Source organism: Xenopus laevis, chromosome 1L (genome assembly GCF_017654675.1).
Source record: "Xenopus laevis strain J_2021 chromosome 1L, Xenopus_laevis_v10.1, whole genome shotgun sequence".
Classification (NCBI taxonomy): Eukaryota; Metazoa; Chordata; class Amphibia; order Anura; family Pipidae; genus Xenopus; species Xenopus laevis.
Genome location: NC_054371.1, coordinates 3403574 through 3464521, shown reverse-complemented (window position 1 = coordinate 3464521; position 60948 = coordinate 3403574). Strand labels below are relative to the sequence as shown.

Genomic DNA, 60948 nt, shown 5'->3' with positions numbered 1-60948 from the left:
TCTAGTCCTGCGCCGAAAATGCCTATGTATTGAGAAACACAGCCATTCCCAGAGCACGAGCTGTATTAATATAAAAACAAAAAGATACAAAACAATGTTACACTTAGCACAAATGCAGGTCAACCTCATTTAGTTAAATAAATAGCATTGGTGTGTATTCCCGATTTAAACCACCTGGATCAAGTGTCCCTAACTTCTGTATCCACTTCATCTCTAGCTTTTTTAACTGTAGGTTACGGTCTCCTCCACGTCTCAAGGCTTCTACGCTGTCTATCACCTGATACCGCAGTTGACTCACTGTATGTCTGGCAGCAGTAAAATGTGCTGGTATCGGAAGATGTGTGTATCCACACCGTATATTTGATTTGTGTTGCTTAATTCGATCTTTCACTTTTTGTGTGGTCTCTCCCACATATGCTAAACCGCATGGGCATTTAATTAGGTACACAACGAAAGTTGAATTACATGTAAAATAACTTTTGATATTAATCTTTCGTCCAGTCTGTGGGTGTGTGAACTGGGATCCCTTAGTGATATTATTGCAACTCGCACAGTTCAAACAAGGGAACGTACCCATTTTGGGGACCCCTAAAAATCTTTGTCTTGATTTTGTTAGTGAGCCCACATCTGCTTTTATCAAGGTGTCCCGAAAATTTTTTCCCCTTTTATATGCCATTAATGGTGGCTCGGAGAAAGTTTTTATATGTGGTGCACAGGTTTGTAAAAGGTGCCAATGTTTGTTAATGATATTCTTCACCTTATTGCTAGCAGTCGTATATTGACTAACAAAGGCTAGTCTCGAGGTTTCTTGTTTCACCCTTTTTGTTCTTAACTCTCCTCGGGGGATTTCTTCTACCTCCTTTCTCACTGTTTCTAGAAGTTTTTTAGGGTACCCTCTCACTTCAAATCTCTTTTGCATTTCATCTAGTCTTTGACCCTCTTTTTGTTGTTCTGAGACAATTCGTCTCACTCTCATGAATTGTGACTTAGGCAAATTATTTTTCAATGAAGGAGAGTGAAAGCTAGAGAAATGCAAGAGATTGTTGCGTTCTATTTCTTTCTTGTACAGGTCAGTCTGTAACCGAGTGCCTTCCTTTTTGATGGTTACATCCAAAAAGTTAGCTGTCTCTGCATCGTATGTCAAAGTGAAGTGTAGTGTGGACACCCTGGAATTCAAATAGGTAACAAAGGTTAACAAATTTTCCTCTGATCCTGTCCATAACATCACTATATCGTCTATATAGCGATAATATAGTTGGCAATGCTGTTGATATAGGGTATTAGTATATACAAATTCACATTCAAAGTTATCCATGTACAAGTTAGCATACGTGGGAGCAACATTATTCCCCATGGCGGTCCCCTGTAGCTGTTTATAGAATTGATCTTGGAACATAAAATAATTTTCACGTAAGACCACCTCTAGTAACAATAGCAGAAATTCTTGAATTTCCAGCGAGTAATTGCCATTTGTCAGAAGGGTTTCTCGTACTGCCTTAAGCCCTGCGTCATGCATTATTGATGTATAGAGACTCTGTATATCCATTGTCACTAACAGAGTCTCATTTGTCACCAAGCAATTTTCTAATATATTCAACAAATGTGTTGTATCTTTAAGGTAAGACTTAGTATTGACCACATAGGGTTGTAAAATCTTATCTAGATATAATGACAAAGGGGCCAGTATTGACTCATTACTAGCCACTATCGGTCTACCCGGAGGGGATTGCAAGTTCTTATGAATTTTTGGTTTTTGTGTGTCTGACTGTGCTGGACTCACCTGAAGAGACCTCTGAAGTATCCAAAGAGGATTTGTGAGTATCCTGGTTAAAGGGACAGTACCCTAAAGAGCGCTGAAGATAAACAGGCTGTGTATTAAAGGACATTAAAGGACTTTACCTTTTTTCTTAGTTAGCTAGACAGATTGCACTAGCAAGTTAGTTAGTCAGGCCCTATTGCCACCAGTTAGGAGTGCTGCATGTATTAGGTGCCCATTTATTTTATATAAACCGTTATTTAGTTTAACCAATAGTGTGTGTGTGTTATTACTGTATTCCTAGTGGGGCCAACCGTAGGTCATTCCCGGATCCCACTAGGTGGAGGCACTGCGCTAGTAAGTACCAGGTACCCAGTCTCTCCCAGTACCACTGCGGAGTGGCTCAGGTTTGTCCCGTGTCATCAGGTAAGGGTTAAAAGGGTTACATTACTATGCAGGGAGGTACAAGACCTTTTATACTATGACCAGAGGTAAACAAGTTAGGGACCACCATGTGGGGTTTACCTTGATGTGGTATGGTGGCTTATCAACTTTATGATCATAACTTTGTAACTAAAACCCCTGTCTTTGTGAACACGTGCACTTTTATTTATACTGAATTACTTAGGAGACAGGGGCCCAGGGAATGTGCACTGATTAATTGGACAAATCAGTAGCACTTCCATTGTATTTAAACTAGGGATGCACCGAATCCACTATTTTGGATTCGGCCGAATCCTTCACGAAGGATTCGGCCGAATACCGAACCGAATCCAAACCCTAATTTGCATATGCAATTAGGGGTGGGAAGGGGAAAAAAATTTTTACTTCCTTGTTTTCTGACAAAAAGTCATGCAATTTCCCTCCCCACCCCTAATTTACATATGCAAATTCGGATTCGGTTTGGCCGGACAGAAGGATTCGGCCGAATCCTGCTGAAAAAGGCTGAATCCTGGCCGAATCCCGAACCAAATCCTGGATTCGGTGCATCCCTAATTTAAACACATCTAAACTTAGCCTTGGGGTGCTCCCACAACCCCCCTTTTTGTTTTTCTACATGACCTCGACAGGTTTGAGATGCAGTATTTTCGGATCTGGACTGTTAGCAGCCTCAAGGTATAAATCTAAAAAAAAAAATAGTTATTTTTATCCTAAAAAACTATATTTTTTTAGAGCTTATACAACTCGATCTTTAATAAATAACCAACTAAGTGTAAAAACTCATATTTGAATATGATAACTATGGCCCACTGTGTTTTGTACTAACTATCCACTCTGGCTAGTGACTAAATTATGCAACACTTCTAAGGCAAAAATGTACAATGCCCAGGCAGAGAGAAAAGAACAAAAAAAAAGGTGCAAATTATAGTTTTTTTTAAACTTTATGTCTGGACTAATGCTCTAGAATGGACCTCAAAGACTTGCTCCTCCCAAGTGAGTACAGCATTGACAGGGTAGGCTGGGGCAGGTACTTTTGTATCCTGAGCAAACAGGTTCTGTTATTAGATCTAGTGTGTGTCTGCAATCTAAGTGCGAGATAGTGAGGGGGTTTGAGTAATCTTAGCAATTGTCTCTGTAATTATGACTTTTGACTTGTTCGCTCTTTTACCTCATTTGGTTGGTTTTGATTTGGATTTGCTAAATTTTTAGTATGAGCTCAGCAAAAAATTCTGCATTTCTCTACTGGCTAATATGTTCACAACACTGCCAAAAAAATTTACTGAGAAAAAATGGGTTGACAAAGTAGCCATAACATTTACTGAAAAAAAAGTTGCCATAGAAAAAGTCATTGCGAAAAAATACCCATTGACACCAATGTATTCTGCACTGGAAGAGTTGCCAGAAAAAGTCAATGCATAAAATTTGCCATCAAAAACATCATTGACTTCAAATTGTTATGCAAATTATCCGACATTTTTCTGAATTTTTCAGTGAAGAAGAAAGGGAGAGATTCGCTCATCATTAGTTATTATATTTGACTTCTGAAATCTGAAAAGTACCTATGAATGCTCTTATAAGCCACACATTTAATCATATAAATAGAAAGGAGAAGTTGCTTAACTGTTCTTTCCTTGAAGACATTTCACCAGTCACCCAATTGGCTTTCTCAATTCAGAACATTTTAACATCTTACATAATTGTAGTTAAAACTGCAAACAAGACTCAAACCTTTTCCCACCATCCATCAACAAGAGTTGAAACAGAGATCATTCATTTATCGTTATCAAATGAATGTCATCAATAAATATGACATTTAAGTAAACATTTGAGTATACATTTTAATGTCTAATAATAATGTATTATTCATACAGTATAAAACACGAAAGAAACATATTGTTTCTACACAAATTTGTTTCATAATTACTTCTGGTTTGATCAATATTATGTAACATTTTGTCAGACATACACAGCCTAATTCCATTTAAATGAATGCTTTTGTCCACCCTTCTCTATCCCACCAATCCTGAGGGCATCACATATGGGACTTCCTCTTTTTAGAGAATATATGTTCTGCCCAGGGGCGCTCCACCAATGAGGCGAGTTGAGACACTCGCCTCAGGCGGCAGCGCCCCCCTGGTTACCAGGGGCGGCAAAAATGCCGCTCCTGGTAACTAAGAGCCGAATTTCCGGTTTTCAACCCGGAAATTCGGCTCTTCTAGTGCAGAGAGCGCAAACGCGCTCTCTGCACTAGCGTCGTGCAGCGCCCCGACCCCCTCCTGCGCAGAAAATGTGAGCGCCGTGAGGAGGGGTCGGGGCGGCAACGGAAGGCCGCCTCAGGCGGCATAAAGGCGCGGATCGGCGCTGGTTCTGCCCACCATGTTTCCTCCAGCTTACAGCAAACAGAAGGATAATTCTCAGTCAGTTCAGTAAATGAAATTTACTGATGGAGACCATGGGTGGAAACATTGTTCTTGCAATAAAATATTTCTGGTGTACACAGTAGTAAAAGACAAAGAGTTGGAACGGCAGTAGGTGTGAAGGTGGAAAGTCAGAAAATATCAATAGCAAACAAGAGGTTCAAGATTTAAGAAGCTTTGTTTCCAAGTAAATGTGGTTTGATGTTCATTTCTGGTTTAAATAAAATGATGTAATATTTTGGGAGAAATATGCAGCCTAAAAGTCCAGCACTTGAGGTGAGTATGGAAAATACCTACACACAGTTTTTTTGCCTTTGGTGCTCAGATAAACTGGGATCATTGTGATCCAAACACTGCAGAAGAGCAGCATTCTGAAAGTGATGTACTTGGCCTCATTAAAACTGTCCGGTAATGTCCGAGCTAAAAATGCTAAAACAAAACTAACAGCTGCCAGAAGCCCCATATACCCAATAACTGAGTAAAAGCCAATAGCTGAGCCCTCATTGCACTGAATGATGATGGTTCCAGGGTAAGTGTGAAGGTCCAGTTCCTGAAAGGGAGGAGAAATGGCCAACCAAGTCATGCAGATTATTATTTGAATGGATGAGCAGAACAAGACTACAGAATTGGACAGTTTGACTCCCACCCATTTTCTCCATGAGCTCCCTGGCTTGGTGGCTTTGAAAGCAACACAAATCATGATAGTATTGGCCAGGAGAGAAGAGACAGCTATGGAGAAGGTAATTCCAAAGGTGATGATATGCAGCATGCAGGTTATATCCACAGGTCGACCGAGGAACAGAAACACACTGAGGAAGCTCAGCTTGATGGAGACAAGGAGGAGGAAGCTGAGGCTCCTGTTGTTGGCCCTCACTATTGGGGTGTCCCAGTTTGTGATGAAAATTCCTATTATTATCACAGATATAGTACAAAAAAGAAGAGAGCTGGATAAAAATAATAGGGAAGTCACTTCATTTGTATAAGAGAGAAATTGTTCAGTTTTAACAATACACTGAATCCTCTCTTCATTGGGCCATTCCATGTCTGAGCAACTGGTGCAGTTCTCAGTGTCTGAAAATACACCAAATCATACAAACACTAAATATAAAATATAGCTGGTCAATACTAGCGATATGAGTTTAACAGAGACTTAAACCAAAAACCTTTTACACACTTTGCACTTTGCCTTCCATGCCAGCTACATTGACTTTGAACTTCCCTTTCTCTTTCAGAGCATAGAGATAAAAGGCCACCTATATTCCCATATTCTGCAATACTGTAATGATGAGGAATTGGTGGGGCCAACATAGATGGTTTCTGAGCCAAAAAACGGATACTCCCTAAATATTAAATGGGGTGGTCACCTCTTAATTTACATAGTTACATAGTTACATCATTAAATTGGGTTGAAAAAAGACCATCAAGTTCAACCCCTCTGTAACACCTCCAAATAAACACCCCTCCCTACTTTTAATTAAATTCTATATACCCATACCTATACTAACTATAGAGCTTAGTATCACAATAGCCTTTTTTATTATGTCTGTCCAAAAAATCATCCAAGTCCCTCTTATAGTCATTAACTGAATCAGCATCACAACATCACCCGGCAGTGCATTCCCCAACCTCACTGTCCTCTCTGTGATGAACCCCCTACTCTGTTCCTTTAAATGAAACTTCTTTTCCTCTAGTCTGAAGGGGAGGCCTCTGGTACGGTGATTCTCTTTATGGGTAAAAAGGTCCCCTGCTATTTGTCTATAATGTCCTCTAATGTACTTGTAAAGTCTAATCATGTCCCCTCACAAGCGCCTTTTTTCCAGAGAAAACAACCCCAACCTTGTCAGTCTCCCCTCATAATTTAACTCTTCCCTCCCTCAAACCAGTTTAGTTGCACTTAGTCTCTGCACTCTCTCCAGCTCATTTATATCCCTCTTAAGGACTGGAGTCCAAAACTGCCCCCATACTCCAGATGAGGCCTCACCAGGGACCTATAAAGAGACATAAATATGTTTAATCCCTTGAGTTAATACCCTTTTTTATACAAGACAGAACTTTATTTGCTTTAGTAGCCACAGAATGACACTGCCCAGAATTAGACAACGTGTTATCTACAAAGACCCCTAGATCCTTCTCATTTAAGGAAACTCCCAACACACTGCCATTTAGTGTATAACTTGCATTTATATTATTTTTGCCAAAGTGCATAACCTGCATTTATCAACATTGAACCTCATTTTCCAGTTTGCTGCCCAGTTTCCCATTTTAGACAAATCACTGTGGAAAGTGGCAGCATCCTGCATGGAACCTATAGTTCTGCACAATTTAGTATCATCTGCAAAAATAGAAACAGTAAATTAACTTATAGTATGTTATAGAATGACTAATTTGAAGCAATTATTCAATTTGTCTTCAATATTTACTTTTCATAGTGTTCATATTACAGTCACTTATTCAAATCAATGCATGGTTGCTAGGGGAATTTGGACTGAAATTTGCTTACATAGTAACATAGTAAGTAAGGTTGAAAAAAGACACGTCCATCGAGTTCAACCTTTTTGTTTTTTATTAACTACCTATCGGACTAGTCCCTGGATCAACTTGGACTATGAGCTATTTCCCATAACCCTGTATTCCCTCACTTGCTAAAAAGCAATCCAACCCCTTCTTAAAGCTATCTAATGTATCAGCCTGTACAACTGATTCAGGGAGACAATTCCACATCTTCACAGCTCTCACTGTAACAAACCCCTTCCCAATATTTAGCTGGAACCTCTTTTCTTCTAATCGGAATGGGTGCCCTTGTGTCAGCTGGAAAGACCTACTGGTAAATAAAGCATTAGAGAGATTATTATATGATCCCCTTATATATTTATACATAGTTATCATATCACCCCTTAAGCGCCTCTTCTCCAGCGTGAACATCCCCAATTTGGCCAGTCTTTCCTCATAGCTAAGATTTTCCCTTTACCAGCTTAGTTGCCCTTCTCTGTCCCCTCTCTAATACAATAATCACTGAGACCTAGTGGGATGAAACATGTGACTGGATTGTGAATTTAAATGGTTACACCCTTTTTAGGAGGGACAGAGGGATTAAATAGCGGGTGGAGGAGTGTGTTTGTATGTAAAGCCTGAATTAAAGCCATGCGCTAAAGAAATAACAATAGCTGCCACTGGTGAGGGTGTAGAATCCCTCTGGGTAGAGATTTTGACTGGGTAAAAGGTAACAAAGAGAATTATCATTGGTGTATGTTATATACCACCTCGTATACGTGTCGAGTATGAAGCCCAGCTACTCTTGCAGATACAAGCGGCTTCACAGCTGGGTCAAGTTGTTGCTATGGGTGACTTCAATTATCCAGACATTGACTGGGGTAATGGGGTTGCTAAGACAGAAAAAGCTAGTAGGTTTGTAAATATGCTGAATGACAACTTTTTATTCCAGCTCGTTCAAGAACCTAATAGGAATAACTCTCTTTTGGACCTTGTAATAACTAACAATACTGAACTCATCTCTAACATTTGTGTGGGTGAGGGGCATTTAGGGAATAGTGATCATAACATGGTCTCTTTGTTTAGTTATAAGGGAGTAACTAAAACACTAAACTTCAGACGCGCAAACTTCGACAGTATAAGGACATCTCTGCAACATATTAAGTGGGAAATGCTTTTCACAGGGTTAAACACTGAACAAAAATGGGAAGTCTTTAAAATGCTGATTAATAAATATACTTGTCAGTATATTCCACTTGTAAGCAAGGAACGTCATTGCAAAGCAAAACCTTTTTGGTTCAATAGAAGTGTTGGTGTTGAGGTGGGTAAGAAAAGACCTGCTTTTAAGGCTTTCAAGTTAGCTGGTACAGCCGAAATATTTATAAGGTACAAGGAGGCCAATAAATCATGCAAAGAAGCTATAAGGCAAGCTAAAATTGATATAGAAAAGGATATTGCAGCAAGCAGTAAAAAAAATCAAAAATCATTTTTTAAATATGTTAATAGTAAAAAAATGAAGCAGTAAGGGATGAGACCTTTACTATCAGAGGGGGGTCAGCTGGTTGATGAAAACAAAATAAAAGCACAGATTCTGAACTTATATTTTTCATCTGTCTACACAAATGAGGAACCAATAAGTGAAGGTTTCCTTCTTAACAGTCCCAATTCTAGTAATACAACTAATGATGCATGGTTCACACATGATGAAATTCAAAAGAGACTAGAACATGTTAAGATTAACAAAGGTCCAGGGCCAGATGGTATTCATCCCATGGTAATTAGTGAGCTTAGCTCTGTGATTGCCAAACCTCTTTACTTAATTTTTCAGGATTCATTGAGATCTGGCATAGTGCCGAGAGACTGGCGAATTGCTAATGTGGTGCCTCTATTCAAAAAAGGTTCCCGTTCTCAGCCTCAAAACTATAGGCCGGTTAGCCTGACGTCAGTGGTAGGAAAGCTTTTCGAAGGGTTAATAAAGGATAAGATACTGGACTTCATAATCATAATACTATGAGTTTGTGCCAGCATGGTTTTATGCATAATAGAACTTGTCAGACTAACTTAATGTAATGGAAGATGGTGAACTTACCCCACGTGATGTCCAAGATGGCGACCTCCTGCTCCACCATGCGGTTCTTCCTGGTCGCAATGTGACTGCGTCAGAAACGAGTCGCTCCCGGATTGGTCGCCGGCGACGGAATGGACGCCGGCGTCAGAATGTGCGTCGGCGTCAGGACGCTAACGTGAGGACGCCGGCGTCAGCGTCATGACGTCATCGCGTCAAGTTTTGGCGCCAACTTTGGACTATTTATTCCTGACTGCCCTTTACCTCCTTGCCCAATTATAGGTCTATCTCGCATAGTTCCTGGGTGTGATTTACTGCTTCCTGATTATCTGTGTACCGACTTCTTGCCTGTTTTACGACTCTGATCCTTGCTGCCTGTATTTGACCATTAGCCTGTTTTCGACCATCCTCTTGATAAATCCTTTTGTACCGCGAACTTGGTGTTATTGCCTCCTCCTTGGTCCGCACTACATCGGAGCCTTCGGGCCCTGACACTTAATTTCTTTTTATGAGAATGTAAGTAGAGACCTCGATTCTGGGATGGCAGTGGATGTGATTTACTTAGACTTTGCTAAAGCATTTGATACAGTGTCACACAAAAGGCTACTGGTTAAATGAAGGAATGTTGGCCTGGAACATAGTATTTGTACCTGGATAGAGAACTGGCTAAAAGATAGACTACAAAGAGTGGTGGTAAATGGAACATTTTCTAATTGGACCAGTGTTGTTAGTGGAGTACCGCAGGGCTCTGTACTGTGTCCCTTGCTTTTCAACTTAAGTTTAATAATGACCTGGAGGTGGGCATTGAAAGTACTGTTTCTATTTTTGCAGATGATACTAAATTGTGCAGAACTATAGGTTCCATGCAGGATGCTACCACTTTGCACAGTGATTTGTCTAAACTGGAAAACTGGGCAGCAAACTGGAAAATAAGGTTCAATGTTGATAAATGCAGGTTATGCACTTTGGCAAAAATAATATAAATGCAAGTTATACACTAAATGGCAGTGTGTTGGGAGTTTCCTTAAATGAGAAGGATCTAGGGGTCTTTGTAGATAACAAGTTGTCTAATTCTGGGCAGTGTCATTCTGTGGCTACTAAAGCAAATAAAGTTCTGTCTTGCATAAAAAAGGGCATTAACTCAAGGGATGAAAACATAATTATGCCTCTTTATAGGTCGCTGGTAAGGCCTCATCTGGAGTATGCAGTGCAGTTTTGGACTCCATTCCTTAAGAGGGATATAAATGAGCTGGAGAGAGTGCAGAAACGTGCAACTAAATTGGTTAGAGGGACGGAAGACTTAAATTATGAGGGTAGACTGTCAAGGTTGGGCTTGTTTTCTCTGGAAAAAAGTCGCTTGCGAGGGGACATGATTACACTTTACAAGTACATTAGAGGACATTATAGACAAATAGCAGGGGACCTTTTGACCCATAAAGTGGATCACCGTACCAGAGGCCACCCCTTTAGACTAGAAGAAAAGAACTTTCATTTGAAGCAACGTAGGGGTTCTTCACAGTCAGGACAGTGAGGTTGGGGAATGCACTGCCGGGTGATGTTGTGATGGCTGATTCAGTTAATGCCTTTAAGAATGGCTTGGATGATTTTTTGGACAGACATAAAATCAAAGGCTATTGTGATACTAAACTCTATAGTTAGTATTGGTATGGGTATATAGAATTTAATTAAAAATAGGGAAGGGTGTGTGTATGGATGCTGGGTTTTCATTTGGAGGGGTTGAACTTGATGGACTTTTTTCAACCCAATTTAACTATGTATAACTATGTATAACTATGTATAATAATGTCCTGTTTGAGTGATGGAGACCAAAACTGTACGGCATATTCTAGATGGGGCCCTTACAAGTGCTCTATACAGTGGAAGAATGACCCCCTCCTCCCTTGACTCTATGCCACTTTTAATACAGCTCAAGACCTTATTTGCCCTTGATGCTGCTGACTGGCATTGCTTGCTACAGACAAGTTTATCATCTACAAGGACTCCAAGGTTCTTTTCCATAATGGATTTGCCTAGTGCAGTCCCATTAAGGGTATAAGTGGCTTGGATATTTTTACATCCCAGGTGCATGACTTTACATTTATCAACATTGAATCTCATTTGCCACTTAGCTGCCCAGATTGCCAGTTAGTCAAGATCCTGTTGCAAGTGCCACATCCTGGATGGAATTAATTGGGCTGATAGTTTTGTGTCATCTGCAAACACTGATACATTACTTACAACACCCTCCCCTAAGTTATTAATGAACAAGTTAAATAAAAGTGGACCCAATACTGAGCCCTGGGGGACCCCACTAAGAACCTAACTCCAAGTACAGAATGTCTCATTAACAACCACCCTCTGTACCCGATCCTGTAGCCAGTTTCCTATCCATGTGCAAACGACTTCATTAAGCCCAACAGACCTTAGTTTAGAAAGCAGTCATTTGTGGGGCACAGTATCAAACGCTTTGGCAAAATCCAAATAGATCACATCTACTGCCCGCCAATGTCCAGAACCTTACTTACCTCATCATAAAAAGCAATCAAATTCGTCTGACATGACCTATCCTTCATAAAGCCATGCTGATTGTTGCTCATAATGCCATTCATTAGGACAAAATTTTGAATGTGATCCCTTAACAAACCTTCAAATAATTTGCCCACCACAGATGTCAATCTTACTGGCCTATAATTGCCAGGCTGAGATCGTAATCCCTTTTTAAATATTGGAATAACATCAGCCTTTCCCCAATCCATAGGCACCATACCAGATGACAGTGAAAGGTGCTGAATAAAAAGCTAAATAACAAACCACAAATAATAAAAATGAAAACAAAATTCAAAATGTCTCAGAAAATATTTGTGTTGGAAACAGTTGGTTAGTTATTCTGTAAAAATTATATCACAATGAACAAAAGTGTAATAAATATATGTGTACTATTTTATTTGAAGATTCTTGCTGATTATACTTGAAAAATGCCCTTCTGAACACTGTATACAAAGATAACAGCAGTATGGGAGTCACCGGTGTAATTCCTTCCTAAAGCGAGGTACACAGTTACCTTTACACCGAGTTTCTTTTAGTGCTGTTTGCATCCATAGCAAATCAGTTGCGTGGGTTTTGGTGGGCAAAGTTGTATCCTCTTTATTTAACCCAATGCAGACTGGCAACACTTGAAACGCAAAGATATTATTATGGTTTTAAAAAGTCAAAAAGTCATCATGCATTCGTACATCCTACATGATGACTGATGAAGCCAAGGACATTTTTGCCCTGGCGTGGCTTTGTTTTCTTGCAAAGGCTTCACCAACGTAAACCTTCAAAAATAAATAAAGAAATAAATAAAAAATATAGAAATGCAAAACCCATAGGAACGAGCGATGGGGACATTTCTTGCATCCCCACAGAAGGCAGCAGGATGCGTCCATCGGTTTCACATGGTGCTGGTGCACCGAAATTCGAAAATCAATTATAAATGGGGATCAAATGTCAATGTCCCTTTTAAAGTCGATTGAAAAGGAATTTAGAGGCACGTCGAGCCAGGCAGGAGTTGAACCTACAATCTTCTGATCCGTAGTCAGATGCGTTATCCATTGCGCCACTGGCCCCCCGTTAAGCTGCAAAACAGATCTCTCGGAAGTTGCTGTGAAGCCCAGAGACTCTGCGTTCCGCCCCACAATATGGTGAGGAGAGAGACTTCACGTCCCCGAATTCATCACTGGATGAAATTAAGGGAGGAGTTGCATTCTACTCTCAACCTAAGGGATCTTGGGAAATAGCTTGTTGGACTCGTCATGGGTTCCTTCCATTTGTACGATGACCTGTTTTAAATGCCTTCATAAAACTTGTGGGGCTTTTATAAGTCAGATGTCCTTGTTTGTAGCTGTGGACCGGTGTTACACAGAACATTAAAAACAATTTCAGAAAACAAACACGATCATAATCGGCAACATTTGTGGAAACTGTTGCGCAAAAAGGTCACAAAGTCTGGTGTCCGGTACAGCGCGTGAGTTTCTGTAGTGTAGCGGTTATCACGTTCGCCTCACACGCGAAGGGTCCCCGGTTCGAAACCGGGCAGAAACAAAACTCTGCTTATGCCGCAAGCTGCTTGTTTGTCATTCATCAACCCAAAGCGGAAATGGGAAAGATCGGCGCACTTTCCTTTAGAATTTACATTTTGTACAGACTATGGAAAGCCCAATGTTTGGGAACGAGGGCAAAACATTCACCCGTCCCAAGAATACTAATGGCATCCAGACATTATTACAAACGAAAAACATTGACCACGCCAAAAGTGGAGAAAGCTCGGCGAAGCCTCAGCTACTTTATGCAGAAGGTGGCACGAGCACAACGCAGAAGAAACTCTTTAGAAGAGGAGGGTAACAAAATAGTTACATAGTTAAATCGGCTAGAAAAGAGACAAAGTCCATCAAGTTCAACCCCTCCAAATCAAAACCCTGCATCCATCCACACACGCCCCTCCCTACTCTCACATAAATGCTATTTACCCATATTTATACTAGCTATAGAATTTAGTATCACAATAGCCTACGTTATTATGTCTCTAAAAGAAATGTCATCGTAAACAATTCTGTGTAGGAGTTAATTGACCTCAGTTGCATCAAGGAAGCCGCCATCGGCCTCCCTGGTGGTCTAGTGGCTAGGATTCGGCGCTCTCACCGCCGCGGCCCGGGTTCGATTCCCGGTCAGGGAAAATGCACTTTTCTGGCTGGTGGCTTTAATGCCGGGGCTTGAGAAAGTCTTTCCCAAAGTACAGGTGGTGCAAGGTCTCCAGTGCTGTAGAGAAGAAGGCGCTTGTATTCGTATGGTGAAGGTGCCATGACTCGAGCTAAACTGAAGAAACGGTCTTATCTAAAGCCATGTCGTGCATTTAACCTTTCCCCGAACAATACAATACTACCGTTGTTCACATGGGATGCCGGGACACAATTTTCTGTGTTAAATGGGATGTTTGATCCCAGTGAGTTCCGCTATTCTGTGTTAAGCGCACAAACCAAAGTGGCTTCATTTGCAGATCTCGCCGCAAAGAAACCAAAATCAGCAAAGGAGCTTAGGTAACACCATTTAAATATGACATTGCGCTGCAAAGCCCTCCCCTCTGCTTCCCTTTAGCTCAAAACGACTTTTCAGCGCTCAGCTGAAGCCAGAAAACCCCTTCTCGCTACTTACACTTCTACACCTCTCAGCTCTTTTGACTCGGTGGACCACCCTCTCCTCCTCCAGCCCCACCCTCTCCTCCTCCAGTCCCTCTGTTCTCTTGGCCTTTGTGACACCGCCCTTTCCTGCTTTTCCATGGCCTTTTTCAGCGTCCCTAGTGTTCATTAGTGTGGGCCGCTGCTTGACGGCCTCAGAGCTGTCACCGGCGGGACGGCTTTCCCAGTGACTCAGATCGGAGGCTCCTAGAGCAGCTCCTCAAGCGGTTTCTCTAGTGTAGTGGTTATCACGTTCGCCTAACACGCGAGAGGTCCCCGGTTCGAAACTGGGCAGAAACACTGATGCTTCGCACCTTTTATTTCTTCCTTTCCCGTAGTGCCCTCTCTCGCAGAAATGTATTTACAAATAAAAAGCCTTCTAAGCCAGTTGAAAGATTGGAAAAAAACTAAAACCCGGGCAAATAAAGTGAGTGTGTGGGTTATCATGAATTTTAACTGTGGATCGGAAGGTTTGAGGTTCGAATCCTTACGTTTAAACTGCATTTTGAAAAGAAGAAGAAATTGTAAATGGGAAAGCCAAAGGGATTAGGTGAGTCAGTGTTCCTTCTTTGCACAGAAAGTCGGACAAGGGCCAAAACTTTTTCAAGAGAGGCTTGCCGTGGGTCACCTGGAATGCTGAGTCGGTAAAATGGGTCGAAACCGAAAATGAATGCCAACTACCATTGTGCTGAGGAAATAAACACAAGCAACGTGTACAGAGCAGCCGCCACTTGCGAACAAGGGGTAGAGGGCAAACGCGGTCCTGGCCCGCAGCATGCCGTGATCGTATAGTGGTTAGTACTCTGTGTTGTGGCCGCAGCAACCCCGGTTCGAATCCGGGTCACGGCAGCTTTTCACCCTTGCTTAAGCCTGGCCCTTTTCTAGCACTCAAACGAAAATTTGAAAACGGCTTTTCTTCCTCACTTTTAAATGGCGCACCCTTGCAAACTGAATAGGTAGCCGTCGTTTCCTGTGGGCCGACTCTTTAGCTGGCTTTACGCATTACACTTGAATTGTATGACACCAATTCATTTGGAATCTCCGTCTGATGAAGGATTTTGGTATGAAAACCACATCGGTTTGAAAACATTTCCCTCTGCTCCCTTGTTGAAGAAATTTGCAAGCTTTACATTTATGCTAGCAAACATTACCCCCAAGTATTCACATGCCTAGCACCTTCCTCTCCTTCCCTATAAATGGCTGCTAATCAATTCTTTTATGTCCTTGCCTGGGAGAAAACAATTTTAGGGAGAGAAGGGCATTCCTGAGCCAAAAAGCGGTCTGCTAAAAACCATCCTCCAATGCAGTTCTAATATCTGTCCAACAGATGTACTTGAGGCGCTTCAACGAGTAACAAGCGGTAACGGTCCACTGTTGACCCGTCTACTCTTAATGCTGGAAGCTACTTACAGAAGTCGGCTTATGTTCTTGGCGTTCCTAACTCACCTCATCTTACCTCTATATGATTTCTAATCAGGGAACGGGTTTTCTTCCGGACCTGCTGACATAACATCTAGCTAACTAAAAGCCTTTCTTGCAATTCTCCAGCATGGACCCGAGACTCAGCAGCATTATTTGTCCCAGCTGCTTCAAAGTCTCTTTCGAGCAAGTGGCACCGCGAGCACCCCAGATGGGACTTGAACCCACAATCCCCGGAGGCCAGTGCCTTATCCATTAGGCCACTGGGGCACAGGGCAGACCCGCGGCCATGTTTCTTTTAGTGCTGTTTGCATTCATAGCAAATCAGTTGCGTGGGTTTTGGTGGGCAAAGTTGTATCCTCTTTATTTAACCCAATGCAGACTGGCAACACTTGAAACGCAAAGATATTATTATGGTTTTAAAAAGTCAAAAAGTCATCATGCATTCGTACATCCTACATGATGACTGATGAAGCCAAGGACATTTTTGCCCTGGCGTGGCTTTGTTTTCTTGCAAAGGCTTCACCAACGTAAACCTTCAAAAATAAATAAAGAAATAAATAAAAAATATAGAAATGCAAAACCCATAGGAACGAGCGATGGGGACATTTCTTGCATCCCCACAGAAGGCAGCAGGATGCGTCCATCGGTTTCCCATGGTGCTGGTGCACCGAAATTCGACCATCAATTATAAATGGGGATCAAATGTCAATGTCCCTTTTAAAGTCGATTGAAAAGGAATTTAGAGGCACGTCGAGCCAGGCAGGAGTTGAACCTACAATCTTCTGATCCGTAGTCAGATGCGTTATCCATTGCGCCACTGGCCCACCGTTAAGCTGCAAAACAGATCTCTCGGAAGTTGCTGTGAAGCCCAGAGACTCTGCGTTCCGCCCCACAATATGGTAAGGAGAGAGACTTCACGTCCCCGAATTCATCACTGGATGAAATTAAGGGAGGAGTTGCATTCTACTCTCAACCTAAGGGATCTTGGGAAATAGCTTGTTGGACTCGTCATGGGTTCCTTCCATTTGTACGATGACCTGTTTTAAATGCCTTCATAAAACTTGTGGGGCTTTTATAAGTCAGATGTCCTTGTTTGTAGCTGTGGACCGGTGTTACACAGAACATTAAAAACAATTTCAGAAAACAAACACGATCATAATCGGCAACATTTGTGGAAACTGTTGCGCAAAAAGGTCACAAAGTCTGGTGTCTGGTACAGCGCGTGAGTTTCTGTAGTGTAGCGGTTATCACGTTCGCCTCACACGCGAAAGGTCCCCGGTTCGAAACCGGGCAGAAACAAAACTCTGCTTATGCCGCAAGCTGCTTGTTTGTCATTCATCAACCCAAAGCGGAAATGGGAAAGATGCGGCGCACTTTCCTTTAGAATTTACATTTTGTACAGACTATGGAAAGCCCAATGTTTGGGAACGAGGGCAAAACATTCACCCGTCCCAAGAATACTAATGGCATCCAGACATTATTACAAACGAAAAACATTGACCACGCCAAAAGTGGAGAAAGCTCGGCGAAGCCTCAGCTACTTTATGCAGAAGGTGGCACGTGCACAACGCAGAAGAAACTCTTTAGAAGAGGAGGGTAACAAAATAGTTACATAGTTAAATCGGCTAGAAAAGAGACAAAGTCCATCAAGTTCAACCCCTCCAAATCAAAACCCTGCATCCATCCACACACGCCCCTCCCTACTCTCACATAAATGCTATTTACCCATATTTATACTAGCTATAGAATTTAGTATCACAATAGCCTACGTTATTATGTCTCTAAAAGAAATGTCATCGTAAACAATTCTGTGTAGGAGTTGATTGACCTCAGTTGCATCAAGGAAGCCGCCATCGGCCTCCCTGGTGGTCTAGTGGCTAGGATTCGGCGCTCTCACCGCCGCGGCCCGGGTTCGATTCCCGGTCAGGGAAAATGCACTTTTCTGGCTGGTGGCTTTAATGCCGGGGCTTGAGAAAGTCTTTCCCAAAGTACAGGTGGTGCAAGGTCTCCAGTGCTGTAGAGAAGAAGGCGCTTGTATTCGTATGGTGAAGGTGCCATGACTCGAGCTAAACTGAAGAAACGGTCTTATCTAAAGCCATGTCGTGCATTTAACCTTTCCCCGAACAATACAAGACTACCGTTGTTCACATGGGATGCCGGGACACAATTTTCTGTGTTAAATGGGATGTTTGATCCCAGTGAGTTCCGCTATTCTGTGTTAAGCGCACAAACCAAAGTGGCTTCATTTGCAGATCTCGCCGCAAAGAAACCAAAATCAGCAAAGGAGCTTAGGTAACACCATTTAAATATGACATTGCGCTGCAAAGCCCTCCCCTCTGCTTCCCTTTAGCTCAAAACGACTTTTCAGCGCTCAGCTGAAGCCAGAAAACCCCTTCTCGCTACTTACACTTCTACACCTCTCAGCTCTTTTGACTCGGTGGACCACCCTCTCCTCCTCCAGCCCCACCCTCTCCTCCTCCAGTCCCTCTGTTCTCTTGGCCTTTGTGACACCGCCCTTTCCTGCTTTTCCATGGCCTTTTTCAGCGTCCCTAGTGTTCATTAGTGTGGGCCGCTGCTTGACGGCCTCAGAGCTGTCACCGGCGGGACGGCTTTCCCAGTGACTCAGATCGGAGGCTCCTAGAGCAGCTCCTCAAGCGGTTTCTGTAGTGTAGTGGTTATCACGTTCGCCTAACACGCGAAAGATCCCCGGTTCGAAACTGGGCAGAAACACTGATGCTTCGCACCTTTTATTTCTTCCTTTCCCGTAGTGCCCTCTCTCGCAGAAATGTATTTACAAATAAAAAGCCTTCTAAGCCAGTTGAAAGATTGGAAAAAAACTAAAACCCGGGCAAATGAAGTGAGTGTGTGGGTTATCATGAATTTTAACTGTGGATCGGAAGGTTTGAAGTTCGCCTCCTTACGTTTAAACTGCATTTTGAAAAGAAGAAGAAATTGTAAATGGGAAAGCCAAAGGGATTAGGTGAGTCAGTGTTCCTTCTTTGCACAGAAAGTCGGACAAGGGCCAAAACTTTTTCAAGAGAGGCTTGCCGTGGGTCACCTGGAATGCTGAGTCGGTAAAATGGGTCGAAACCGAAAATGAATGGCAACTACCATTGTGCTGAGGAAATAAACACAAGCAACGTGTACAGAGCAGCCGCCACTTGTGAACAAGGGGTAGAGGGCAAACGCGGTCCTGGCCCGCAGCATGCCGTGATCGTATAGTGGTTAGTACTCTGCGTTGTGGCCGCCGCAACCCCGGTTCGAATCCGGGTCACGGCAGCTTTTCACCCTTGCTTAAGCCTGGCCCTTTTCTAGCACTCAAACGAAAATTTGAAAACGGCTTTTCTTCCTCACTTTTAAATGGCGCACCCTTGCAAACTGAATAGGTAGCCGTCGTTTCCTGTGGGCCGACTCTTTAGCTGGCTTTACGCATTACACTTGAATTGTATGACACCAATTCATTTGGAATCTGCCTCTGATGAAGGATTTTGGTATGAAAACCACATCGGTTTGAAAACATTTCCCTCTGCTCCCTTGTTGAAGAAATTTGCAAGCTTTACATTTATGCTAGCAAACGTTACCCCAAGTATTCACATGCCTAGCACCTTCCTCTCCTTCCCTATAAATGGCTGCTAATCAATTCTTTTATGTCCTTGCCTGGGAGAAAACAATTTTAGGGAGAGAAGGGCATTCCGGATTATCCTTTATTTTCTGATATTGCTCCCTATCATTTAACTGTCTCAGCACCTCCTGTTTATATTTTGCTTCATCCATTAATACAACATTGCCACCCTTGTCTGCAGTCTTTACTATCAAGCCCTTTTTATTAGTAAGTTCCATTAGAGCTCTTCTTTCCTCTTTGGATAAATTATCTATATTATATCGATTTATTTGAAGAGATTCTATATCTTTTTCAACACGTTGCACGAATGCTTTAATATTTGGAACTACAGACAGGGGTGGCATATATTGCGATTTCTTTTTCAAGGATGAAAACCCAACAGTCTCGGTCAGCATATCATTTGTTAAATCCTCTGATTCATCGAAATTTTTGTGAAATTGTTATCATCTTTGTTGGACACTTAATTAAGATATGCAAAATACACCCATAGCCCATAAAAAGGCGCACCCTGATGATGTCAGCATGCCCTGAGGAAGCCAAATAATGGCGAAACATATGTAGGCTGCTTAACACGTTTGGAGAGTGGAGAGTATCGTCTGTCACATGGGATTTGGCAGAAAAGAAAGGAAGAAAAAAAAGGCTATTATATCTTTGAGATACGACAAAGAGGAACGCGCTTCTAACACGCTCTTTGAAAACTACATCTATCTTGATGTCAGAAATCCGGGGGACTGACCAGAGCACTAGAGGCAGATGAGTATAAATCTATGTTATACCAGTACTTACAAATGGTTGTGGATAACTAAAAAGAAAAGCGCATGCAGCGCATTTAAACCTTTGATGTTGCCTCTAACACTGCCTACAGCAGAATCGTTACCTTACTTTGTAACACGTGTGAATAAGTGCTTCTGATCTTCCTGAGACTGGAAACTGTTTTGTTTCATTGCCTCACGTTAGAAACAATGTAACCAGTTACACCGGATCTGTGAAATCAGTGCGGCTCACAGGGATTAACACAGAGCTGCAGGCTGCATAAAAGGCCAATGCTATAACTCTTTGACTTGGCGTGTCCTATCTCACAAAGCCTGGATAACTTGTTACAATAAGCTCCTCTCTCCTCTTCCGTGTTTGTGTTTTTAACAGATGAATTAAGGATCATTGCTTTTCTATCTATTTATAAACTGGTGAAATGAATTCTGGAACAAACGCTCATGGAAGAAATGGATCTAAACTATGAACTTCTGAATTTAATGAATTAAAATATCTGACTTAATTATGAACTTTAGTGATGAATTTATAAATTTAAACAGTGCATTTTAAGTAATCAATTTGCATTATTGAACTATGGAGTGGTGAAGGGTAACTTAAACCAAACGGCTAAATAAAAATTTGTTGCATGAATTTATAATTACAGAGTGCAATTTGGGATTCTTTTGTTTTTGCCCCTACATTTATGTTGGGAAAATTTTGCTGAAAAAAACTGTTTTTTGCCTGCAGACCAGGTGTCCCTGTCTTTATTTTCCTATTCAGGGCCAGAACTAGGGGTAGGCAGAGTAGGCATGTGCCTAGGGCACAAAGTTTGGGGGGCACCCGGCATGTACCTTCAACTGCTGCCTACCCCTGTCCGGGCTGGAGTCCTGTTCTGTGTGCACACATGCCTATGTGACAGGAGAGTGGCGTGTGCTGTGATGCTGCCGTCAGTGCACATGCATGTTCTCACGTATGCTCGATCTCAGTAGAGGGGACGCCCGGCCGGTCTGGCCCGGCCATGCTCCTACACTCCTGCCTATCACAGCTAATCTTCCCAAATAATTGCATGTACAGTCAGCCAGCTTGTCACAAGACCTATAGATCTGATATATTTTTCCTTGTAGAAAAGAAAATTTGGGAAATGCCTTTTAACCAACAAATGAACAATTTTCTCAATGAATGGCCAAATGCCATCAATAGGCATTTTTCTTATGTCAAATGCATTGGGGTCAGTAGTGTGTACATATTTTTTTTTACACAAAATGCATTGGAGTCAACATGCAGAATATTTATTGATTTTATTGCAAGTTTTTTCCCCATGAGTGAAAACAAAATGCATAGTGTAATTCTAGTGTGGATTTGCAAAAATGTTGACCACCCCCTAAACTACAAATCTACATTTCCCTTAATCCATTGGCAGCCTTTGCTATAATCTATACAATTTAGACTCTATTTTATTTAACTTCTGTTGTAATCCAAACACTAAACAATTGTTTTGGACTTCATTTGTATAAGACACATTCTTTTTTTTCCAAATGCCAGACATGTTATAATGTAATTGGTTTTATATGTGTATATATATATATATATATATAGCAGAAATGTAGAAAATACCCGCACTCCTTCACTTGTATTTTTTTTTTTTTTTTGCCGGGTGCTAGGTCAAATATAGTTATATATGAAAAAATGGCAGAAAGGACCAGCACTCCGTGTTCCAAAAAATTCAACGGTTTATTCAAAAACTCACAGTGTCTCCAACGTTTCGACCCTCTTTGGGGTCTTTATCAAGGATAAAATGCTGTGTGTTACAAATCTTTAAATACCCACAATCCCTCCACAAGTGACGCCCTAAAGTGACATCATAACCAATCAAATAATTCAATTGCATCGTTATATCATAGATGTGAAAACAAACAAATTTTTTAAAATCGAGTGAAAATCATCTTTCATTAAGACATATGTGCATAAATATATAAATAGATTAATACATAAAACATGTAAATATCTAAAAACATTTTTTGTATATATATATATGAAGAACCACCACTAGGTGTCACCTCGATATCAAGCTGTGAAAAATCCATGTGTCCAATCCATATAAAATCACTTTAAAAGTTCGAATATAGCTCACTACATTTCCAGATACAGCAAATACATTGTAACATCATCTGCAAAAAAGATTTTTTGTTATTATATATCTCTTATTTATGTTTCAATTTCTATGTCAATAAACTTTCTTCATAATCTCCGTATATTGTAAGTATATAATAGCTGTCTGGATAAGAGAATTTTTTTTTTATAACAGGTAAAAAGTAGCGTTACGGCAAAGATATACCTCAAGTTAAAAAACAGCTTAGAACTTGTTGTCCATTTAATCCCTTCGGCGCTACACAATCTAACTCGTTTATCCAAAAAGCTTCCCGTTTTAAAAGTATGTTATTATAATCACCCCCTCTCACTCTCTTTGGCACTTGTTCTATCGGCATGCATCTAAATGATGCCGGACTATGTTTGGCCTCGGCCCAGTGTTTTGCCACAGGCTGCTGGGTGATATCCTGTTTCTTATCTTTAGTCACTTTATCTGGGTTCAGTGCAGCTCGTATGCTGGACCTATGCATCGCCATCCTTTCCTTTAATTGTCTAGTGGTCTTGCCACAATAGACAAGGCCACAAGGGCACTTTATAATGTAAACTACCATCGTAGTGTTGCATGTCATTCTTTGTCTCACCTTGTATCGTTTCCCTGTATGGGGGTGGGTGAAATGTGTTCCCAGTATTAATGTTGTACATAGGATGCAACCCGAGCATTTAAATACCCCTGGGCGTTGTGTCAAAAAATGTTGGATTTGTGGTTTTTGATATTTGTGTACAGGGGCTAAGCACTTCCTTAAGATTGCTCCCCCTTCTAAAGCTAAATTTAGGTTTTCTGGGAAGCTTCTTGCAGATGGACTCATCTGCCATCAAGAGCTTCCAATGCATTGTGACACTTTGTTTGACCTGTACACTGTATTCTCCATATTTACTAACATAGTACATGTCATTCTCAATTGATTTTTTGTGAACATTGGGTTCACTGCTTTGTTGTGTCATTATTTCATTCCGATCTAGTGATCGGGCCCAATTTTTGGTATCCATTATTAGTTTGTTAGGATATCCCCTAGCCAGAAACTTCAGACACATGTCATTCAAATCAGTCTCCCTTTTTGCCAATTCACTATCAATGCGCACAACCCTAAGCATCTGTGACTTCGGTAGTGAGTTCAACAGATGCCTCGGGTGGTTGCTATGATAGTGCATTAGGGTGTTACGGTCAGTCGGCTTCACATATATACATGTCTGTAATCCTCCATTTTCCTTATAGACAGTTACAGATGGAGCCACTCTCTTTTGTGCGTTTAATGCGCTGTAACACAAGATAAGCAGCAGCAAGTGCGATATGTCAAGTTGCCTCGTCGCGTTTATTGCAGTTACCAACATGCAATACCAGCTGTGGCCACTAGAGGCCGCCAAGCGCTAGCTAAAGCATTAGGTAGCATTATACATGCATTAATGAGAGAGAAATCGTCAGCAAATTTAACAAGAACATTTTTCTGGCTACTGAGTAAACTAACAGACAGCTGAGATGTCACATTGATTAAGGAATTAATTTTAATACAAGGCTGCTTCAATGGGGCACTGGAGGGGCCTCCTGCTAACATCTACAGAAGGGGGTAAACTCTTACATTGCATTGTGAACGACTACGTGCAATTGTAGAAGTACCTGTGAAGAACTATTGGGTCTTACGCTCAGAACATGCAACCATTTTATTTGCCCTTATGTAAAACTTGGACTGTCTTGCCTTCATTCCATTCCTTGCTGTCTATTAGTTGTCCAGTGCCGTCTGCATGCTGATGTAATGCCTGTAGCTGCAGTCACAGATAGGTGCTGATCACTTGTATGCTTGTGTATGATCATTCACACAAGAATTTGTGCAGCCATGGGGAGGCAGAAATCTTCATGGTCAGATGGGTAATAGGTGTGTCCCAGCGTTTGATTTTGATGTGATATTGGGCTGTGAGACTGATATTTGGACTGTTCCCGAATAAAGTTTTTTTTTTTTTTTTGCTACAACTTTAAGCATAGTGTAGATAAAGATGTATTTTATTCTCTTAACTTCAGGTATGGTGTTTGTAGCCTAGTGGTTTAAGTGTTAGACTTTCATCATATTGTTAAGTGTTCAATTCCCCGAACATACTTTTTTTTTATTTATTTTTTTAATTTATATTAAAAAGTAAAATGTTCATTTTAATTCAAATTATGCCCAATCACATAATAATAAAGCACATAAAGACTGAAAAGAAATAGTGGCACCATGAACAGTGCAAGGGTAGCTCCGGCAATTTCAAGACATTTAGTCCACCAATAAAATTCCACCCCTGAATTATAATCAGTTTGTTAATACCACTATATCTTTTCATTCCTTAACTCTTTAATCTGCCATTAAACGAAAAGTTTGCATTCCAATACCAATCAGTGAACTTAATAAACTTGTGGAGGAAAAAGGGATTGAACTCATAACCTTTGCTATGTAAAGCCAACACCTAGACCATTAGGCTACCAGGTCTAGAGGCTTCTAATTTCCTTCTATGTGTCTGTACTCACACAGGCACATGAAAGTGCTGAACGCAGGAAAAATGCAGCATGCTGCATTTTTCTGCGTTTTTCCATGGTTCATCGCTTACATGTGCCTGTGTGAGTACAGACACATAGAAAGAAATTAGAAGCGTCTAGACCTGCGCTCCCCTGCGGCTGAACGCAGCCAAACGGAACGCAGGGGAGCGCACGGCCAAATGCTAGTGTGTACGAGCCCTAAAGCTGCTTCTTAAACGCCCTTCTGGCCTCAAGTTGCCGCCACTAGGGTTGCCACCTGGCCAGTAAAAATGATGGTTAGACCAAATGTTATTAATAGGGAAAAAAGATAAATATATAGGAAGGCCGGTATTTTTTTCCAGAAAATGTGGCAATCCTAGCCGCCACCCAGAGCCAGAATGGGACACCCTCCCCGTTTGGCTAGGCCCATGTAAAAAACAAAATATGTGGGCCAGCACAGCGGTGTGCATGGCGCATACGTGCCGGCTTCGGTGCATATGTGCCGGCGTCCATGTATATGTGGCATAGTTGGCAGATGCACACATACATGCCCTAGGCAACCTGTCCAGGCGCAGCACTTGCTGAGAGCGTGCATGCGCGAAGTGACGCCAGCACATGTGCATATGCGCCTGTGTCACTTTGCACATGCACAAGTTCAACTGGTGTGTGCATGCGTGTAGGCACAAAAACAAGATGGGTGAGGGGACTGGACATGGGGTAGGCAACAGAGCTGGTACATGCCTGGCGCCCCCCAGCTTTGCACCCTAGGCATGTGCCTACTCTGCCTCAAGGAGATTTCTCAGTTTGCGACTAATCTTACCATGTGCCACCACCCTTAAGGTGGCCATACACGTAGAGATCCGCTTGTTTTGTGATTTTGCCAAACAAGCAGATTTCTGATATGCCTATGCTACATTAAAGTGGGCAATATCAGGCTGATCTGATCGTGGCCCCTAGAGCCCAACAATTAGATCATAATGCAGGCATTAGGATTGCGGAACCACATTAACGAACACATGTGATCGTGATCTAACTCTGCCCGATCGGCATTTGTCCAACTCTCGGCCAGCTGATCAGAGAAGCCTGTCAGAGTGCCCCGTGCACAGGCCAATAAGCTACCAACTCAGTCTGTCAGCAGCTTTTATCAGCCCCTGACCAGCTTTAGGGTAGGGGCACACGGCGCGATTTCGCCGCGATTCTGCGCTGGGCGAGTTGTCGCTGCGTTTTTTAAGCCGAAATAGCTTTGTTAACTTTGGCGCTGGCGTCAATGCAAATCACGGCGAAATCGCTGCGCTAATTCACACGCAGCGATTCGTTTTCTATTGTCGCCCGAAGTTGCCTCGCTGGGCGTTTCCGGGCGACAGTAGAAAAAGAATCGCCACGTGTGAATTAGCGCAGCGATTTCGCCGCGATTTGCATTGACGCCAGCGCCAAAGTTAGCAAAGCTATTTCGGCTTAAAAAACGCAGCGACAACTCGCCCAGCGCAGAATCGCGGCGAAATCGCGCCGTGTGCCCCTACCCTTATAGGTACTTGTCTGAAACTGTAACTTGAGATCACTTAGCTCTAAACCATCCCCCCATTGCTCCTGACTGAAAGCTGCTAGCCAGCAGCTGTGTTTTCCCTAATCCTGTTACACCAATTTATAGCACAGGCAGTGTGAAAAGGTGGAGAGGTGGGTGTGGGGCAAGTAGCAGCACTAGCCTAATGATTAATGCCTTGTTTTGTCACAATGGTAGTCTAGCGAGTCAGGGGCTTGATTTTCATGTTAGAGCTAAAGTATTTAGTTCCCTTCTGCACCTCTCTTTTACAGGGGCAGGGGAGCAGGGTTAGGGAACCTATGGCTCTGGAGCCAGATGTGGCTCTTTTTATGGTTGCACCTGGCTCTTGCTAAATCTTTAATAAAAAAAAAAAATATATATATAATATACTATATAACTAAGCTCTAGAATTCCACATTGGTGGCCTGATAGCAGATACTATACCTGTACTATTTTCTTATAATTTGCTTATGTTGCCTAATTACTATTTAATTGAACTTTTTGCTTAAATTGGTGGATATATTCAATATACTTGTATTTAGTTTTAAAAATATTGTATTGAATTACATTTTAAAAATGTGATGTTTATGGCTCTCTCAGCCACAAAGGTTCCTGACCCCTGCACTATGGTGTTGCTTCCCACTTGGAGTAGCATGGATTAATTTGGGAGAGAACAACCCCAGAGATTATATGAGAAAACAAAGTTTTATATAAAGACATTGTATAAGCCCAAAACAAAACAGAAACCCAATGAATGGGTTAATGCTGCAAGCTGGAAATGATGCAGTCCATACAATACATTCTCTATAGCAATTGTAGTGCAATTCAAAACAAAACACACACAATTACAACTATGTGCTTGAACACAGATGATGTAATTGTGGCAGATGATGTAATTGTGGGGAAAATGCTGCATTGGGCGTAAAAACATGTCAATACTAAAAAATGAATAGTAATTGCTCTGTGTCTAGAGCTTTTTTTATATAGTTCTACTAGTTTTGGATATGTATATTTTCAGGCCCGGATTTGCGGCAAGGCCACATAGGCCCTGGCCTAGGGTGGCATCAATTGAGGGGCGGCATGCCGCCCAGTCGCACAAGCAGTTTTCTTGGCGGAGCACTAGCGCCGAACGGCTAGTGCTCTGCAACCAAACAAGATGCGCATAAGCGCTTTCTTTACAGAAGGAGGGGGTGACGGAGGACGCCGGCCTCGAGGCGCCCTCAGGGGCAAATACGGCCCTGTTTTTCCTGCGTCCGGCCACCTACATGCACCTGTGTGACTACAGGCACATTGAAAGAATTGAATGCGTCTCAACCTGCGCTCCCCTGCGGCCGAACGCAAGAAATGGAACTCCGTGGACAGGACCTGCGCAAAGAGGTAAGTATCGACTTAGGGGCATTTGCCCAAGGGGGGAGGTAGGCCAGGGGGGAGGGGGCGGGGGGCCTATGGGGGATGGGGGCGGCGAGTTTTGCGCTAAAAGCCCTTGAGTTCTCCTTAAGGTAACTTTTAGTATATTATATATAGGGTTGCCACCTGGCCGGTATTTTACCGGCCTGGCCGGTAAAAATAATGGTTGACCCCAATGTTATTAATAGGGAAAAAGATTAATATATAGGAAGGCCGGTATTTTTTTCCAGAAAAGGTGACAACCCTAATTATAGAAGTTTTAAGCAACTTTTCCATTGGTTATTTTTACAGTTTTATAGTTATTTGGCTTTTTCTTCTGACTCTTTCCAGCTTTCAAATGGGCGTAACTGACTCCATCTAAAAAACAAATCCTCTGTAAGGCTACAAATGTATTGTTATTATTACTTTTTATTACTTATCTTTCTACTCAGGCCTCTCCTATTCAGATCCTATTCAGATCCCAGTCTCTTATTCAAATCAGTGCATGGTTGCTAGGGGAACCTGGACCCTAGCTACCAGATTGCTTAAAATGCAAATTGAAGAGCTGCTGAATAAAAACTAAATTACTCAAAAACCTTAAATAATAAAAAATGAGGACCAATTGCAAATTGTCTCAGACTATCCCTCTCTACCTCATACTAAAAGTTAATTCAAAGGTGAACAACCCTTTTAAGGCAAAGGGCATTTTTTGCAGGCTGAGCAAAATGGATCCTCTCCTTGCCCCATCTCTATTGAGTTTAATAAGATCCACTTTTGTGTAACAGAGCTTAAGCTTTGTCTGCCCTTGTTAAAAGTACAAGTGATCTTGCTAGCTGAATAGCACAGCTAATTGGCATTTGAAAGCAAAAGGATTAGTTAATGTTAAAGAGTTTCAAACCTTATTGGTATCACTTAAATATAACAAAGGTTGCACTGATGCACTGATTTGTGGATTCTGCTGAGAAGAAAAGCTGAAGGTGGCTCACATTAAGGTAGAGACACACAGGCAGATTTGGGGGGAGAAACGATCGGAGTGCCAACCCGATGGCAATTTACATTCTAGCCGGCGGTAAAAAGAGATTTGTCGCCGGGCGACTAATCTCCACGAATCTGTCCATGTGTCTCTGCCCTTAAAGATGGCGGTAGACGTGGAGATTAGTCACCCAGCGACAAATCTCCCCTACTTTGGGAGACTTAACTCCCCAATGCCTTCCCACTGGCAAGAATACAAATCGCCAGTGGGATGGTTATATATTTCTGTAGTCACCCCAAAGCTGCCTCACAAGGAAACTCTAGACGACTTCGGAAATCCGAAACGACTCATATGCCCAGAGCCGGGCCAAGCCAACCAGTCACCCTAGCCAACCTGGCACAACTGATGTTGGGCATGCATGTGCAGAGTGACGCTGGCGCGCACACAAATTGAGGCTGACACGCATGCGCGGAACTACTGTGTGAGTTGTCACTATCAAGCGTATGCACAGGACTCAGAAAGTCCGCTATTGCACAAGGGACATAGGGGACCAGACATGGGGTAGGCGACCCACTTGAACTAAATATAAAACGACCCTCTGGCATTCTCCCGAATCCAGTTTAATGTGGGAAGCTTAAGGGCTCTTACAGACGAGCGTTTCTCCATGCGCTCCCCTGCGCTCCGTTTGTCTGTGTTCAGCTGCAGGGGAGCGCAGGTCTAGACGCTGCTAATATCTTTCTATGTGCCTGTACTCACACAGGTGCATGTAAGTGCTGAACGCAGGAAAAATGCAGCATGCTGCATTTTTCTGCGTTTTTCAATGGTTCATCGCTTACATGCGCTTACATGCGCCTGTGTGAGTACAGACACATAGAAAGATATTAGCAGCGTCTAGACCTGCGCTCCCCTGCAGCTGAACGGAGCGCAGGGGAGCGCATGGAGAAACGCTCATCTGTAAGAGCCCTTACAGCAATTTAGCATTTTTTGTAGTTCAAATAATATGCAGCTGTGGCCATTAGTGATGTGGTGGGTCATGGTTTTCCTGACCAGCACCTGACCCTAACCTGTCCTGCTCCAGCCCAAGCCTGCCCGTACCCATACTTCCGGGGTCCTTATATAAACTTGCTCCGACCTGCCCCGACGATGACGTCACAATGAAGTCACAAAAGGGGCGGGTGAGCAGAAGTGAGACTAAAAAGTTGGTGGGCGGGGAGAGCAGGAGCAGTGCGCAGTCGTCCCAAACCCACCCGACCCACAGGTAAACACTGTGATTTTTTAAAAAAGCTGACTGCTGCATAAATAGCAGTTTCAAATTTAGGCAATGGCATTTATACTAGAGTATTTATGCAGTGGTCAGCTTTTTTAAAAACAATGGCATGAACCGTGCCAAACAAACGTATGTGTGCCTTAAAGATAGGGTTGCCACCTGGCCGGTATTTTACTGGCCTGGCCAGTAAAAATGATGGCTGATCCCAATGTTAATAATAGGGAAAAAATATAAATATATAGGAAGGTCAGTGATCCCAATGTATAATAGGGAATAAAATAAATATATAGGAAGGTCAGTGATCCCAATGTTATTAATAGGGATAAAGATAATATATAGGAAGGTCAGTGATCCCAATGTTATTAATAGGGAATAAAGATAAATAATAGGAAGGTCAGTGATCCCAATGTTATTAATAGGGAATAAAGATAATATATAGGAAGGTCAGTGATCCCAATGTTATTAATAGGGAATAAAGATAAATATATAGGAAGGTCAGTGATCCCAATGTTATTAATAGGGAATAAAGATAAATATATAGGAAGGTCAGTGATCCCAATGTTATTAATAGGGAATAAAGATAAATATATAGGAAGGTCAGTGATCCCAATGTTATTAATAGGGAATAAAGATAAATATATAGGAAGGTCAGTGATCCCAATGTTATTAATAGGGAATAAAAAATATATAGGAAGGTCAGTGATCCCAATGTTATTAATAGGGAATAAAAATATATAGGAAGGTCAGTGGATCCCAATGTTATTAATAGGGAAAAAATATAAATATATAGGGAAGGCCGGTATTTTTTTCCGGAAAAGGTGGCAACCTTACCTAAAAGAGCAGTTTCTACATGGAATCTCTTGTATACATTTAACTCACTAAGAGGAGGGGAAGAAAATGAATACATGTAAAATCTATGATCAGAAGAATCTTGTCCTGCCTCCTTCAAACATGTATCTGCTTCAGTATATATTATAGGAGTTTTGTAAGCTAAACAGTAACATTAGTACTGGTAGTCTAAAAAAAAAAAAATGAACTGTGTAGATTCAAACCCACAATACCCATATGATAACCCTCTGCCCTAACCACTAGGCTACCAATGCCAGTACTGTAATGCTAGCTCCAAAACGTTCTCTTATGGCTGATAAGAGTCAGTTAAAAACTTAATTAAAATTGATGTACTAAGGATACTATAAATCTTAACAGAAAATGACAAACATTTGCTAGTTTTTATTTATTCATTTATTTTTACCAATTTATTAATTAATTCACTTTTTAAACCTAGCTACAGGGCCAAGTTTATGGAATGAAGAAAATGTAAAGTAAAGCCTATAGTCAAAAATGTAATGCCCAAACATTTACTTGGATTGACTGTGTGTGCCCCAAATGGTTACTCCGTTTCTAAAGTCTTATCAATATTAAGTTTACAGTAGTTTGCTTACTGTCACGACTCACGAGAGCTTACAGAGCATTGCAAATGAACGGTATATTTGTGGAATTGCGCCTATTTTAATTTAATTCTCTTCTTCTCTGACCGACGGGGCATTGTGTTTCCCTGCACTTAATGCGAACAGCGCGTTTATCTGGATTAGTTACAGCGCGACAAACGTACAATCAATTCTGGCTTCATCTGTACATCCAAAAAATTTATTTGATAGATATATATATATATATATCTATATTCCTCGATAAAGGCCCTACGGTGGACACATAAATTTATGCAAATACAAATAATTTGATTCACTGAGCATTTGGAGTGCGGGTCTATGTGAAGATTTATATAAAGGAATTTGATCCAGCACTTACAAGTTATTCAAATCCGGATCAGAGTTTGGCTGCTTAAAGTTTATATATGTTTAAGTGATTAACCCATTAAATGCCACCAAAATTAGCATTTCACTTTTCACATTTTGTGCTCTCTTTTTAACAGCATTTGACATCCCCTATGTTCTGGAAACCCCCTACAGGTTCAAAATCACCTGGTCTGACCAGTCAAGAGTTGGGCCTTAATTGGATATGGAAGGGCACGTGCTCCCTTTTTTCGGCAGTGAAGTGTGCCCTGGCAGTTCCAAACTTAGCCAGGGTGTTGCATAAGCCTTTATAATGGAGAGGCATCATGTGCTCTGCCTTTTTTTTTCTTTCACTCCAGGTGCAAATGAATATGGCTCGGAACAAATGGAAATGGATGACTTTGGTGGACTCGGGGTATGGGGACGCTGAGCATTGGTGGAACTTGACCTGGAGGAGATGGTCTTGAGCCTGAGGTAGTGGAGAAATGTAAAGGATCTGCCTGAAGATAAGTCCTGATAAAGGGGGCTTTGGTGTGCTCACACTCTGAATGAGTATGTCCCCTCTAGGGCAGGGGCGATGTTGTTGTTGCATTTTGCCTTCTTTTCTTATTTTATTTCTATATAATTATTTCTATATAAGCAAAAAAAAAAATATACACTGGGGCAACAAAAAACAGGAATTTCAGAAAAGCTAGTTTTAGTGCCTTGAGGGCTGCCCTACAGAGTATTGATTGGGGCATTACGTTTTCAGCTAAAAACACAGAACAGAAATGGAGTGCATTGCGGCGGAGGCTAAGACTAACCCCAATAAGTTTTTTTTAAGTATATTAATAGTAAAAAAGATGCAGGTTGAGAGTGTTGCTCCATTAAATAATGATACCAGTATGGTTGTAACAGATACAGAAAAGGCAAATATGCCAAATAAGTTATTTTCTTCAGTTTATACAATAGCTCTCAGACTACCTTCATTTCTGCACTGATGGCTCAGCTCAATCGAGTATATATATTCATATTGTTCATAAAGCTTTAATACAAATTAATGTAAACAAAGCACCAGGGCCTGATGGCATACACCCCGAGTTCTAAGAGAGCTTAGTTCAGTTGTAGACCAGCCCCTATTTCTGATTTTCTTAGATTCACTTTCATCTGGTATGGTGCCTATGGATTGGAGAAAAGCTGATGTTATTCCTGTAACCCTTTCTTGGCAGGAATATCCAGGGCCACACTGTGGTGCTAACAGTATAGATCCCAAGCTTCCGCTAAGTGGGATATTTGTGGGTTTGGATAAGTTAAGTGCCTCCAACCAGGGCTAAAACCAGATATTGGTGGCATACAACTCCCTGGGAACTGCAATAGCAGTGATTTTGGTACCAATTGTAGCAGACAATAAAGCACACAATAAGCAGATATGCAGTAATATGTAATATTAGAAATGCAATATATGCAATATAATAAGAACAGTGAAATAACAATAATACGATGAATATAAGACAATATAATAAGTATCACCCTTAGTATGAAAATGTCCACTGTCACTTTAAGAGTGGTGAGTGCACACTAGAGGTCTGAGGGGATATAACAAAGTAGTAAGATCAGAGGTATGTGTTGCAACACCAGATTGATGCCCCCGGGGTGTGTAAAGTGAAGGTCTCACCAACTCCCAGTGATAATGAAAGAAGAAGGATCCTGTGAGGCAGAGCAGATACAGGGAAGCAGTCTGGCAGCTTTAATCCACACTGAGCTTGGGATGCTGGTGTAGGGAAAGGCTTCCTGAATTCCTGAGGATCCACTGCACGTGTCACAGAGGCTGATGGGAAATCCACAGTCCAGATCCGGTGAAGACACTGGTGACTCACTACAGGGCTGAAGTCCTATCTATCCTACAGGGATTACTCCCCCAGCAATAGCTCAGTCAGCTGCACTGGTTCCACTCACTATGATGGCTGACTGGAAAGGGTTAACTCCCTGTGCTCTGACTATGGGATTCCCTATATGGGTAAATATTCTATAGGTGAAATCCCTGGCTTCCTACTCAGATAAATCAGCAGGAACACTTACAGCAGAGAGAAGAAAGGAGATTTACTTACCGATAAATTCCTTTTGCGTAGGCCCGTACTGTCAGTGCAGGACGTTGGGGTTAATGTTCTCCCCTCTGGAGGCAGGACAAACAGTAACTCTTTCTTGAGCTCCTCCTCTTCCCGTTCTCCACTTCCTCCCAACAGTTTGTTATAAAGTCTGCGAGTGGAGAACTGATATCTTACTAAGTTACGAAAAAACGCGGCATCCGCAAAATAGGGTGGGATGCTGCACTGACAGTATGGGCCTACGAGAAAGGAATTCATCGGTAAGTAAATCTCCTTTATGCGGTCGGCCCTACCTGTCAGTGCAGGACGTCTGGGGGTGTCCCAAAGCCGTCCAAAAATAGGGAGGGAACTATATACATGAAAAACTGAATTAAACTGAATTAGCTGCTTGTAGAACCACTCTGCCGAATTGAGAGTCGGCTTGGTGTTGTAAGTTCAGTCTGTAAAATCTGGAAAAAGTATGCAGCGAAGTCCAGGTTGCAGCTCTGCAAATGCTCTCCGGAGAAACATTGTTGAAAAATGCCCAAGAAGTACCGACCTTCCTTGTAGAATGAGCCTTTGTATGAACAGGAGACGGTTGATTTGCTAGTGAATAAGCTGTATGTATGGTAGACACTATCCATCGAGCAATAGTGCGTTTAGAGGCTTTGTTACCTGCATTATGGCCACCATGCAGAACAAAGAGAGACTCTGACTTCCGAATTGATTTGGTCTGAATGACATAATTCTGCAAGGCTCTGACTGGATCGAGGGTATGGAGATTGGAATGATCTTCATGTGCGGAGTCCTGAGAAAAGGCTGGAATAACAATCTCCTGATTGATGTGAAAAGGAGAAACGACTTTCGGCAAAAAGGAGGGTACTGTCCGCAGAACCGCTCTGTCAGCATGAAATATCAACCACGGAGATACACAAGAGAGCGCTGCTATGTCAGAGACTCTTTTGGCAGAACATATAGCAAAAAGAAAAACAGTCTTAAAAGTTAGCAACTTAATGTCCAACAATTCTAGTGGTTCAAACGGAGGATGTTGGAGACATTTCAGAACTAGATTGAGATCCCAAGGCGGTGTAGGATCGCGTAAGGGAGGACGCAACCTCAACATGGCTTGAAAAAATAACTTGAACTCAGGTAATAAGGCCCACTGCTGATGGAATAAAGCAGCCAATGCAGAAAGTTGAACTTTGAGAGAAGACACACTGAGGCCTTTGTCAGCTCCATCTTGGAGAAACTGCAAAATTTGAGGTGAGGAACAAGATTTCCACTCCAAACTCTTGTCAGTGCACCATCGGAAGAAAATGGCCCAGTACCTGTAATAGGCCTTCACCATAGAAGACTTACGTGCCGCCATTAAGGTCTTCACAACAGATTTGGAAAAACCTTTCAACATCCACAGGTGGGATTCAACATCCATGCAGTGAGATGTAGCTTGTGAATGTCCGGGAACCAGATGGGACCTTGACAAAGAAGGTCCGGCCTGAGAGGTAGAGTGAACTGTGTGCCCACTGCCATACTCACGATGTCGGCAAACCAAGTCCTCCGTGGCCATGCTGGTGCCACCAAGATCGTGGGAACCATCTCTCTGCGTATTTTTGCAAGAAGCCTGGGAATCATCGGAATCGGAGGAAAGGCATAACCTAGGTGAAAAGACCAAGGAGTAGTTAAGGCGTCGACATCCTCCGCAAGAGGATCCTGGACCCTGGAGAAAAACCGTGGGCATTGTGTGTTGTATCGGGATGCCATGATGTCCACACATGGGTTGCCCCATCGATTGACTATTTGTTGAAAAACAAGTTTGTGGAGCATCCATTCCCCCGGATCCAATGTGTTGCGGCTGAGGAAATCCGCCTGCCAATTTTGTATTCCCGGAATGTACACCGCCGAAATGTGCACCTTGTGGGTTTCTGCCCAGGAAAGAATCCTGGATATTTCCGCCATGGCTCTCTTGCTCTTGGTACCGCCCTGGCGGTTGAGGTAGGCTACTGCTGTTCCATTGTCGGACTGGATCCGAACATGGGAGTTTTTTAGGAGATGTTGCCAAAAGGTAAGTGCATTGAAAATCGCCCGAATCTCTAGGACATTGATATGTAGGGTCTTCTCTTGCTGTGACCAAGTCCCTTGGCAAGATTGAAGTTTCCATTGAGCTCCCCAACCGGAAAGACTGGCATCCGTTGCGATGACTACTGGTTCTGGTGTCTGCCAGAGCTTCCCAGTTAGGACATTGTTTGGTTGAAGCCACCACTGAAGATTGCGTGTGACTTGAGGAGGCAACAAAATGATCTGGGACAGATCCTGGTGATTCTTGTTCCAGTACTGGAGAAAATGGTTTTGCAATGGCCGAATATGGAAACGAGCAAAGGGAACTGCATCGATGGAAGCTGCCATGAGACCCAGTGATCTCAAGATGTCGTCCGCTGTAGGACATGGTTTGGATAGAAGTTGAAGAATTGAGGCTGATAGCTTCGCATACTTGTCCTGAGGTAATGTTACCTTTTGAAAAATGGAGTTGATCTCCATGCCCAAGAATGTTAGATGACAAGTGGGATGTAAGATGCTCTTGCTGTAGTTGATTATCCAACCGTGATTGGATAATGTGAGAATGCATTTCTGTGTCATGAGCTGGGCTTGATGGTACGACGTGGCATAAATCAGAATGTCGTCGAGATAGGGAAAGATATGACAACCGGTCGCTCTGATGTTGGCAATCAATGCCCCCAGGACTTTTGAGAAGACCCGGGGGGCTGAGGTGAGCCCGAAGGGCATCGCTCGAAACTGGAAATGTTGCCCTTGAATCATGAACCTGAGAAATTGTTGGTGTTCCTGGTGAATGGGAATATGCAAGTATGCGTCCTGAAGGTCTACTTTGGACAGGAACGCCCCGGCAGGAATAGATGCTGTGATGGATCGGAGTGATTCCATCTTGAACCTCTGATAACGAACATGTTTGTTGAGGGGATGGAGGTTGAGTACTGGACGGAAACCCCCATCTTTTTTTGGCACTAAGAAAAGATTGGAGTAATAACCGTGGAATTGTTGTAGAGTTGGAACTGGAACTATCACCTCTTTGTGTAGTAGGTCTTGTATAATGTCGTGAAGGACCATTGCTTTCTTCGAATCTATGGATGTCGAAGAAGGATTTGAAGTACCCACTGATCTTGGATAGTGAGTTCCCAGACGGAGTGGAATTTTTGAAGGCGACCTCCGACCGGGATAGAATGGTGGTGTGGATTGGAGTCAGGAATCCTGCGTTTTGGCAGGGCCTGATCTTTTGATGTTTCTGGGCTGAGACTGCCAAGATTTGAACTTTTTATTTGATGACTGAGAGGTAGTTGGCCTCTGTCTGTAGGAAGATTTCTGTGAAGAATTCCATGATCTATGATGGTAATTTCTCTTATGAAAATCTCTTTTGGTTCGATTGCCTTGAGGCAGAAAAACACCTTTACCACCTTACCACCTGTGACATCAGCAATGATTTTTTTGAGTTCAGAACCGAAGAGGTAAGAACCTTCAAACTTGAGAGATGTTAGCTTGTGCTTGGAAGCAGAATCCCCTGCCCACTGTCTCAACCATAAAGCCCTCCTAGCAGTTATGGTGGAGGATGAAGCTTTGGCTGCGAGTTTAGCAATTTCAAGTGAGGCATCACTGAGAAAGGAGAAGGCAGCTGATATCTTATCTAAATCCAAAGTAGAAGGATCTTTCTTTTTTAAATCTTGACACCAGTAGCGTGCAGTCTTGGCTACTGACAGTGCTGCAGATGCAGGGCGAAATATCGCAGTTGTATTGAGAAAACCTTTCTTGAGTGCGGATTCCATTTTTTTATCCATGGGATCTTTGAAAGAACCTGCGTCCTCAGTGGGTAAAGTAGTATTTTTTGACAGTCTGACAATAGCTGAATCCACTTTGGGAGACTTGTCCCACACGGATTTGAACTCATCCGCCACTGGGAACTTATTGAAAAATTTTTGAGGAATTGTGGTTCTTTTATCAGGCTCTGCCCATTTGTCCGCAATGGCTTTGGTAATACCTTTGCTCGTGGGGAAAAATCTGGATGTTTTGGTTTTATTGCCCAGTACTCTATCTGCTTTAGAAATAGGAGTTTGAGTTTCTGCTATTTCCAAGGTATAACAAATATGTTTAAGGAGTGTTTTGACTTCATCTGGCTGCTTGTTTGCAGAAGGTGAGTTATCTGAAGAAGATGAAGATGCATCAGAATCAGAACTATGAGATTCACTGTCTGAGTGTGATGGTAGTGAAGAACTGGAGATAGAAGAAACTTCTAGTTTCTGCTTCTTAAGTTGTTTACTTTGACCTTTAAGGGCCTGAGAAACTGAAGCCTTAACCTGACCTTGTATCCATTCCATTAAATGGGCTAATTGGTTGGTGTCCTGTGTAGGACTAATAGACTCCTGAGTGATAGGTATGTTTTGTTCTTTGCTAGGTGCAGAATTGCTGGCTGAAGGCCGTGAGTGAGCTTGGTCAGCATTTGTAACAATGTTAGGCATAGATTGTGAGCCAGGGTCAGATTGCTGACAATCAGACTCAGAGTCAATAGTGTGCAGCTTGGGCAACTTATCAGGGGAAGGAGATCTGGAGCATTTCCTTTTTCTCACCCTTCTAGAAGATTTATAAGCTTTCTTACTGCGTGTAGAGTGCTTATCAGGAGTCATAGCATGGATCAGGTCTAGTAGATCATCCTGAGCCGCCATAGTAGCTTCTTTGCTGAAAACCGCGCTGAAATGCGCACCAGAGTGAATGGCGGCGGAAGTGACGTCATGCGTTACTTCGCGCCTAACTGACCGTTGCATTATGGGACTTGTAGTCCGGAAATGCGCCTGCACAAACACTCGACGGCCTGAAAACGGCACCAGTCGGTAAGGGGCTCACAGGGGGAGCGCACGCAGAGTAAGAGGTCAGCAGGCAAGGGCTCGACGTGAGTAAAACCGGAGCACACAATACAGTTGGGGCTCACTTATGGAGCGCGCCTAAATGTGGGGGGCTCAGACATGAAAACATGCATACTTACTAGGGAAGCGCACATACTGGACGGGCTTAACCCTGGAGCTCACCATAGATCTTCGTTCTGGGCTCAAATTGAGGAGCGCGCAGGGGGCTCACTAACAACAAGCACACAAGAACCTGTTCTTGTCTATTCTGTCTTGATAAAATAATAAAAAAATTCTGGAGAGGAGGAAGATATGTCCGCCCCCGAGCAGGACAAACAAAAAACTGATGGGAGGAAGTGGAGAACGGGAAGAGGAGGAGCTCAAGAAAGAGTTACTGTTTGTCCTGCCTCCAGAGGGGAGAACATTAACCCCAGACGTCCTGCACTGACAGGTAGGGCCGACCGCATAAATCTCAGTAGTTCTGTGCAGAGACCATGCTTTCTTCTTCTCTTCTTCCTGGTTAACCTCAGCCTCTCTTTCATTTTGGCTCTAAACTTCTTTCAGAGAGGTCACAAGGTCAGAAGCAAATCCTTCTTGCTGATTGGCCAGGCTGTGGCTGAAAACTGTCTCACTTCAGTGCAAGCAGCAGCCATGTTTTTGGTGGATCCAGATTTAAAGTCACAGGGTTATGCAGTTAGAGAAAGGGCAAATAACACTTCCCTACATTCCAATATTTAAAAAGGGATTATGATCTCAGCCTGGCAATTATAGGCCAGTAAGTCTGACATCTGTGGTGGGCAAATTATTTGAAGGCTTGTTAAGGGATCACATTCAAAAATGTTGTCCTAGTGAATGTCATTATGAGCAGCAATCAGCATGGCTTTATGAAGGATAGGTCATGTCAGACTAATTTGATTGCTTTTTATGATGAGGTAAGTAAGATGCTGGGCAGTGGGGGCAGTAAATGTGATCTATTTGGATGTAATTACCGTATATTATGATCTAGATGAATAAACATTTTCATAGGCTTTATGTACAGTTGCATTTTACTGTTTTTCCCTTTCCCATTGTATTATACCATGACATGGGTCATGGTCCTGCTTTGGTGTTGTTCTGTATGTCTACCAGCAGGTGAGGCCAGCAGTGCAGCGGTAAAGAGTGACTGAAGTATGTAGGAGCACAAATCACATCACTGGGGCACCTGGGAAACTGACAATATGCCCCATGAATTACAAATTCAGGGGTATTTTAAAACATTCAGGGTTATTTTAAATTATGAATTAACAATTAACTCATTAATTTAATTAATTATTTGACAAGTCATTTGCCCTGGATGCATATTTTTTTTTGTATTATTATTTTGTATTTGTATTTTACAGGTTTTTCAATTCTTGGACATATAAGGGCTCATTTATAAACTTCACGCAGGGCAGTGAATATACTGTATTTGCCCTGCACATGGTTATATTTATAAAGCTGAATACGATTGTGCAAATAGAATTGCAATTTTTTTTCACACTGCGAATGTCTATAAGAGCATTTTAAATATGCCAAAAATTGCAAAATGGCAATATTATGTGCACACTGTGTTGGAGAAAATATTCGCAAAACAGTTTTGCAAATTACAAGTTGAAGTTACTGTCAATGCTTTTTTTGTGCACAACAACCTCGCACAGTTGGCACACTCAAGCAAACACCCGTCTATTTGCAAGCCATTTACGAAAATTTATTCTCAATTCGAATTCGCAAAAAAACCTTAAAGACGGCCAGAGCAGTGCAATATTTTAGCGTTCAGGAAAAACATGGGCAATACAACCATTAACATATAAATATGCGCTGTCCCCCGTAGAGTTATAAGAACACAACATAACTTATTGATACACGGGTTACACACTTAAACCAAAAGGAAACAGATATCCAATGAGTTGTTCCTGACATATATATCTCCAAGGGGAGGCTATGTATGGTGCATAGATAATCATCTTATACACAAAGTGGGTCTAAAGTATATAATGGTTTGGCAGATTCTCACAACATATAGCACATTATTGAGTTTACATTGGAATAGATTTGATGTATAAGAGCCAGTGCTGCCAAGTCACTCAGTGGTTTCGTTTTGCTTTATAGGAGTCAGCATGTAGGTCCTCATATATGAGAATGTCCTCCGTTTCTGAGATCCATGCTGATATCGTAGGCAGAACAGTAGATTTCCATTTTTGGTGAATTAGGAGTTTAGCCGCATTTAGAGCATATTGGATTAATGATTCCTTGTAGGAAGAAATAGTTTATTCATTATGATGTAGGAGGATCTTTTTCAATCTTCATTTGTAGTTTAGTATTGCAAATGTCTAGTTTCTCAGTCCAAAATTTTTATATCTTGGAATGAGTGTTGTCCCTTCCTGTGATAATGTTGTAGTTATTTTCCTGTACTCTACAGCTTCTTTGTCCCATAAATGACTAAAGTGTGATTCCTTCTAGCTCTTGTTCTGCAAAAGTTGTGTTTAGAGCTTTTTTGCCATTTTTAAAGGTGGGGTAGACTTTGTATAGGGGCGGCTGTCTGCGATGAAAAGATCTCGTATAGTACAGAAAAATTATGAAGAGAAGGTTGTGTTTTCAAAATTTGTGCAGAGTTGGTCACCTGTTGTACTCCTAAACGTTATGCAATTTGTTGATATTTAAAGTATTCCTGAGGTGGGAGTGCATCATTCTCTCTTATTTGTTCCCATCTGGGAAGCACAGCCTTGGGGTGTCAGGGAATCAGGCTTAAATAGAGTTTAAATGAGCAATTGCCCACAGCTGGACAGAGGGGTGTACAAGGGAAGGTTGACCTGGAGGAAGCAAAGCAAAAGGCATCTCATCAGAGCCAGGCTGCTGCCACCATTCCACCAACTGGGGCTCAAGCAGGAGAAGTAGTGCCTGGAATACAACAGATCCCTGGTTCTAAACCAGAGAATTCATAACACTACCCCCCCCCCCCATTTCCAAATTGCCATCCAGGCGATACAAAATGAATAGCATACATTTTAAATAACAAAACTTCTAATTCAAGTCTCTCAATTAACAAATTATCTAAAGAGTGCCAGGGTCAGAGGCTGAGGAGCCGTCAGTGTTAGAGGCTGAGAAACCACCAGGGTCCGAGACTGGAGAGATGACAGGGTCAGAGGCTGGAGAGCTGCCAGGGACAGGAACCAGAGAGCCACCAGGGACAGAGGCTAAAGAGCCACCAGGAGCACAGGCTAAGGAGCCTTCAGGGACAGGAACCAGAGAGCTGCCAGGGACAGAGGCTAAAGAGCCACCAGGAGCACAGGCTAAGGAGCCTTCAGGGATAGGAACCAGAGAGCCGCCAGGGACAGAGGCTAAAGAGCCACCAGGAGCATAGGCTAAGGAGCCTTCAGGGACAGGAACCAGAGAGCCACCAGGGACAGAGGCTAAAGAGCCACCAGGAGCACAGGCTAAGGAGCCTTCAGGGACAGGAACCAGAGAGCCGCCAGGGACAGAGGCTAAAGAGCCACCAGGAGCACAGGCTAAGGAGCCTTCAGGGACAGGAACCAGAGAGCGGCCGAAACAGGAACATGATCAGGATTTCACAGGTCTTGGAGACAGCAGTAAGGCCAATAATCCTGCCCAGGGAAATCTTACTTAATTAATCTCTAGTTTCTAGGGATGGGTGAATTTGACCCATTTAGTTTCGCCAAAAATTTGCCACCGGTGAAATGTCGCAGATGCCCATTAAAGTCTATGGGCATCAAAAAAGTGTTTTTGCCGCATGTCTTTTTTGTTTTGATGCGCGACGCCATACAAGTCTATGGGCATCGTTTTTACGTCGAAACGAAAAAATTTGCCCATCCCTAGTTTCCCTTCAGGAAAGGAAACCTGCTTGATCCATGTGTATTAATTGGTATAGTCCCGGTTTCAGAATATTATCTAGGAGCTTTATATTATTTGTAATGATGATATTGTTGAGGTGGGGTCTTTCCATTTTTTTTAATATCAATCTAATATGTTCTTCCAATGGCAAGGATCAGGACTGTCCATTTTTAATCTCATTGAAAGCTTTAACTAAACAAGTTGATATAAGAGGTTTTAATGATTTAAAAAAATCCTGTTGAGAAACTCTCCAGGCCTGGACATTTGCCTGTAGGGGGCCCTGGATGAATCTTAACCATAATGTTCCTGCATCTTATTTAATATATTTTGCTTGGTGTGTCACTATCCACTGTGCCTTGTGTATCACTGCCAGGGCTTCTTACTGTATATAAAGTGCTTGTCATTCCAGTATCCACTGCACCTCTTTGTATCTTTTGGATCAACTGTCAGCTGAACATTCATCTCTTTTTCAACCTAAATTACTATATTGCTATGGCACTGCCTATAATGTGCCTCACTGTATATAATGTAGTTGGCTTTTCATTTTATATAATGTGCTTTGGGTTTCAATATTATAGTAATATAATATGATAGTGATGCCATTGTCTATTATGATTTTATGTGTTGGAGATGATTGACACAGTACACTAGGGGGCCCATTTACTTAGTTCAAGTGAAGGAATAGAATAAAAAAAACTTCGACCCCCTAGTTCGCCACCTAAAACCTACCGAAGTCAATGTTAGCCTATGGGGAAGGTCCCCATAGGCTTTGGAACAATTTTTAGGTCAAAGAAAAATCATTCGATCGATGGATTAAAATCCTTTGAATCTAACGATTCGAAGGATTTAATCGTTTGATCGAACGATTTTTTGTTCGATCAAACTATTTGCTTAATTAACCCTCAATATTCGACCATATGTAAATTTGCCCCTAGATATCTGCCTGTCAGTGAGGGCTTACCAGAGATAAAGTGATCCTAGTGCTAGTGATTCTGACTATCTGCAGTAGCAGCGGTCATCTTCTGGAATAGAATGGGGTCTCAACAATTCCAGCTCCTGACCTCATCTGGCTCTTCTTATCAGGAGCTGTTCCCTCCCTAATGATCTCTCTCTCTCTCTCTCTCTCTCTCTCTCTCTCTCTCTCTCTCTCTCTCTCTCTCTCTCTCTCTCTCTCTCTCTCTCTCTCTCTGGGAGTGGCTAAAGGGAAGCTTTACACCCCAGTTGGACAGTCTGAACTATTGTGGCCACTTATACCACACTTTTACCAGTATGGTATGATGGCTTAGGAACCTTATCAGTTGGGGTACTGGCGGACTCTGGCTTGTGAGGTTTTAATGCCTAAAAAGGAAACAAAGTTGGCACATGTAATTGCTAATCCACAGTGTGATCCCCTGACTTTATTGTGTAAAACAGGTTGCACACAACATTTTGGGGGTGTGCCCCTTCACCCCTACCCATTTAAAAAAAATATTGGTGGCTAGGACCCCACATGGTGAAAAAAATTGGTGGCCAGGCCCACATGTTATAAGAAAATTGGTGGCCAGGGCCCCCCTTAAACGTCCATGTAAAAAAAACTTGCCCCCCCCAGAAGTTTAAAAAAAATTTGGTGCCCAGGGCTCTTCTTATCAGGAGCTGTTCCCTCCCTAATGATCTCTCTCTCTCTCTCTCTCTCTCTCTCTCTCTCTCTCTCTCTCTCTCTCTCTCTCTCTCTCTGGGAGTGGCTAAAGGGAAGCTTTACACCCCAGTTGGACAGTCTGAACTATTGTGGCCACTTATACCACACTTTTACCAGTATGGTATGAGGGCTTAGGAACCTTATCAGTTGGGGTACTGGCGGACTCTGGCTTGTGAGGTTTTAATGCCTAAAAAGGAAACAAAGTTGGCACATGTAATTGCTAATCCACAGTGTGATCCCCTGACTTTATTGTGTAAAACAGGTTGCACACAACATTTTGGGGGTGTGCCCCTTCACCCCTACCCATTTAAAAAAATATTGGTGGCTAGGACCCCACATGGTGAAAAAATTGGTGGCCAGGCCCACATGTTATAAGAAAATTGGTGGCCAGGGCCCCCCTTAAACGTCCATGTAAAAAAACTTGCCCCCCCCAGAAGTTTAAAAAAAATTTGGTGCCCAGGGCCCCACCACACAACAGGGACCACAAAGGATATCAAATGAAAAAGGGGTAAGTTAAACCCTCAAAAAATTTACAATTTGGAGCTTGAAGCACTATACAAATATATATATTTGTATATATATATATATGTATATAATAGGGACCACAAAGGGTTACCTTTAGGGGGGCCCTGTCATGTTACACTTACTTCATTAGTGGGGCCCACCTGCTGTCAGTGAGCTGCCAACTACAGAAGGGAGGAGGGGAGCACAGGGGGCTGCATCTTCTTCCAGTGACAGAATTGTCTTCCCTTATTGGTCACAGAATTTCAAGTCCTGGTAAAGCTGCATGGTGATTGGATGAGCTGGAGGAGAAGTTCAAACCTCGGCTATCCAATCCCTGAGCAGCTCAACAGCGACTTAAACTCAGTGACCAATAAGGGGAAGTAATGGACAGAAGACCCCTCCCCTTGTGCTCCCGCCCTGCATTCCCGAAGTCAGCAGCTCTCAGAAAGCAGAGGGGCCCGGCTAATCAAGAAAGTGTGGCGTGGTCGGGGCCCCCCTTACCCTCGGGCCCCCTACAACTCTCCCCCTGTCCCCCCCTGATGGCTGCCCTGTATGTGGGAAGGAAGAGGGGGGAAATGGGGGTTAGTAGATTGGATTTACTCTTGAGGAAGGGGGTTTCATTTGACATTAAACAAGTTAAAAAATGTAGGATTGTTGATTACAGGGAGCTTTGAAGTTGTCACACATGGTATGGCTGCTGTTCTGTTGTTCTGAACAGTTGGAAATTAAGAGGAGCTGTTAAGAGTTAAAGCTATTTGAAGAATAAAAAATATTAAAGGGTGATTTTTGTATGAAAAATGTCCAGTATATCAGTATATCCAAGTTATCACACATAAAATTAAGGTCCCACTGTTATTGCATCATAACATTACACTGAAACATCGTCATAACATTGCCCATATTTACAAGACTTTCTATACATGCGCCCCCGATACCTGCTGAATATTTATTTTTATAATTTGCTAATAAGGGACATCAGAACTGACCAGATTGGAGTATTTCATATTTATAATCTCATTTATGGCTGAGCCAAAGCACATTATAATCTCTGTCAAAGAAGCAGAACCGTGTTGATTGTTTTGGTTTCTGTGGGTTACTGTCCAGGTTCACATTTGTCAAGTAATAAATGAGCCCCACTCTGTTTCATTAAATGTCTCACCTGTGTGTAGCCAAACACACTCAGTATCTGGGCTATGGGTACAGTGGTTTCTGAGACAAGATCCCCAATAAATCCAGCAAGTGTTCCCTTTCCCACACAGGAGTAATTAGGAACCGGCTCCCTGGATCCAGATAATATCTGTAATATACTCTTTATAGCCTTCCGCGGGTCTCCACAGGAATCATATATACGGTATCCAAGAGTTGTGTTGTGTGAAGCAAATTCTTTTTTATTAATGTCCATCACATACATAAAATCCACAAGATATCTGTAATTTGGGGCACTTGGACTGAAAGAAAAAATCAACTCAATTGCTTTAAGTTCAATAACTGTAGCATATTTTTGAGTTCTAACCAAGCAATTTCTATGCAATTCTTACAATTCTTTATACTAAAACTGTGACCCACTGCCTCCTGTTTCCATAACAATTTTAAAAACCCCACAACAGTTCAGAGCAGGAGAAGCCTTGGGGATCCACAGAAACAATCTCAGGATGGGGCAAGTAGGTAAATCTCAAGTATCTCAAGCAAAATGATGACACAAATCTAGGGCTGAAATTGTTAATGTGCTTAAAAGAACTATTGGACAGCTAAAGTGGTTGTGGGGTTAAATAGTCTGACGGTGAATAGAAATGCAGAGGCAATGATATAACTCCAATGTGGCCATCTTTATCCAGTTTACAAGCAAACCAATATATTGGGCTCAGACATATTAGCAGGTGAATCTGTGCATCAGATACAATAGTGAGGAACCTTGGTTTTTCTTCCTTACACACTTCTATCCACTCCCCCATTTGTACATACTGTCTCAGATTAGTGAGAATCATCTGCTGGAATCCACTCACTTTTGCCTCTTCATTGACAGGTACAGCGTGGGCCTGGGTACATACACACACACACAGCACATTTTGGAGTGAAAACATTCAGTATTTGTGCTGAAACTCATTAAAGTTCCCTCTCAGGGCAGAGACATGAGCGAGTGGGTTGAAGCCAATAAACATCAGGGTTGGCACATGTCTGAGATACGGCCATTGTTCAGAGCAGACATTCAATTGGTCCCTTACACACTAGTGCTACTGGGAGCTCCAGTAGTGGCGCAGCACAGGCACAGGGTAATGTTTTGGCAATTTCAGCCTTATACTCAACTATACATTTCATAGTCAAATGGCACAGTCATTCCTGCAGCACATACAATGCAGTGCCAATCTGATGTATAAGCCCCTGAATATCGTTTCATTGCCAATGTCATTTCAATTGTCTCCATGTGGTAACATAAAAAAATAGGGCCAATATTCTATATATTAGGCCTTCACAGTGTAAACATGGTCTCAATGCAATATAGAATACCCCAGAACACAGGGCAGAATAATTTTTATAACACACCAGAAAACACAACAGAATGAATTCAGTGCCAATAACAATGGTGCCAGTTCCTTTAATAATGTCCCTAAAAGACATGGCTGTATAGATACACACACATATACACACACACACTAGGGATGTAGCGAACCGCCGATAATGTGTTCGCGAACGCCGTTCGCGAACACCGGCAAAAAATGCGAACAGTTCGCGAACAGTTCGCGAACTTCGAACATCCGAAAATCGTTCGATTCGAACGATCGAAGGATTTTAATCGTTCGATCGAACGATTTTCGTTCGAATCGAACGAAAATCGTTCGATTTTAGCGATCGAATGGTCGAATGGTCGAACGATTTTGACGCGAACGCCCATTGGCGAACGTCGCGTGACGTTCGCGAACTTGCGGCGGACGCGAACAGCCGATGTTCGCGCGAACAAGTTCGCCGTCGAACAGTCCGCGACATCCCTAACACACACCTTCTAAAAGTTGAAAGGAACCATTGACCAAAGGATTGTCTTGTTCCTAAAGGGGCAAAGCCCAAGCAAGGGCTTTACCAAAAAGTAAAACAAATATATAGGCAACCTTAGACTACTCAGTATGATAAAGCTGAGGAAAAAGCTCAAACTGGATTTTAAATTGCTTCAGAAATTCACAGCAAATCCCTGGGTCTCCTCCATAGTGTAAAGGTGGAGCAATCTTGGATTCAGAGGTATAAGCAGGTCCGGTGGAGTGTGCAGGAAGAGGGGGTGAAGGAGCTGGAGGTGGATGCAGATGTTGCTAGCTGGTTAGATGTTGTATCATTTGAAAGAGATGCATCTGTTGGACCTCTTGATGTTTAAGGCATTTAACCAGGGCTTCCAAAATGGATTCTAGTGAAGTAGGCGTGCCAACAGCCTGAGAAGGTTCCATTATTATTGCCCAAGCTGCGGTACTAGTCGGGATCCTACCAACTTCAGATGTCAGAAGTTCCCGCACAGGCACTGGTCAAATAAAGAGTAGTCACAAACAGACAGTGGTCAGGATGGGCAGTGAAATGCCTAGTCCAAGTGCAGGCCACAAGTAAAAAACTGGAATAAAAGCACATGAAAAGGCTTGAGCAGGAACTGACAAGATCAGATGCCAGCTTGGGCAAGGAATGGCTGGCTGAGTAGGTTTGAATAGTGATATTTGGTGCCAAAATGCAGGAAACAGGAAGTAAGGGCAAAAGAAAGCATAATCCAAAACAAAGATGGCGCCTGCGTCTTCAAAACATGCAGCCATGCATGCTGTGATATCATTGCACACATGACGATGCCAACCTGGACTTTGTTCATACGTGCCTGCACTTAAGAGGATGCACCCGCCGACCAGCAGGCTCAGAGGTAAGCGAGTGTACTGATCCAAATACAGAAGCATTAGCCGTAACCAGAACTTTACCATCTGTTTTGGGTTTGGGAAACCAATATATGTGGCACTGAAACTGTGAGACTAGAGTTCCTGAGACAACTCATCCCTTACCCCCTTATATTCACAATTGTTTTATCAATAAGTTATTTGTCTCACCAAAATATCCAATACATTAAATCATTGTATTTATGACTTTTTAGCTTCAAAATATAGATAATAATTGTAAGCACTTTCAGAATAGAGAAGAGATCCCCTGGTGCCTGTGTCTATATTCTCTCTCTCTGCTCTCTATAAAATAAAGGTTGGATTTGCCACTTCGCTTGCATTGTTCTTCACATGCTGCCAAACACCACATTCATTATTGTGAGCTCAGTTACATATGTCTAGTGAAAATACTATGCCATTTTTTGGATTAAATAAGATGCTGGAAGATACTACTGTCATAAAAATATTGTTCTATTTCCTTGTAATGTGTGTGGGACCCTGCAGATCTGAGACCCCAATCATCCAACCTGCTTGTCACCTGGAGATCATTCCAACAGCTGAGGAATATGAATACATTCAGGAAGGAGACATCATGATCGGAGGGGTGATGACTGTCAGTATGTCTGATACACAGGGTAATTTCAGAGGACTGACGTGTTTCTTGTAAGTTTCATTTTTTACAATTAAACACCCAAGGTGACTAACACTAGTACAACTAACTCAGTGCAACAAACAGTTGGATATTGTGTGATTTGACCCCTCATTCTGCTCTGGGTTTTCCGAGTACAAAATAAAGACCCAAGTGTGTAATAAAATAACAGATACAAAGATGTTTTAGCAGGTTGGATTTGAATTGTTTTGCTGTGTTTTTTTTATCACACCAAATGCATTGTATTTAATAGTCTTTTTTTTTGTGCATTTCTAAAAATTCTTGGATGAAACAGGAGACACTGGGTTACTGAGATAAATTCTAGTAATGGCTTCCAAGGCCAAATAGTGGTACAGTTTAGAGCTTACCATATCAAATTTATATCAATTGATAAAATATGCATAAAAGTGCTGCTTAAACTGTAAGTAAGAACAAATATTGAGTTGTTTTCTTATTTCACAGACCAAGTGCCTCAAATTTCAAATATCTTGTGGATTTCCTTTTTGTGGTTGAGGCCTATAACAACAACTCTGATATTTTACCCAACATAACTCTTGGATACCACATATATGATTCCTGTGGAGACCCGCGGAAGGCTATAAAGAGTATATTACAGATATTATCTGGATCCAGGGAGTCAGTTCCTAATTACTCCTGTGTGGGAAAGGGAACACTTGCTGGATTTATTGGGGATCTTGTCTCAGAAACTACTGTACCCATAGCCCAGATACTGAATGTGTTTGGCTACACACAGGTAAGACATTCAGGGGCAAATTTAATAAGTTATTTATTTATTATGTAAAAAAGAAAATTCAAATTTGAACTTTCAAATGTTTCGTATAGTCAAAACTGTCAAATTTGACTATTGAAATATCGAAACTCGATTCAAGTTTCTTTAAAAAGATTCAAATTCGATTTTTAAAATTTATCATAATCTGGCCCTTTGAAGGACCAGTAACACCTTTTAGAGAACCCAGACAAAGACTATGTACTTACATTAATAACACTCAATTTGCAGCTGCATCCTGCTTTCTAGTAAGGAAAATGGAAAAAATTGAAACCGCAGCTTTCTCATGGAGTCCAAGGGGACACGCCATCTTGTAGCACTAGAAAAGCATCTTCACCCCTGCCTGCGCGCCGCATTGAGCCTCTTCCTGTTCTTTGGGTTCCAGCTTCCTAGTTTGTGACATCACTTCCGAAAGTGATGTCACATAGCAACCATTAGTTACCTGTTGGCGTCTTATTGGCTGTCAAAGTCTAAGCATTCTCCTTATAGAGCCTTTCTCTGTGCAAAGTGTTTCCTCGGCGTTCCTCTCTCTCTCAGCCTTTCCCTCCACATACCTCAGCTTCCCCCACCTCCATTCCTGTCTCCCAGCAGTTTCCTTCACATACAGCAGCCTTCCCCCACCTCTGTACCCATCTCTCTCAACCTTCCCCCACCTCCTATTTATCTCAACCTTCTTCCGCATACTTTGACGATCCTTAAATGCAGCCATTCCATCAGCTGTGCCTCTCCCCCGCGATCATCTGAAGAAGCCCTTACACGTGTGCCTCTCCCCCAGCCGTTCCTGATCCACTGAACAGCCCTTCAATTTCCTGGTTCATGATGCGACTACTTCCGGAAGTCCTGTGAGGAGAGCTGTCGGGTGCGTGCTGATCGCCTTTTCGCCATTTTTCAAAATGCATTGAAGAGAATGGAGGCGATATTTTTTGGTCAATTTTATGCTAAATCTGAGGTAAATACACAACATGCAGTGGGACATAAGTATTATTTGGAGGGTGTAGTTTTTATATTTTAAATAAAAAAATGGTGTTACTGGTCCTTTAAGAATTCTAATTTGACTATTCGCCCCCTAAAGCATGCCAAATTACTGTTTAAGTAAATGGGAGAGATTTAGGGATCAATTTGTAGATGTCTGTAGCCTTCCCAACATTCAATTTTTTTTGGAGAAAAAACTCAAATTGAGTTTGATCGAATCTGATTTGAATTTGATTTCAGTTTTCGGATTGTTTTAATTAGTCAGCGTATTATAAATTACATTTTTTTAATAAATCTTCCCTAGTTGAATTTCAAATTCATTCGAATTCAAGGTTGTTTTAAAAAACTCTCATGAATTTTGAGATTTGTCTCTTGATAAATGTTCCTCCCCATGTTTCACAAAAGAAAGTAGAGGTCATTTATAAACATTTTACAAATCTGACCAAATAGTAACCCATGGAAACTAATGGATACTAAACATAAGGTTGAAGTAGATGTAGTGTGCCAGAAGTGTATTGATATTAGTAATTAAGACCAGGAAATGTCAATTGAATCTTTGATCTTTCAGTGTTATGTTTATATTAGATGAAACACAGCTCTTTCATTGACAATGGGACTCCTTTATTGACTCTTCACTTTCAGCCATTGAACCCTATTGTTAGAGATCTTAATGAATCAATAGGAACCAGAAATGGGGTAAAATGCCCACAGCATTAATTAAATAAACAGGAACTTACCAGCCTAACCCATAATAATATTCAAAGCCAGAATTCCATAAGAGATCACTACTATGTTCTGCTATTCCTCAGTGAAGACTAGAACACTGGGCTGATTTTTCCTTGGGGTACAACCTATACAGTAGTGATGGATTGCACCTCAATGGAAGGGGGTCCATGGTGCTAAGGGAAAGTATCACTAAGAGGTTGGAGGAGTGTTTAAACTAGGCAAGGGGGGATGGGTGAGACAAAGAATTATGGGGAAGCTAGGGTAGATGGGGCAGTGAGGTTAGTAAGGGGTCATGGGGGAGGAGTGAGGGGGGCATACAGTTTACTAAGTCCCTCTGTTACAAGGAAAACAGAATAATACTAACTTAACATATAATTCTCCACTAAGTAATGCAAATTACAAAAATAAAAGTAGTAACCTCCGCTGTATGCTGCAAATGCACGGAGTTTGTCAGGTAAAATGGGAGACCTGGAATTAATTGCTCTAAACATTATGATATAATTGGTATCACTGAGACCTGGTGGGATGAAACATGTGACTGGATTGTGAATTGAAATGGTTACACCCTATTTAGGAGGGACAGAGGGATTAAAAAGCGGGTGGAGGAGTGTGTTTGTATGTAAAGCCTGAATTAAAGCCATGCACTAAAGAAATAACAATAGCTGCCACTGGTGAGGGTGTAGAATCCCTCTGGGTAGAGATTTCGACTGGGCAAAAGGTAACAAAGAGAATTATCATTGGTGTATGTTATAAACCACCTGGTATAAGTGTCGAGTATGAAGCCCAGCTACTCTTGCATAGGGATGTAGCGAACTGTTCGCCGGCGAACTAGTTCGCGCGAACTTCGACTGTTCGCGTCCGCCGCAAGTTCGCGAACGTCGCGCGACGTTCGCCAATAGGCGTTCGCGTCAAAATCGGTCGCCCATTCGACCATTCGATCGCTAAAATCGAACGATTTTCGTTCGATTCGAACGAAAATCGTTCGATCGAACGATTAAAATCCTTCGATCGTTCGAATCGAACGATTTTCGGATGATCGAAGTTCGCGAACAGTTCGCGAACAGTTCGCAAATTATGCCGGTGTTCGCGAACGGCGTTCGCGAACACATCGGCGGCGGTTCGCTACATCCCTACTCTTGCAGATACAAGCGGCTTCACAGCTGGGTCACGTTGTTACTATGGGTGACTTCAATTATCCAGACATTGACTGGGGTAATGGGGTTGCTAAGACAGAAAAAGCTAGTAGGTTTGTAAATATGCTGAATGACAACTTTTTATTCCAGCTCGTTCAAGAACCTACTAGGAATAACTCTCTTTTGTACCTTGTAATAACTAAAAATACTGAACTCATCTCTAACATTTGTGTGGGTGAGGGGCATTTAGGGAATAGTGATCATAACATGGTCTATTTGAGATTCTGTTGCAGAAGCAATTCTATAAGGGAGTAAACAATATCACTAAATTTTAGACGTCCAAACTTTGACAGTATAAGGGCATCTCTGCAATATACAGATGCAGCAACTTGTTTTGGTGTGTTTAATGCGCTGTAACACTAGAGAAGTGGCAGCAAGTGAGAGATGTTAAGTTGTCCCGTGGCGTGTATCTCAGTTACATTCATGCAATACTAGTTTTGACTGCTAAGAGCTAGCTTTTGCTATAGCCACAAGCTTACGTGTTACTGTGTGTTACACAGAGCGGAGGAGAGACAGTGCGACCCCAGGATCGTCTAAGCTTTAGAAAAAGGTGTTTCCTTCTAAGCAGAAGAATGGGGGGCATATCTTTTAGTTTTGAAGGCAGAACAAGTCAAATATTGTTTAAATAAATGTGTGGACACAAAAGAATAGTATAAAAATCTATGATCAAATGCAACTCCTGCTGCCTCCACCATTCCTTTGTCCACTTCAGTCTATGTTCATTTACATTGGCTGCAGGACTATAAACTCACTAGTTTTACATACAGTATAGTTGGATCATCCTCTAGTTTTTTTTTTGTTGTTGTGCCTTTAGATAAGTCACAGATAAGAAAACTATTTGAACCTTCTCCATTACATGAGTTTCTGGTGGCGCAGTGAGCAAGGTGTTGGCTTTTGAAGGAAAAGGTTGTAGTTTCAATTCCCCCCTGCACTCAGAATTTTTACTATTTTCTCTAATTATTACTGCAAAGTAAAGTTTACATTTGATGGCACATTAAGCCAATCATGTTATATTAAAGCAAACAAAAAAATGAAAATACATAGTAGCACCATCAATTTACCACACTGACCAGCAATTTCAGAACATTTAGCAACTAAATGTTTCCAAACCCCATTTTTTTACTATACATTATAGACTCTAGGGGCAAAATATTTTGCCCCTATAACTATTCTTCAACTCCATAAAATGATTAGTATATGGGCTAAATTTCACGATAACTCTTGTAGGATGGTGTCGGATTACCGACCAACCACAACTGACAAATTGGATGGTGTCACATGGGTCGATGGTGTCACATGGGTCAAAATATCATGGGACTGATCAAAAAATCTGATGCATAAACTAAATATAACATTTCCAGGGTTGGACTGGCCACACTACTTTTTCTCAGGGGAGCAGCCTGCATATAATCCATTTGTCTTGCCCTAGCCTTAAAGATCTTTCACTGTATTTTATTGGCCATCTCTGTATGCCGTTATATACAGGCCCTAATTTGCTGAAAGATTGCAAAGGCCTGGGCCTAGGGTGGCATTAATTGAGGGACGGCATGCCACCCATCTGCAGGGGTAATTGGCTAGATTCTGGAGCACTAAGCGCTAGACACAGGGTCGGACTGGCCCCCGTCTCTTGTGGGCCCCCCAGGCCAGATCCGCACCCAGCGGATATTCTCCTCTTCCTGCTGCGTGTTGCTCGTGCGCACACACTCATGGGGGGTGGGTGGGCAGTCACACTCACATATGTACACGCACAGGGGTCCCTGAGGAAGCAGCTCTGGTGGGCACTGGGACCCTGGCTAGACACTTAGTGTTCCAATAAGAAAGTATGAGCGCGATCTTTTGGGAGGGACGGGGTGCTGGAGGATGCATGCCTCCGGGAGCCCTCTGGGGAAATCCATGCCTGGTTATATATACCATGTAACTCCAGGATACAAATAATAATTCCACTGGAGAGCTGGTTACAATGCAGTGTTGTGTTTTATTGGAGATGCATAAGCACTACATGTTTCAGACCTCTAGGGTCCTTCCTCTGGTGCAGTTGAAAAAATTTAAGTGAAGAGTGCCAAACAAAGTACAAATAAACAATTCTTCCCAGGTACACCAGCTCCATCTAGTGGCCAGGTGTATGTATATACATTTCGGAAACTACCATTGGTCTATCAAATAACCAACACACATTGTAACAAATAGTGTTTAACCATCTCAATATGTAACAAAAATATATTCATTCCTATCATCTGTTAGAGTTCAGTCCATAGTTAATGTCCTTATAGGATAATTCAGATGGTGGAAAACCTGTGAAAAGAGTTTTTTACTTTAGTAATAGTAAATTGATTATTTAATGATATACTTATAAAAAGCATTTCAGGCTCCATGCCTCATTCATCCCTTTTGGTTCAATAGTTTCTAACTTTTCAATCCATTTTGCCTCCAATGTTATGTAGGGCCCTATAGGGTTAATTGGCCCTAAAGAGAGTTAATCTTTTCATTCTTTCTTTGGGTTATTGGGTAAGAGACTCTGTAGCAGCATAACCTTTAGCATTATTGGCTGACAGGAGAAATGACACTCCCCTGCTACACTGCTATATAGTGAGTGTAGGGAGTGGCCACTTCCTCTTTGGCCTGTGGATGGTGATCCAGCTGGGTGTGCCCAGGGGAGCCTGGGTACAGCTAGGCCCAGAAAGGCCCATGTGCTTTGGAGAAGAAGTCGGGGACCAGGTAACCCATGAATGAGGAATAGTTACACTAGGGCAGACTTGTAATAGTCTCTCTAGGAGAGAAAGGCTGAGAGGTGAAAGAGAAAGAGCAGCTGAAGCTCCAATAAGGATTTGCAGTAAGGGAGTAACTTCCCAGAGGCTCTGTGTGTTGCCTCCAGTCAGGGACCTCAGTGAAGCTGCTTTCCTGACAACTTCCAGGAGGGAATGTGTGTGAATAATTGCAAATGCCTAATGAAGAGCTTTTCCTGTGAGAAATGCCTAATGCCTGCAGCTCTGTATGAGAAATGTGCTATTGTCTCAGCTCCTGCGGGAGTACTAAATCTGTGGTCACTTGCCTCGTGCATAGTTAAATAAACCATTTTCTGTTTTACTGCAAGAACCTCCTGGCGCTCCATCTTTTGTTGTATGCACAGTAGCCTGGGGGATGTAGTTGCACTACACCATAGAGGGAACACTTCCACATGGTGAATGCCCTGACCCTGTTGTGTAAGTCGCAGTGTAACCCATGCTTCTACTGCTAGCTGGACAGTTCAACTATTTGTGTTCTATGCAGCCCAAATTGGTGTTACATTTGGCGCCCAACGTGGGGCTCGATTCCCTAAAACCAGGCTGTGCATTGTTTTGTTTGAATCGTATGAATTTCCTTCAAAGTATTTCGCCATGGGTTCGGGCTTGGAGGTTCGCCTCAAATTTCACGAAGGCCTGCGGATGTCAGTTGGATGGGAGGAAGATGGATGTCTCTGCTGGGACCACTCCCTGTTCATTTGTGACCCGCTGATGTGAGAGAAGGACCTGGAGGATGGATTCTACTGATTTCTACAGCTTCTCTATGGACTCACTTCAGAGTTTGAGATGCCTAGAGTACAGCTGCTATTTGTGGCTTGAAGGACTGTGGACTAAGTGGGTTCTAACAAAAGACTATTGATCTCCACCACAACTCTGCTGCCTTCACCTACTCGCTGAGTAGTCTTTCTGCACCCAAGAATTGGCCTGTGTGGACCCTTGGGAGGGGGAGAAGTATTTTTGATGATGTGTAATAAAGTTGACCAACTGCAACTGTTTATTATGCAATTGAACATGTTTGATACAGTAGTGTGCATGCTGTGTTTCCTTTGCAGTGACCATTGTTACCAGGTATGCCTTAGGAGAGGATACCAGAAGTGGATGTGATGGTACTGTAAGTTTGATATGTGTTGGGGATGTTAAACCATTGCTTTTTGTTAATACTGCCCTTACCACAACATTTGCTATATTTTTCCCTCGTTTATATGAAAACATGGGGGGTCTCTTATGCGCTATATGGACGATACGTTCTTCGTTTGGAATGGTACACAGGAACACCTTAATTCCTTCCTAGTTTACCTTAACTCTGTCCATTCGACCATAAAATTTACATTGGAGTATCATTCCTCCAATATACATTTTCTGGATGTGGATGTTTCCTTAACTGAAGGCATATTTAGCACCTCAGTATACACTAAGCCCACTGACCGCAACACCCCATTAAGACCTACAAGTTTCCATGCTCCTAATTTGTTTAAAGGCCTACCTAAAAGTCAAATGATGAGGGTGAGGAGAATAACTTCTACCAATGAGTTATACAAACAAGAATCAGAAAAAATAGTACAGAAATGTATTGACAGAGGATACAAACAGGAGGTTTTAAAAAATACTCAGGAGGAAATAGGTGAAATACCGAGAGATAATTTATTACAACAAAAAAAGAAAAAAGATTCATTCCAAAGAATTCCTTTCGTATCAACATATGACACTAACTCAAAATTTATTAAACAGACAATACTCAAATATTGGGGTATCCTGGAAAGGGATCCAAAAGTGGCCAATCTCTTTTCTTCTCCGCCAATTTTTTCCTACCAAAGGGGAAGAAATATTGAGGAATTGATTAAACGGAAAAAAACAAACAATACATCAGAAAAAATACCCACAGGGACTTACCCATGCCATAACTGTGGCCACTGTAATGGCATCATTAAAGGGGAAAATGTAATGCACCCACTAAAAGGTACGCCGTATAAGACCAGGGGTTTTCATACCTGCAGTTCGAAGGGAGTCATTTACTGCATTAAATGCCCGTGTGGTATGGCATATGTGGGTCAGACTCAAAGAACAATTAAAATCCGTTTAAATGAACATAAGTCTGTAATAAGAAACTATCAACCAGGGATAGAGGATACAACTAATAAGAAAAAACAGGAAACAACCTTGGCCAAACATTTTTTTGAAAATAATCATAGGATCTCACAAATTCGTTGGCAGATTTTGGAGAAAGTACACAAGAAATAGGGACTAGAATTTAAGCAAAAACTGCGACTGAGAGAGCTATTGGATATGGACTTTACAAACACAGACCCCTAGAGGGTTAAATGAAGAATTCAGTTTATCATGCTTTTTATAATTTACTTTTTTCTTTATTAAACCAAATTTTTTTCCTTTACAGATATTAATTTCAATGAAATGAAAAACACATCCAGGGTGAGGTAACAAAAATTTTTTATTTGTTCCATTTTTAGGGAGAGCAAATTGCTTAACTTGTATAACCCTGTTATGTTTCCTTTTGCAACATAATTGCCTTGTATTCAATTACTTTGTATATTCGAGATTAATATGTTACTTTTTTCCACTTTTGGGACTGAAACTATTTGGCAACAATATTTGGACATTGTAATGGACACTTTTTGGACTTTTGATTGATTTTTTCTATTTTTTTTGTATTGCTCAAATGGGGGAGGTGTGTTTTGGCTATTTAAGGGGTAGGCACGTTGGGTTCTGTATCACCTGATGAAGGGGGAACGCCCCCCAAAACGTTGTGACGCAATAAACGTACCAGGGGTTGTACCCCAGTTTGAATAGCTTTGTGTGCCAGCCTTTATTGTTTCTTATCAGTATATTTTGGGAGGGCCGTCTCCCTGAAGAGCTGTGCACCAAGCGTTATCGTGGCAGAAAGGGCCTGAGTGTGCACGTGAGTTTGTACAGAGTTCCATATACTTTTCATCATCATTAGAAATCCTTCTAATACGCAAGAATTGTCCTTTCGGTATCCCTCTAATTGTGCCTGGTGTGCGAAAACTATCATGACGTAATGTGTTGTTCCTTTCAAGGGGTTTCGTATACAGTTCTGCAGTTAGTGACCCTTTTTGATTATTTATTTGTACATCAAGGTAATGTATTTTATGTTCACTGTATTCCACTGTGAATTTTATGGTTGGATGTTGTGTATTCAGGATGTAGAAAGAACCTCACGGCACACAGGTCTGCATGAAGTTTTCAGTGATTTATTGAAGCGGAGTGCACAGCAATGTTTCGGGGTCACCCCCTTTGTCAAGCATACAAAGACAAAGGGGGTGACCCCGAAACGTTGCTGTGCACTCCGCTTCAATAAATCACTGAAACCTTCATGCAGACCTGTGTGCCGTGAGGTTCTTTCTACACTACTGCTTTGGGGGGTTGCCGAGCCTCCACCCACGTGCACCAGGCATATCTTTGCTGACCTAGAAGGTGGGTGTGCTAATCCACACTACATTGCTTGTGTATTCAGGATGGCCACAAAATTTTCCAACTCTGGATTCCCATATTAAGAAAATATCATCCACAAAACGATAGTAGCATGCAATCTTGGCTTTGTATATGGGATTATCAAGAGTTAGTTTATGCTCAATGGCATCCATAAAAATATTAGCGTAACTAGGGGCCAGATTACTTTCCATAGCCGTCCCTTGGGTTTGTATATAGTGGTCTAGGTTAAACCTAAAGTAATTCTGTTTAAGTACAAGTGCAATTAAGTCTAATAGGAAGTAAATTTTGGCATGTGGTATGTTTTTAAGTAGCAAATTCTCTTCAATGTATTTCATCCCTTCATCATGGGGTATGGATGTATATAGGGATTGGACATCTATGCTACATAGTATACAATTCTCTTTCATTGTGCCTAAATTAGATAATCGAGTCAAAAAATCTATGGTATGTTTAAGGCACTGGGGTAATTGAATCACAATTTCTTGTAAGTATGTATCTACATACTGTGAGAGTGGTTGTAGTACCGATCCCATCCCAGAGACTATTGGGCGACCTGGTGGGTTAGTCAAGCTTTTATGTACTTTAGGAAGCAGGTATATGAGCGGGGTTCTTGGATGTGGGGTAGTTAAAAACTCTTTAGTAGTTGCATTGATAATTCCTGCTTTAAATGCATAAGCTACAGTGTCATCCACTTTTTTATTTATTTCCCAAGTAGGGTCATGATCTATATATTTATAGAGCCCTGGGATGTTAAATTGCCGATTTGCTTCAGTTATGTAATCCTTTTTGTTTTGGATGACTATACTCCCCCCTTTATCCGCTTTTTTAATCACTATTTTATCATTATTTTCTAGTGATTTGAATGCTTCTTTTTCACTTTTCGTAATGTTATATTTTAAGGGCTTTTTCTGTATGTCTTGTTTCTCTTATACTTCAGAAAACTCATGTAAGACAACATTTTGAAAGGTTTCTAGAGCCGGGCATATGATATCTGGTATATATTCACTTTTTGTTTTTTAGTGCTTCACTTTTGTGCATATATACACTGGGACCCGCTTTTTTGTTCAAAAAGAACATCTTAAGTTTGAGCCTTCTAATAAATTTATAGAAATCAACCTTCGTCCCCACCGCCCCACTAGACCACCAGGGCAAGTAGGTTTTATTACATTACCCCATCTAGGGGGGGGCACTGGACCCCCAGGCTTCTCAGGAAATTTTTGATGGAATTTCTTTGTGACTTGATCAGCCTTGATGTCATCGACTGAGACCCAGGAGTTCTCCTCTGGGCCATAGCCCTTCCACTTAATAAGATACTGGAGCTTACCCCGTAACAAATGAGGGTCGAGGAATTCAGGCTGACCTTTGACTAACACTGGGTGAGGAACAGGAATATGATGGACTCCAGTGGCTGGTTTTAGGAGAGAAACATGAAAATAATTAGATATTTTAAACTCTGCAGGTAATTGGAGACGAACAGAAGAATAATTGATTATTTCAGTTATTGGGTATGGACCAATGAACTTGGGCCCCAGTTTGAGAGAGGGGACCTTCAACTTAATATTCTTGGTAGATAGCCAAACAGAATCTCCCACTTTGTATTGAGGAGCCTCTCTACGAGATCTATCTGCAGCTTTCTTTTCAGCAGAGGAAGCTGCAGAAAGAGAATGATAAACTTGAGACCAAACCTTAGAAAAATGATCGACAGAGGAAT

The 60948-nt window shown here is 41.9% G+C and overlaps 10 non-coding genes across 10 annotated transcripts; 8 read left to right on the top strand and 2 right to left on the bottom strand.

Annotated features, from left to right (window-relative positions):
• Positions 1 to 12704: 12704 nt before the first annotated feature.
• Positions 12705 to 12777, bottom strand: trnar-acg. The gene has a single exon. It is a non-coding gene; the product is annotated as a tRNA-Arg (tRNA).
• A 402-nt stretch (positions 12778 to 13179) lies between these two features.
• On the top strand, positions 13180 to 13252 carry trnav-cac. The gene has a single exon. It is a non-coding gene; the product is annotated as a tRNA-Val (tRNA).
• Positions 13253 to 13811: 559 nt separating this feature from the next.
• On the top strand, positions 13812 to 13883 carry trnae-cuc. Its single transcript has one exon. It is a non-coding gene; the product is annotated as a tRNA-Glu (tRNA).
• A 726-nt stretch (positions 13884 to 14609) lies between these two features.
• Positions 14610 to 14682, top strand: trnav-aac. The gene has a single exon. It is a non-coding gene; the product is annotated as a tRNA-Val (tRNA).
• Positions 14683 to 15159: 477 nt separating this feature from the next.
• trnah-gug lies at positions 15160 to 15231 on the top strand. The gene has a single exon. It is a non-coding gene; the product is annotated as a tRNA-His (tRNA).
• Positions 15232 to 16555: 1324 nt separating this feature from the next.
• Positions 16556 to 16628, bottom strand: trnar-acg. Its single transcript has one exon. It is a non-coding gene; the product is annotated as a tRNA-Arg (tRNA).
• Positions 16629 to 17030: 402 nt separating this feature from the next.
• On the top strand, positions 17031 to 17103 carry trnav-cac. Its single transcript has one exon. It is a non-coding gene; the product is annotated as a tRNA-Val (tRNA).
• Positions 17104 to 17663: 560 nt separating this feature from the next.
• On the top strand, positions 17664 to 17735 carry trnae-cuc. Its single transcript has one exon. It is a non-coding gene; the product is annotated as a tRNA-Glu (tRNA).
• A 726-nt stretch (positions 17736 to 18461) lies between these two features.
• trnav-aac lies at positions 18462 to 18534 on the top strand. Its single transcript has one exon. It is a non-coding gene; the product is annotated as a tRNA-Val (tRNA).
• A 477-nt stretch (positions 18535 to 19011) lies between these two features.
• trnah-gug lies at positions 19012 to 19083 on the top strand. The gene has a single exon. It is a non-coding gene; the product is annotated as a tRNA-His (tRNA).
• Positions 19084 to 60948: the final 41865 nt, after the last annotated feature.